This window comes from Phlebotomus argentipes, unplaced genomic scaffold (assembly GCF_947086385.1).
Source record: "Phlebotomus argentipes unplaced genomic scaffold, Phlebotomus argentipes genome assembly contig_39, whole genome shotgun sequence".
NCBI lineage: Eukaryota > Metazoa > Arthropoda > Insecta > Diptera > Psychodidae > Phlebotomus > Phlebotomus argentipes.
This window is the reverse complement of record NW_026776182.1, coordinates 1,095,818-1,163,712: the sequence shown is the minus strand read 5'-3', so window position 1 is coordinate 1,163,712 and position 67,895 is coordinate 1,095,818. Positions and strand designations below refer to the sequence as shown.

Genomic DNA, 67,895 nt, shown 5'->3' with positions numbered 1-67,895 from the left:
ATTGAGCGGCAATTTCGTCTCTAACATCCCTTTAGATTTTGAAATAATGCTCTAGGAAGTCTCGAGAGGGTTTTATTGCGTACGCCAGAGATACCTGGATCGGTAATCAACGAGCACCTTTCGGTGGTTTTTGACACTCTCACGATCCCCTTCGCCAGCCGATCAGATGCTGGAAGCATTGAAAGTGGATCAGTGTGATGGCAATCGCTGAAGTGTTTTCAACTCACTAAAGCCACTCAATGGATGTGAGTCATTTCTCAGGCTTTACAATTTCCCAATTCTCATCTCGTTCATCGCACTGATAAGATCTTGCAGAGTGTTTTCGGGTTATTGAGAGACTCTACAGTGTTTTTGAGTGAGTGGTTTATAATTAAGGACTTTATTAATTCTTCTTAACTCACTCAAATTTGCATGTTTCATTGATGTTTCACATTGTGGAACTATGTTTCATGTGAATGTTTTAATTGATTATTGCCTTTTACTCATCTTCCTATCATTTTTAACATGTTGAAGAGATATATGGAATTTATTTTCCAATTCCACAGTGTTTCTGGTGTTTGATAAATTCTACCCAATATTGAATTGATGGAAAATTGTCCTGATTTGCGAGACACAAGTCGATTCCATTGTTATTTAATGGGAAAATGTGCCCCAATTCGAAGTCGGGAGGGAAACAGACGAAAGGGACAATTTGACAAACATTTTATCACAAATATGTTTTCTCTGTCTCATATTTGTTATTTGTGATGGGCGGTCGAAGCATTCAAACAAGCATTGAGGAGAGACTTTGTCTGGAGATGGCCGAGAGAAAATTTCACATAAAAGGGAAAGCCTTTCTCTGGCCCCTACTTTTACAGCCACTCCAGCCACAGAAAATTGCGCCTACATGTATTGTGTGTGTGTGTGTGTGTGTCTTTTTTGGGTTTTGGGGGTGTATGACATGTTGGACGATGGAGTGAGGAAATTGTGAGGGTGCGTTTTGGGGGTGGGGCGAGAAACATATTCAAAACTTCCAGTTCGGATGTTTGGTCCATTTGATTTTACGGAACAAGATGTTCCCGACCGGTCGTCTCTCTGTCTGTTTGTGTGTACATTTCCTCGAAAAATGGCTCTGGCGAATGTGTATGGATGTGGGCTGAAATTGTCACAGAAATGAATAAAATATGGAAATTTTCGGCATATGAAATGGGCGCCGGATGTGACATGATGGAAACTCAATGCAAGGCACACACACACCACACTTTCCCTCCCAATTGAAGCTCATAGTTTGCTTAGTGTCCTCTTGCGCAGACCTCCTCTGGGCTGCCCATTCTTTTCTTCTGGCCATGACAGGGTCGATTGTTAATTCTTGTAATGAATAACATTGCAAAAATGTTTCCCCTTGTAAATTTCTATGCTTGGGAGTTGTTGTTGGGGAAATTCGCAGTTTCGACGATGGCGAAGGAGAGTGAGTTTGGGGTGTGAGGGGTCTGTGTAAATATTCCAAAAAGGAGGGAGAAGAGAGAAAAAGAAATTGTTGGGATTCTTGTAAGTTTGTACCTTTTGGGATGTCCCTGACAGTCGACCGGTCACCGACGGTCGATGAGGGTTCGTGCTCGGGTGTGGGACGACCGAGAAAATCCAACCCCCACAAGTCTCTTACTTAATGTATCCACATACACCCCAACATAAAATATACAAACGCCATTCACCCATATCCCAAAAAGGGGGCCAAGCCCTCTGAAATGGACGTTTTTCGCCCACTCCCAAAGCCTCTGTCCTTCTCGCTCGCAACCATTTTAGCCCTGAATATTCAACTCCAAATACAGTCCAGAAATTCCGTCTCGGGGACGACCTGAACTCTAACTATAATTTTCCATGAGGGTACGGCAGTGGTGTGGGTATCATTTCCCAGGCTTTCGGGGAGGGTCGACAGTGGGTGGGCAAAATTCACTTGGACGTTGGCTCCTGCTGGGGACTCACAGAATGTTTGAGAGGAAATGAAATGGGTGGATTGTTGGAAAGTTTTGCAATTTCCAAGACTTTCTAATAGACTGAAATATGGTAGGGATATTTTTTTTCCTTCCACCTTCAGCGATTGAAGAAGGAAAATTGTTTCAGATATCGATGCAAATAGTTATTTTTATCGATTCTCGATGGAAACGGTAATAGTTTGAAGAGCTCTCTAGATATTACCTCTGCGCTCTCGGATTTCACAAGAGTCTTACACTCATTATTGCAAGAAAATCGTGGAGTATCTGGATGATGATTAGTGTTAATTGTGAAAACTTTCTGGATTTAAACCAGAGAAGAGGGAGAAAAGTGTGTCAATCAAAGTATAAATACAAAAGATTCTATGTATTTCTTTGGAAAAGTCTCCATTTCGTATAGATTGAAGTATTTTACTAAAATCCGACTAATCTTTGACTGCTTTGGTAAATTTGCGAATACTGAAATCAATTCGTTTTGAAATTTTTGTGAATAGTATGCTGAATTTCCCATGGAGGAGATATTGAGTCTATGATTTTGTTTGTACAACTTTCCCTTCCGTCCTCAAGCTTCTTCATGTTGGTTTTTGATGTTCTTTAAGTGTGTGGCGCTCAGGGAGGAGGGATGAGGAGAGGTTTGGAAAAGGGTGGATACAGAATGAGGAAGAAATCTATGCATGAATAATATTTTTGTAGCCACAGAGTCTCCAAGTTCCACATGCAAATGGAGGGATCATACACACAAAAGAATCCTTTTTTCCCTGAACCCTCACTCCTAACCACTCTTGCCCTTTCACTCATGTGTGTGTATATGCTCTCTGAGTGCCCATTCATTCTTCAACTACTAACTGAGACCCCGAAAGCTCTCCAAGCGGTGGAGCCACATAGATGGGCGGCGAGGAGATAAATCTGCTGAAATAATATTTTCCCCCAAAGAAAAGGGGAGGCTCGAGGAAAAAATTGTGTTTGTGTATGTCCTCCTGCGGGAAGAAAATTGGTATTCGATTTGAGGATATTTTGAGGTCACTCGAAGACGTCCCTTGATCTGTTGTACCTTTTGTGCAACTATTAATTGTCACACTCAAGAAGGGTGTTATTCCCTGATCTTATCCGCATACGGGGCTCGTGTCCTCACGAAAGTGTGGAGTCGAGATGGTTTGGGGAAGAGTGTGAATTCTATGTGAATGTAAGATGATACAACAATTTTAACCCTACCGCGGAAATCAAAATATTTGAACATATAGTCTGGCAGAGTATGGAAATCCAGTGACACAGCAAATCTTTCTCTCTTCAATCCACCCCATACGAGGTTCATCATCCGACCTCCCCCTGGGCCACAGAAGAATTCTTTCTCGACACAATGAAAGAGTGAGTGCGGAAAAAATAGGTGACTGGCGATTGGGAGACGATGGAATCTCCATTTTTTAGTTTACTCCGCGTGGCAGAGAAAATTTTTTGCTGCCCATTTTTTACTGAATCATCATATTTCTCCTCATATTGACGATGGGGGTAGAAAGAAAGCAGCACACAGCGTGGAGAAAAATAAATAAAAAATGGTGTATCAAATCTGAGATAGTGAATCTCTTTCTCACTGTCTCATTCAAATTCGTCCTTATCTGAATATAGCAATTTTAAGCACAACATGGTGATTTTAGATAGCACGATACTCTATTTTATGATAATCTTATGGGGTTGGAAATTTTAAGCTTTATTGTATATGCTGTAGAAGAAATTCACATTACAAATATTGGACCCAAAACATTCATGGAAACCATCAGTTTCGGTCAAAACTTATATGACAATATAAATTAGATGACTTTGCATAATTTACTCTAAATTTGTATATTTTTCTGAGCACAACGCTATTGACAATTCCTTTGTTACACTTCCCAATGGTGCAATGAGAAGATTGAAGTTTGGTCTGAATTTCACATTATTTTAAAGGTGTACAGAAAAGTTTTTTTTAGCAACACAAGAGAAATGACTGATAGATAAAGGGTAAATGAAAATTGATTAATATGTGTGACATTGAAGCAAAGAAGGGTGTTTTATTTATTGCAGCAGAGTATCATTTGCGAAAGGCCACAAATATTCCGGCAGAGGATATAAAAGTGCCGTGTAATTTATTTAGAGGTGAACAATATTTTACAGACGACTAATTTCTATAAAGCATCCTTTTACTCAATGTGATTTAGAGTGCAGAAATCGCGTGAGAAATTCCGATTCGGGTGAAATCAATAGATGAGAAGATACATTGCAAAAGGGTTGAAGATTGAGGAGGATATTGTTTTTAGGGGATTTTTGGGATTTCGAATTTTCCTTTTGTTCACAATTGTTAGGAAGTATATTTCTCATATCTCACCGGTATTTTAATGGATATTTATTTCATTTCAGTTGACAAGGGAAAGGGTTGCATTCCTTCATCCCTTGTATGACCTCGCACATTTCTCTGCACTTAACGGCTGTCAATATTTCCTCACTCAGAGACACTGACAGAAGAGTGGCACAAATAATGCAATTGAATTACAGTGCGGTGGAAAAAGGGCGAAAATGTTGGATAAGTTTCTAATCAATATTGCTTCGCATAGAGAAAGATCAAATTTCATGCTAATTTGCTAATGTAACCATCGTGTTTCTTTGCCCGTATCGATTTCCGCCGCCTGTATATTTGTCTGTCTTCCAAAGTCCATTTGTATAAGGATAAAATATGGAGAGGACCAAGGATACAGGGCAAAATTGACCCTTTAATCCATTTATCTCCATTTGACCCTTTTTTATGCCATGCTCAGGGTGCGAGGCGCCAGAAAAAAGCCCCGAAAGGAGTGAGAGAGGAGAGAAGTATAGAATTTCCTTTTGAAAATGTAACGTCCCAGAATGTGTCCTTTTCCATTTCTCCCAGTATGTCTTATACCTCCTTGGGAGTCTCCTCATTTCTCCCTCCTTCTCAGGGTGTGTTTCCAACTGTCGGCAAAACATTTTTTTCATCTTGCGGATTTGCAGAGGTAAGAGGAGATGGTTTGAAGTAGAGAGAGAGCATCTTCCCGCATCTAAAATGGATGATGTCCGTAAAATATCCCCTCTTGCCCCGCCGAGCTCCCTCCAGTGTAGATATATTCATAGAAATGGGGTGGCAAATGCCGCCCCAGAGACCAGTTTAATGTGGGTGCACACACACACACCATTGCCAGTGGAGACTAACTAAAATTCAGCTGAAGAGGAAATACAAGAGACTGAAGTATATATTTTTCTTTTACCAGAGGGAAATTGCTTGAATGACTGAAATTGACATTGAAGTAAGTGCAAAAGGGTGAAACTATTATCACATCATTTCTTTCAATGAGACGAGCGGAGAAAAATACGTGATAATCTTGGAATTCTTTCCATTTCAGATTGTTTTCTCTTATTTAAAAATTAAAATTTGATTCCCATTCGGAACTGAACTCACATAATGTCACCTGGAAATGTGTGAAAAGAGTTTAAATAGCTTTACTTTGCATTTCTATCGTGAGCTGCTTTCCTCTGAGTGTAATTTCCCGCCGAGAGCGAGTAATTATTTAATTCATAGCTCAACAAAGCTGCACATGGGGAGCGTAATTTGACAAATTTTTCATGACTCTCCCAGAGGGAATGGGAATTTGCACATTTGTGAAAGAGTTGAAGTGAAAACATCCCCAAGAGTGTCTCAAGCACCCCGTCGAGTTGTGGTTCAGTGAAATTTTATATCAATTCAATATAATTTCATCCTTTCACATCGAATGCACTGAATGTGCGTCACTAATGGACTGCGAGATTTTTCTTTGTGTTCTTCCTAGTTTTTAGGGCGGATATAAAGGACTATTTTTTTTTAATAAAAAAAGTACACAAGAGTGGTGGACCAGATACAAATGTGGTGAACAATTTATCACCGAATTGAACAATTTTTTATTCAATTGTATAAAATTTGCAGTTTTTCTTTGGCAACATTTGATCTTATTTGGCATTCAATTGCTGTGTAACGCATCGAGACACAGTGCGAGTGCGAAGAATTTTTTTTTCAATGTGTCTGATTCATTCACCCTCGAGTTGCGTCAGAGAATAATTTATTATCCGAATAAGGATTGGTTGTTATGTGTCCTTTTTCGTGTATATTGTAAAATCGATTTATTGTGTACGTTAAGATAAGCAAAATAGCCGTACTGATAATGAACATTTCGTGAAATTTCTTTAACGACTATAACTGAATTTTACTAACCATAAAATTAATGCATTCTTATTGAGGCTCCACTTTCAAAAATTGCCTCCAGACGGAGCCAATTTATTAAATTGATTTTTGATGCCTCGGCCAACGTTCCAATATCATCCTGATCCAATTTCTCTTAAGTAAAATGAAAGGCCATCAATGAAGGGTTGATGCCGTCAGGGTTTTTCCACCGTGGTCGTCTTGCTGAGGCAGAAGAAGCCACATAAATAAGAAAAGCTCCTAAAAGGACCTCTATAAAAATTCTTACGATATCCCCGTGATGGTTCACTTTCATGAGAAATATTCACGATGTTGAAACACTCATATTTTGCAGGAGAAAATTTACTCTTTCGGCATTTGACAATTTTTTTTTTGGACGGAATTACATTGGAAAGAGCTGGGATCAATAAAAGGTGAGAGAGAATATAGCATCTATGGAATTTAATGGACATTTATTATTATGAAAAAGCTTCTCAGACAGCGGATGGCAAGGCGGATGGGCGTTGTGTGGCTAAAACGAGGCACACCGGAAGACGGAAAATGTCCCAAATGTATATTCGATCAATTATTGCCACCAAAGTCTCACCCAATCGGAAGCCACTGAAAGCGTGGCAAGAATGGACGTGAGTTTTTGGACGTGAAGTCGTTTGGAAGGAAAAGTTTCGTACATGATTCGCTTGTTTGAAATTTATTGCTTCGAATACGGATTATTTGGACAGGTAAATACGGAACGGCAAAGAAGGAAAGATTGCGTGTGGTGTGTCTGTGACTCCTTTGAAGGCAACCTCCAGGGTGTATTTATTCATAATTTAGACTCCCCAAAAGTGGAATATATCTCGTATCACTTTTTGGCAGTGAAATTAAAGTGAAAATTCATGATGAAAGTGAGGAATTTCTTAGCGATGTTCTTAGGGGATGCTTTTGGGTGAAATGAAAAGTGTGAATTATGGAATATTTGGGAATCTCGCCGCCACTGAACTTCACAGCAGGGACGGTAAAAAGTACCGTCCCTTTTCCATATTATCCCTCCCTTATCTGCAATTTCAGTCCTTCAAATATTTGCTGGCTTTCTCGACAATGGGGTGTTTCGGACGAGGTTCACGGTAACTCAGTTGGGGTGGGGGTAAACCCTCCTCGTCAGTCAACCTTACCCCCACCACAATCAAACCCCTAAAACCGATCGTTTACTAATACATGGCCAATGTGAATAAATGATAAAGTTTCCCCCCGTGGTTTCCGCAGGATAAATATTCACACATTCGTTCTTGAGAATTACCAAAGGAGTTTCTTCGACTCTTGAGCACAAAGTCACGCAGTTATGCTACACAAATGTTAGGAATTTAAGCGATATTCAGAATGTGGCAGCATTTAAAATTCTTAGTTATGATTTCGATAGCATTAAGTTAGAGGATCATTCGAGTCATACGAGAACCAGAGTGGATTAAAATGTATAGTTTGCCAAGATGAAAGGGAAAATCGTATCGAGGTGAAGTGAAGCAAGTCAAAGGACACCACACGCGTCCAAGAAATCTCCATACGGATTCACCCTCAGCAGATGGTATATAAATGCGGTGATGGAGTATCTGGGGTGAAGAAATGAATTTGTAGTTTTGTGGGAGTTGGTGTGGATGATTTGTTTCCTGTCAAACAATCAATAAATTCTCTCTTTCGGATATGGAGATCCATCTTGGTGAAAGAGGTTTTTGTTTGCTTCCTCCCAGGCCACTCGTTTGTTGTCTCTGTGATGGAGGCAAACGACTTTCCAATGATTGTCTTCATATTTAGATTGTGTCCCTGTCTTCAGTTTCCCGTGTGAGTCTCTGTGAAGAAATTTTGCAAAAGGGCGATGAGTTTAAGCGAGAGTCTCACAGTGTGGGTGAATTTTGTATTTTAATATCCCCCAGGGCCACCCAACAGTGAAGGGGGCGCTCTGGCAAAATTCTCCCTCGTCCTGAGCTTCTCTTATAGCCAAAATCATCATTTTAGTGCTCGTCCTCGCTCTGAAATTCTCATCCTCTGTGCCAAAATGATGTTAGATTGAAGGATGTGTAGAGAAATTGGAACTTTGTCGTCCATCCTTATGGCTAGTGAGGATTCAATTTTGTGTATTTCCAACATTTCTTCCGCCCCTCTTCGTCTCCACAACCACAATTTACTTGTGTTCATCATGTGAATGTGTGTTCTTCCATTCACTTCACAAGAGTTCGCTGAATAGTTTATTTTGTTCCCATCTTCGTCCTTGCCTCTGGACCAACTCACCAGAACCCTTCTTGCCATCCACCCATCAACTTCTTTGTGGCATCCACCCGAGGAGAAGTTGAGGGAACAGCAGTGCGGTCCACGTTCTTCCAGGGTGGAATCTATTATACGATATATTGTACAATGACGTGAAAGTTGGATCGACACAACCATAACTTGTTCTAATTATCAATAATGTTGTATTATTTCGCTTCACATGCAATTTCTCTTTCACTCCATCCCATCCTTCTCCACATTCAATAGAAATCAATAAATTCATAGCAAAGGAAAATATATTATAATTTCAATCATATCACTTCAAAATAACTCCATTTTCAAAAATTTCATGGGCCAAATTTCACAGGCTATGTACCTGTTAGGTTCTTCGCTCTTTGATTTATGCTGTTTGGGGACTTTTGCAAACATTGCGTGGTCTGTAGACACAGAAAATCGTGTTCATTTACCCGAACTTGCGAAAGTGTTTAAAAATAAAACTTTTATGATTTTTTATTCCTAGACTTTTAAACAGTTTTATCGCAAGCTATTTTCATACTCCATTGTGGGTGAGGTTAAGTTAGAAGATATATTTTTAATATGGTTTCTTTAAATAGAACTCTGGGGGCGTTTTTTTTTCTTGAAGACATACAGACCGAATGATGGAAAGTGTGGAAGAGAAAGCTTCAAATGGGAGAGAGTGTTTTGTGTACATTTTAACTGAGAAAGGAAACCATATCAAATATTTGCTTTTAAAACATACCTCTCCATCAAATCGAGGCGCTCTCCATTTTGCGTCCCCAGAATAGTTGGCGAGCAAAGGGAGCAAAATATTATGCTGATGTTTCCTTTGACATATACATTACGTAGTATATTTGGCATTTCTTTTCACTGTCGATGTTTGAAATCCCTATGAAAAAGTTTCTTCTTACACGGAAAGTGAAAAAACGATTGGTATTTTTATTAAAATCTGCATCATTTAAGCTCTCTACGACTGTCTTAAAGTTGTTTACTGTATGAAATATCATCTATTGTTTCACCTGATTAATTGATGCTTTTCAACACTTTCCCACCACGAAATAATTTCTGGTGAAAAGTAAGAGCAAAGTCGCGGTGTATCTGGAAAAGAGTGGAAATAAAAAATTCAGTGGTAAACTTTTTGCATTCCAAATGCGTGTGTGTGTTGAAAGTGTTTGTCTAAATCTCTTCTGAGATGGTATTTTATATAAATTTATGTGCAGGGGAACGAGAAAATTACCCCTTTTTCACAGCATATTTTCGCCTCCCCTCAATTATTGTAAAATGCTTCCCCTTCGCAGTCACACAGACATCTTTATTGCATGTGAAATCACACGGGAGAATATTTATATGTAAATAAAGGGTGAAATTATGTGCGACAGTATTATTATGTAATATGACATTAAATTAGTCTAATAGGGGATTCACATAGAATGTCACCCTTTATGCAATCGACTTGTGGTTTGTGTATGAGCTAAATACACTTTTCGGCGATCATTTCGTATATTTTCTCTTCGATTTTTCTCTATTGATTCTCTTATAAATTGTGACAAAAGTTATCGATATTTACCAAATGTGAACCGTTTATTTAGGCTGAAGTGATTTAATAATAATGCTAATTAATACGTAAGAAATTGTTGAAGAGGAAGAAGCTGTAAATTAATAATCGAACGAGACTGAACCTTTTTGTGAGGAATTTAGAGAAATTTCACCCTTCAAATCCGTCCCTCTGGACCCTCGTATGGTAGTCAAGTATACAGTGGATGATTAAACAAAATTCTCATTGAAAATTTCATATATAATTCAAGTGAAGAGCTAAAATTCCAGGTGAATTGGTGTGAGAGGACTTTTTGGTTGGCAGAGAAAGTACTAAGAGTGGAAGGCAATGGAGAGTGTACCATATTATGAAACGCTCCTCCTGTGGATGGAGATGAACATTTTGCACGTGTTTCCATGCGAGGAAAGTTTCGGCCTGGAGAGAAGTGGTAAATGTTCACCCAACATCTTAAGAGGGTGGTTTTCACCGTCCAAGAAGTCATCCAATGGCCAGACAAACTCTTCACTCTACATCTCATCTCATTTCCTCCCGAAGGTGTTTTCCACCCTTAAAAGCATTTGCATATGAGAGAAATTTAAGCTCTTCTCATCCGTGAAGTCGGGAACCTCTAACCATGTCCGCCCTTACAATCTCTCAGGCGATATTTCTTAGAAATTCACACTTTCATTGGAATCATGTTGGAAATTTGAGTTTCATCGATTATATCAATATTCTTGATTATGAATTTTGGTATTGAAATTACCAAAGTATCTCTCTTTCCTCTATCTTTTAATTTGTGTTCAAAATAATATTGGAATTTTTAATTGCTGGAAAGCATTATTGAATAATCACAGGTATATTTGTATTATCGTCAAGCCAAATGTTGTAATTTCTCTGGCGTTTCCCATCGGCGTCCCTCTTCTGCCTTAGCATCCACACCAGCAGAATGAATCTCTGGGTTTTTCAATCGCATCCCACGAGCAATGACCAATTTAGATGATTCTCGTGCGAGGCTTTTCACAGAGAAGGGTTGCGATGAGAGAGATGAACGCAAAAGAGGAAGCTCTGAATGGGCAGAATGAAAGGGTTTTAATACAACATGGCAGTGCTCGGCATGCACAGACACACATGAGGCTAGAGTGGGTGGCTGGGTGGATGTTGAAGTGACTGTGTAAAAAGAGGGTGGTAATGGTTATTTCGAGTACTTTACCATCGTGCTGTATTGTGTGAATGCTGAATGGTGAGCAGGAGAGAGCAAGAGAGACCGACTGAGGTACAAAGATGGCGTCCGGTCTACGGTTACCAACCACTTGTGTTTCAACTTCCCATCCCTTGGCGCCCTCGAGAGCTCCCCTGCCCGGTCGGTGGCAAAGACAAGAATCAAAGACTCGGCTCAGCGGCGGGATGGAGAAGTGGAGTGCATCTATGGAACGGACGATGTGGGTGGGAAAATTTCCCAACGTGCCAGGCAGCACAAGAGCCAAGGACTCTGCAACTCCCTTTCGTGTGAATGCAGTTTGAGGTCTCGTGTGATATGGAATTGCAAGAGGAGCACTGAAAAGTGGAATTGAAGAAGCCACACATACTCGGAGGACAGTGCATTGTCTCCAGAAGATCCTTTCACAATGGGGACTGGGAGGCTTCATTCATGAGAAGACTATGCGAACAACACTGCTAAATGGAGCGATTTCAGAGAAAATACCGCAATATATTAATTTCTTCTGAGTTCATGTCCAGTCATGCTGAATTAGATATTCCTGCAATTGAACTATTTAACAAGTCTTTTTGATTTTGAATAAAGTTATAAGCATGAAGAGACACTTGAGTAATTTCTAACAGTGTATTGCTTATTGAAAACTGCTTTCAGGGACCACGAAATGGAAGCGAGGAGGTGCAGCAGAATGAAAAACGGGGCGCATGGCTCTCATCCAGTCAGCATGCATATCCCATGGTCAAAGTGGATGCGGGAATATCGTTGAAGGCCTTGGAGGTGATGTGTAAGGAGCATCTCCTGCAAACGCGCCACAAGAAGGGAAACGTGACCAGACAACGTGGTGGCATCAATTGCAGAGGCGAAGCTCTCTGGCAGGGATGGTCGGAAGATGTGCGGCGGTGAGGTCGAAAAGGGAGGAAGAAATTCAACGTTGATGATTTCCTCTCCTAGAAAGACGCAAATCACCATTCAATTGAAAATGAACTTTATTGTAGGAGACATCCTTGCACATCAAAATCACTCACCCGGAGGGCGTATATTAATTTCAGTCAATAAAATCGGAATCGCCCACAAGGAGCTGTGATCCATTTCCGGCGTCAGGAGGTGTAGAGTGGAGAGTGTGTGCAAATTTGGGTGAGATTAGATTAAAGTGGGAAGTTGCCACGCGGAGATTTGGAAATTCCCCCAAAATCACGATGTGTGGATCTCTTAATTAGAGAGAGTCTGGAGTGGGCGGATTTTCAGTTTTGCCAATTTCTAAATTCATTTCCGCCGTGTGTGGTGGGTGTGAAAATTTTCACATTTCGTGATTTCAATCTCATTGAGAGAGAGACACACAAATTATAACTAACTGCTTAAAATCTCGGCTTCAGCTCTTTAACACTTTCTAATTATCTGAAACATGAGATTTTTATCAGCGATATTTTCAAGATGGTATTCTCCCTGAAGCACTGCAAGGGGTGGGTTTTTGTATCCTCTTGTGAGAGATGATTTATTCCTCTTGAACACTGTATTTTATCGCTTTTTTCCTTCTCCCACCACGATTCTAAAGAATTGTCAGGAGGGTGAAACTCTTCGGACCCCGTGTTTTCCTGTGCATTCACGATAGATTGGCTAATTCAGCAATATTTGATCCCTTCTGTGAGATTATTAGGGATGTCTGTCCAGCCATTTTGGACATATAGAATCACAATTCAGGAGGGAAATTTTCCACGCCAGTTGCGAGCACATAAAATTGACGCTGGTCGGATTTAAAAGGCATCAGCAGAAGAATTAGATGGAAAATTGATTCTCTGCATTATTAATGTTTTACAGAATCTGGAAGTAAGGGACATGAACCAATCGTTCAATCAAAAGGTTCTGGTAACGTCAGTAATTTTCACGTAAGGCTAAGTTTGTATGATTTTAAGGCACATGCGAGGAATACGTTCTCTTGTATTTTATTTCTGATACATTAAAGACATTAAAGGGGTTGAAAAACACTAACTTCATTTGAAATTAACCTTTTCAAATCACAATTTTAGAAAAGCTGACTTTTGAAGCAATCCATAATCTTAATTCTTATGAGAAATATGTGTAATTATTAGTGAAATTAGTGAAAATAGCAATCAAAACTCCCTAGATGTCAATAATCAACATGTTTATACAATAAACAGACTATTATTCTTTATTTTGTATATTGTACAGGTCGTGCAACAGTTTGGATGCTCAGCGAAGGGAGAAATCTCGTCAAACTGGACCACCGGTGCTACCCCATGAATTGGACAATGAGATTCTGGGATGAAATGATGCTGGTGATCTTTGATCTGGGTGATCTTGCTCACAATTGACTCCGAGGTCATGCCAATTAACCTGATGATGTGACCTTTCTCTGAATGGTTTGCATCAGTGTTTCAAAACGAGTATGTTAAGAAATATGGATAAGGGAATAAATGATGAATAAGGCGAGTCCTTTCCTATTCCCGAATTTCCGTTTTTCAAACCGAGAGAAGGGAGTTGTGATCTTCCGGCGAAACGTGCTTGTGGTACTTAAGGGAATCAAAAATGCAAATAACCCCGAGATGAGGATAACAAAGTGATTTTTGGACATGAACATAAGACGAAAGGGTCACATGACAACTCACCTCCGACTCTTCCAGGCAGAAGCAGTATGGGCTCCAAATTTATCCAATTGGAAGTGGGTATTTCCAAATGAAAATTCTCCATGTGGGCAAATGGGATAAAGTGAGATGTGTAGATGAGGGAGAAAGAGTGAATATTTAGAGGGAAAATGTGTGCAAAGTAGAAGCCGACACCAAAAGTCGTTAATCATGGTCACCCTTTTGTCTCTCCCTGGAACAAACACATTTCTCTCGCACACATAAGACACTCCTTGAATCTCCATCCGCCTCTCGGAGTGATTTCAACCGCCAACCCTTCATCCTCAAAACCGGACGCCCAACTCCGCAAACGCAGTATTCCTCTTCCTGTTTCTTCATGTGGATTCCATCTTCTCTGTGTATGTGGATTAATTTGTGAAATTACAGATGGATGGAGGGATGGAAACCACTTCGTTTGTCTTCAAGATTCCACAAAGAGAAAATCTCTTGCACATCCCTGGAAAATTAACTTCTTTTCCCTACACTATACATAGTCCGCCTTCGCCTAGGAACGTGGACTAGACAAAGTTGGGAAGCAAATTGAATTATTGATTGAGACGAAAGTACTGCGCTGCTCTGTGTCCATCCAAAAGTGGCATCATCAATGCCAAAGAGACAGACAGTAAATTAATTGCAATCAAGTTTTCCACCCTCGTTCAATTTCCTCCATCCAGAATTAGTCTAAATGCACACCAGTCTCGCACCCTCTGCAAAGGTACAGCTCCTTGCGAGGGAGGTCTCAAAATGTAAATTGCAGAACAGAGTCATTTAAGTCTCCCAGAATACGTTTCTCTCACTAATCCAAACAACTCTAATAGTAAATAAACAACGCATGTGAAAATGGCTCCCAGAATCATTGAAAATACCTCTTTGTGTTAGGAAATTGAAATTAAAAAGATGTTTCATTAAAAATAAAAGCTTCTTGCTGAATAATTAGATTGAAAAGACCAACAGCAAATCACATAAAGTATTGCCAATATGATATTCATTAATTATGGGTTTTTGCTGTTTGATACATTCTATTATCCAATGTGTATTTGATTCAACGTCCTCACTTTTAAATATTAAATTTATCAACCCGAGTACGCCTCTGGAAAATGGTCACCGAGAGCATGGATGCGGAAATTCAATCCCAAGACTCCCTCAGATGTGGCGAATGAGACGACGGAATGAGGTAAACATTTTCACGTTCAACCTCCCCATTTCGGGCAACTTTCGAGCAAGAGAGAGTCTCTAAAACAATAAATTTCAAATGTGGTGTGTTTTGAGGGTTGGAGAAGAATTTATCATTGTAGGAATTTTCTCTATCTTGCCTTTCCACCATCGCCCGTCTCTTCTCAACGGAACACTGCAGAATTTGCATTCTCATTTTGGTAAATTAAAAAATATTTTTCCTCACATGACCAAGTAGAAGAGGATCGGGTGAGGGTGGGTGAAGAAAGTCATCCTCATCCTGGCCAGAGTGTGTCATGTGTTTGAAGGGTTCTCTTTATGCCAAGGACGGTGTTCCAGAGGATCTGAAGTTGGGGGTGTGGGTGGCATCTCGCTCTCTCCCTCTCTCTCTCCATTGGTTTGTTGGAGAAAAGGACAAAAATGTCTCTATAGAGAAAGGCTCACCCGGCTCACCTAAAATGAAAAGATGAAAGGGGAGAATGGGTGGACTCCATTGTGGCATTTGTGGTGTCTTTCCACATCTTTCGGGAGGAGACTCTCTCAAATATTCATATAATATTGCCTTTTCTATAGCTCCCAACGAGGGTGGCGGCTTGATTCCTCTTTGGCCCTGTGTCTTGGCAAGAATTCTATGATTCTGGAACGAGGGTGGTCCATGTGCGCGTCGCACAAACACAAGAAGATGGAACAATGTGGAAAACATGAGTCAGTTGGTCCAATATGGGATGGAAGTTGCACAGCCTTTCGGCATAGGGGTGAGTTAGGACACCATTTGTTGGCTTTCCGAGATATAGTCTCTACCCTCACCCGGAGCCACTGTCGACCCTCAACCCTCCTGCCCAGAACTCTTCGTCCATTTCAATGTGGCGGCGACGACGATGGTGGCTTTTTGGAATAGCTCGAAGTCGACCATCGGAAGGGAAATGGAAGGAGCCACAGAGAGAGAGTTTAAAATAATGACGACAGTCATAAGTTTATCCTCGAAGTGATGTTAAAATATTTCAACCCTTTTTGTTTCCAATTTCTCAAGCTCTCCTCACTACTCCAGCTCCCCCCACTTCACTCATGGACATTTTTTCGTCCCTTCTCCCAGCCCTGCTTCGCCAGAAGACCCAAATTGGTGAGTTAAGGGTTGCGAAAGCGGGCAAACGACATTCTTTGCATTCACATCTCATTCTGTCGCTGTATTCTCTCCTCTTCCTCATCCACGACAGGGCGAGTGAGTTTTGAATGGACACGATCCCCTTTTTCTCAAATTATACGCGCACAGGGTTGACTATAGTCTTCCATCCCTCCCGACACTCCTCGACGCTTTCAACCCTTGCTCGTGTAATTATTTGACACATACTCGCCATTAGGGCCCAAAGAATAACAACAGCATTCTCCGTCTCTGGAATCTCATGCATTTTGCTTGAAAAGGGATCAACATTGAGAGACATTTTCAAAGAATTACGGCCGAATTTCAAATTTCTCTCTCATTTTGGCGGCTCAAGAAAATAAGTAGGAAATGATTAAAAGTTTGAAGAATATATTGAAGAAATTTTGAATAGAAACATGTAGTTTAGAGTCAAAATATTTTTTAAATCAAATATTGATTCTAAGACAAGTCTTTCATCATTATCTGGAGGAATAATAGCGGTTTTCTGGATTGAGGAGGTTGAGAAGCACCTCTAGGAAAGAAAACCAATTGTCTGCTGCACGTTCGTTCACAGCGGAAAGCCAATGGGAGGACAAGGATGTGTGAATGGAGAAATGCGGACAATGGACAACCACTTATCAAGAGTGCCTTCCGGAAGTGACGTGGCAGAGAAAAAGCGGGAGGGTGAGCGGGTGAGACAAAGAAGTGAAACCTTTATTTGGAAATTTGTGTATGTCACATCCACACAATAGTTTTGGTGTGCCTAAAGGGTGCTAAAACAGCAGCCCTTCAAGATTTAATGATAAATGTGGCTGTGGTGGGTCCGTTCGTAAAACCATCCACCCAATGTGTGCCCTCCCAGACTTTCCCGAACGGGAGAGAATGAGAGAGAGAGTGAGAGAAGGAGAAAAAGCTACACGCCATACATGTACGTTGAGGTTTTCACCACACAAAATGCGAGAAGAGAAGGCCCTCTTTTTGGGGTTCAACGGTGAAAGATCGCGCTTGGCTGTTGTTGAGATTTCATTAACGAGGACCAGAGTCCTTATATTTTCCGTCCTCACCCACCCCTGGCTCGCCCAACATGTGTGTGTACACATTTTCCCGAATTTCAAGGCGATAACTAATGACTTTGGAAAACATTTTCAACATAACCCCATCATCATCCTCAATCCATTTCTCCACTTTCTTCCCTAGGATCATCTCTGCTCCCTCCGCCCGGCGGTGCGGGGGCTGAAGAGGCAAGTCACACAAATTACTGGCATGTGAAGAAGGACCTTCGGATGTGTTGAGGGTTTGGAAAATGAGAAGCCTGAGTTCAACCGCGTCGACCGTCTCTCTTCGCAAAATTGTGAACTTTGGGCTTGGAGGAAATCTTAGGAATCACGTTCTCCATTCTTTATCCGAGGGCGGGTCTTGTGGGTACGAAAGCTCTCTTCTTGGGGCTTAAGAAATCACAGGGATAGAACGTCAACAATATGACGCTCAAATTATGTATGGTCAAGTTTTTGCTGAGCTCTCAGGGACTTCATTAGCCATGAGAGAAGACAAAACTTCTAATGGCAGAGAAATTGTTGTTGATATTCAGCTTAGAATATAGGTATTTTGTAAAAAATTTTACCTTGTAGAAACAGAAATGAAATGAAATTATGCAGAAAGAAACGGGTTTTTCGCAGCGTTCTCTCCGAGAAAGTCTCTCAAGCCCAATGCATACAAATAAATCCAGTAGAGTAATTGAATAAGCCGCACAGTTGCAAGAGGTTACATCGCCACCTCTTTTCACGTGCGCTCCGAGGACACAAATATTTGGCCGGCGTGACGACAAACTGGTTACGCGATGGGAAAATCATTTATCACCGTACAGTGGCCCTGGTCAAACTGGACACACGATTCTGGATGTCTTGGGTGAAAATATTTGCTCCGAGCTTGGTCTCTTTCGCGGGATTGAAGGTTAAAAGAGCACGAATTAGTCGAGTCCTCGTTGCATTGATTTATTGAGTGAGGAAAAGTAATGGGGTTGGAAAGAAATCCGGCGTCTTCCCGGCGGAACCCTTCGCGGCTCTGGCGGCTCTCCTTTTGGAAAATATATCCTTACTTTCGCATTTTGATTATGTGTGTGGTTTCGTATGCGTGTAATTACCAAATCCATCATGAGACGATTGCCACCCCCTCACAGACCAGAGAGGCCACCCACTCACGGATCCGTCTCGATGGGTTGAACACACATCAGCAGAACGGCGGATGGAATAGGTTGGAGGTGGATAACATATGGCGTCACTTAACTGTCATAAATCAAGTCGTCCTTTTCAACACTAATTACTGGAACATGGCAAAGAATAATTTGACTCGACTCGACACATTACGTGCGCCACCCACTAAACTATTCATTCCAGGATGTTGCCGAAATTTGGGTCCCCTCACAAAACACACACACACACACACACACAAAGCTCACCCAAAGCACGTTGTAAAGTTTTGCTCGAGAAAGCCAAAAAGTCCCTCTCATTCTCTCCAGATCTTCGCTTCACTTTTGCTTTCCATTCTCTGGAATCATGATGAAAACAGGACTTTTTCTGAAACAGCTTACAAATTTCAAAAGTAAAAATTACTTATGCTGAAGTTCATTGACATTCTATTGATCTTAATGTGCGGTTAAGTGAGAGAACTTTGTCTAAATGGTATTTCAAAACAATTTTGTGAATGACAAATATTTGATGAGCAGAATGTTGCTATTCCCTTTGTCAAATAGTTATCGAATTTATATACGTTTGACGGCATCTTCAAGTTATTACCTATCGAATCATAAGCTATTTGTTGTATTCAAAGTATATTGTTTATGGCATTTATTACATGTGTGGATGAAAAAGCCTAATTTCCCAATATATAACTGCCGACAAACTGGGGAAAAATATCAGAGAATTGCAATTTGGAGCACAAAAGCGAGATTTAAACCACAAAAAGGAGAATAACGGCGGATAAAATTCATATAATCTGATTACACGTCAAATCACCGCATGAAACTCCGCACATTCACATTCGCCAACCTTGTGGTGGTTGATGATGATGCAAAAAGACGCATCCTCGGGGAAAATTGAGATTCTATTTGAGAATATTGCATTCTATTGCGTTCTTAGAAGTGCTCCGTATGAAGAATGAGGAAAATTTTGTGGAAAGATGAGTTTTATCACTGGCTGAGTTTCCAGCCAAAAATTCCACATTTTTAATAACACGAGAGGAAGTTTCTTTGTGTCGTATTCGTTGTTTTTGAACACTGTAAAGACGGGATTATATCGAAAGAATAAAGAAAGGGGGTAACTTTATGTCGTGTATGTTGAGTTGTTGGTGAAAACGTTCGGTTTTACTCTAGAAAATGCAAATAACTAAATGAGAAATTGTGCCTTTTCCACAGATTGTGTCGAAAACTGATCATCTAGCGAAAAGAGGCAGAGTAAAATTCACAAAGGGCAATATATTCCTCAATAATTCGCCCCTAGTCGTGGACAAAGGCGAAAGATAAAATTGAGTGAAGGGAGTGAGAGAAAGGGGGTGAAAAAGTGCAATTTGAACCCCTTGAAAAGTGCTGTGGAAGCAATTTTAGAGGTTGAAAAGGAGACACTGGGCGAAATTGACGATGCATCCCACTCGCCTGCTCGCTCGGTCTTCCCACACAGTCACACAGGCGTCCCTTTTGTGACTCGCACTGACCAATGGCAGCCGACCGAAGAGCGCTCGAGGGTGGCTGGATTGGACAAAAGCTCCGGGAAAATTGCCTCGTGCCCACGACCGTCGGGCAGTCCTTTTGTGAATGGTAAAAAGGGGAGATTCTATCGGACACTCTTGACGCCTGTGAAGCATTTCCACATCAAAGCGTCTGCGATCTTGGATGAAATCAGTTTAAATATGTATGTTTCTCCTTTTCCTTAGAAATCATTGTCAATATAAAGTGTTTTAGTGGTTTCAGTTAAAATGCACGATGTGTGCACAATTTGTCTGATGTGCAATTTAAACGTGAAGTTTTCGCAATCAAGTAATTAAGGCAATTAAGGCGACAGGTCGTAACAGTAATTATACTTAACTTTTATTGGTGCAGGACACAATTCAATCATTTAACTTCTTATGAGCCATTTCTATATAGTTGTTGGTCAATTGCGTGATTAATTCTCCAGTCGATTTCTATTGATTTATCTGTAAAATGAGAAAAAGGCAAGGAAGTTTGCAACACCTGGAAATTGAAATCCTCCAACCACTACTCATTTGCCTACCTGCGGGCGAATTGATGGCGAATCGTCGTTCATTGTGGCTAAAGGAGAGTCTTTTGGAGGGGAAATAAAATATTCGTGTATTTTTCACTGTTTTCTCTGTATATTTTTTAAAATGAAACAATCTCCTTTTTCAAGATCTGCATCTCACGTGATTTCTTTTACGTTTCACCGATTACATTTATACATTTTTTGCGTTGATTCTTTTTGCTTCTTCATGAATTCGTATTTGAAAACATTCAATAAGTTACATTTAATAGATTTTATCTTGCTCTATTTTCACTGTGTTTTTTTCCATTACTCATCATCTTAAATACGTCCTTATTAAAGATAGTAATTCAATTTGGATCTATTTATAATATATATTTTATATATAAATAATTTAAAAGTGGATCTTAAATATACTTTTCTATAAGGTCTAGATTTTCATTAATGTTGGTTTCATTTCTCTCTTTTCTGCTTTTTTACTTTTTTTTCCTTGTGTGTGTGTGTGTTTTTGTAATTGCAAAGAAACTCTGAATATCTTTTTCTTCTCAGTTTCTTCCTTCTATTAATTAGTTGTGGGATTTTTTATTGATAAAAGTTCAATGAGGTTTTGTTGAATGATTTCATATGATGGGAGGGAGAGAATGTGACTAATTGACAAAGAATATAAACGTCGACCAATTTATTAATTACAAAAAACATGCAAAAAATTAATATGTCTTTTTTTCGTTTGTGTATTGTGATTTTGTTATTATTTAATTTTCTCTTATTACTTCTCTATTTTTTATTAATGTCAAATACCCTGTGTTCAAATGTAGTTTTCTTATTTCTTTTCTTTCTTCATCTCATTATCTATTTCTCTGTTTATTTCTATTTAAACTACTATTAATTCTGAGTTTCAATTCGTCTGACTATAAATGACAATCTTTCACATCTTTTTACTTGAGTTGCGTTCTTCCTTAAAAAAATGTGCTACAAATACGATGATTTTTTTACATCTTACGTGACGATCTAAAAAATAAATCACCCAGAGAATGAATTGAGGAAAAGAAAGAAAAGTTATATCAAGTTAATTCTTTTCGTGTGTTATATTTCTGAAATTATTTTCAGTTTTAAGATATTTCAAAAGGACATTGAGACATTTTCGATACACTTTTTCCTCATTACTCTATTATGAATTTTCTTTAGAAATTTTTTTCTATAATTGCATTGTGAACATTTACAAATGTTTTATCAAGATTCATTTCTTTTTTGTATTATACTTTCATTGTTACAATTAATAGGAATATTTGTTTTTTTTTCTTATATCTTCTTGAGTGGTTCATTCAAGAAGTTCATCCAGTAATACTTTTTCCTTCATCTCGTTCTCACTGAAATACAATTATGTGGATTTTTCTTCTTTCAAATATTCAATTTTTGTACATTCATATTATTTTCTTTCACTATTCTATTATCCATTACTCTTCTTACAGTAAATTTAGTGATAATTCATTTATTTATAACATACTTTATTAATTACTTGTAGATCCTCCATAATTTTCTCTTTCACTTTATCATCAAAAATGCGAGTTTTCAATTTAGTTTCAATTTCTTTGTGTTTTTAAGGTAATTGTTATAATGCGACTAAAATTCTAAATATGATTTTCACCAATACTTTCCAATATCCACAAACAAGTGGCAGTTTTCTTCCCCTACTAATGTTCGAAGATTTTTAGTGGCTTCTTCTTGGATATGGTCCATTGTCGTATTCAAAATTCAACTTAATGCATCAATAAAAATCATTTCGAAAGAAAACTCAAGTTATAAAAATGAGGAAAACAGAAAATGTGTTAATGGCCAAAAAATACACAATTTCAGAAATAAAAGACACAATTATTAAGCTAATCATTAGGGATTTTTAGTTTCTTAAAGGAAAGAAAAGAGAGGAATGTGTTCTTATCCTGTTCCTCATCAATTCTTTAATCTCAATACTCAAGGATTCATTCAACGATTTTCGCGGACATAAAAGTAGATCAAATTCCTCCCCAACAGAGATTTTTTGTGCATTTTTTGTGGAAGAAAAAAAAATCTCTGGTGAGAATTCACGCACGAATTTAATCTATAAATACAAATAACAAATTTCGTCACAGAAATCCATTCATAAAAATTAATTGGTTTACAAAGTAAATGTCTGGCAAATTCCCTCGCAAAAAATATTAGGTTTCTTGTGAGGGAGAAAAGATCAACAAGGAATTTTTATGATAATTCATCAGTCTTGAATTCGGAAAAAAGTAGATCAATTTGGAGATTTTTTTTTCTCTTTTACGTTGTGAATTAAAGGGTTTATTTACAAAATCATTGGGAATCTGGTTCGCAACAGTCGCTTGCAGGAGAATTGAAACACGTGGTGCAATTATTTGGTGTAGTCTAATGTTTTTTTTTGTATACTTTACGGGGTTTATCCGATCGATCGCCTTGGTTGGATCTCCTGCAATCGATTGCATGCGATTTACGACCTCATAAGATTAAATAAGACACGTTACAAATAATAAAACAGACAAGAAGGTTATACAAAAAAAAATACTCTAAGGATCCTACTGATACTGCCTGTCTCCTCTCTTCTCGCGCGCCTGGACTTTCTCCTCTGTCTCAGCACTTTGAACGCTATCAACTTAGAAAACAACAGGGATCGCATCGGCTTTGGTGTGAGTGATGGGTGTTCATGTGTGCCGCCGCGGCGACACCCGGCTGGCCGGCGGTTAGGTGGAGCGTGACTAGAAGATGCGCGACATGAGCCTGGCCGGCGGCAGCTGATACGCGGCAGCGGCGGCCCAGGACGGCGGGAAGAGTCATGCGGCCTCCGTCTTAGGCATAGACATGCTACCCTCATCATCGGCGCCTATCATGGGCATGCCGGCCGGCAGGGGCAGGTGGCCGCCCGGCGGCGCTGCCAAGCTCGCCTGCTGCTTTCCCTGGTTCACCACGCACTTGCGCATGTGCTTCTCGAGCGTCGACGGCACGCTGAACGGCATATCACAGAATCGACAGCGGTACACATCCTTGCCCATGCGTCCGTGCGTCTTCATATGACGCGTCAGCTTGGAGCTCTGGGCGCACGCGTATGAGCACAATTCGCATTTGTACGGCTTCTCGCCGGTGTGACTGCGTCTGTGAACCGTGAGATTGCTGCAGTTCTTGAACACCTTTCCGCAGAACTCGCAAGTGTCGTTGCGCTTCTGGTCCTTCTTCATCAGCGGATTCTGCAGTAGGCCCGCCGCGGCGCCCGGCACTCCGCCCACTCCCTTGGATTTGAGGTCCTCGAAGAGTGAGTTGCCGCGGTGCAATCCAGGCAGACCCCACCAGGCGCTGTCTGGTCCTGGGGCGCCCTCCAGTTTGATCCTCTTGCTGGCCTCGAAGGGGTTCTCGAAGGGATTGAACAGAGGTACCTGAGATTGCTGCTGCGACTGCTGCTGGAGCATGTTCTTGGTGAACTCTTCACGCAGTCGCAGCGCTGCCACGGGCAGACCATTCAGTTTATCCTGCAGTCCCGGAATAGCGCCGGCGCTGTTGTTGTTGTCGCGATCCTTGCTCGTGAGATGGAGCTTGAGGGCATTGCCTGACTCCTGCAGAGCCTGCTTGTATGCCTCCGAGTACTGAGCAATGTTGGACAGTCCGAACTTATCCATGAGCTCACCCACCAGGCTCGACGCACTGCCCTGGCTCATAAGCTTCTGCGTCTCCAAGACGATCTTGGAGTTGGGAACACTCAAGTCTTCAGCTTCGTCCTCAAATTCACCCTCGTCATCAAGATCCTCCTCATCATCGTCATCCTTGAGCAGTTCATCCTCCTCGTCGAGTTCGTCATTGCTCTCGTCCTCGCCATCGAGCGTTTCCACGCTGCCCGTGTTGCTCTTTTGGTCATCCGGTGTGCGATGCACTTTCATGTGGCGCTTCAGTTTGCTCGACTGGAGGCACGTGAAGTCGCAGCTCGTGCACTTGAGCGCTTTGTCTCCGGTGTGCGTGCGACGGTGCACAATGAGGTTGCTCTGGAAACGGAACTTCTTGCCACAGAAGTCACACGCATGAACCCCAGCGTCTGGAAGTGTGGTGGGTGGTGTTGATGCTGACCGCGGCGTGGCTATTTCATGGCCGCTCTCGCCGCTCATGCCCTTAGTGTCTGGTGGTGTGAGACTGTGTGGCCGCGAATTGGTGTTCGTCAGCGGCGTTGGGGGGAGCTGTGACGGCGAGGGACTCGCGAAGGGCGGCGATTGCTTGCGCGGACTCGGCGAGCTCGAGTTAGCCGCACCTCCACCAGCTCCCGGACTCGTAGTTCCGGCAAGCTGCCGCAATCGCTGCGAGTAAAAATCCATTTGAGGCTCATGGGCGCCCATCCCGGCGCTGCCTGGTGTCACTGAGCCCGATGGCATGGATCCGCGCGCCCCAGAACTGGGCGGCCGCGTGTCCGCCTGCGCCGCCGAGGGTGACGGGAAGGTGGCGGCGTTGTGTGGCGTAGCGAGGCTATTGGCAGCGGCCACGGCTGCCGCGGCCAGGTTGATGCCGTGGTGGCGGAATTGCTCGCTCACGAGCTGCTCCATGCGGAAGTGGTGGTCAGGGTGGGGACGCGAGAAGAGCGGCGTCACCGGCGGCACCACAGGGCCCTGCGACAGCGGCGGCAGTGGCATCCGCAGCAGTCCGAACGGATTGCCATGCATGTCTGGCGGCGGCAGGAGCGGGTGGTGTCGCAGACCCGGCGGCGGGAGGCTCGAGCCCACTTGTGTGGTGGCGGTGGGTTGTGGCAGGCTGACCGACTGGCTCGGCTGGGTGCTGCTGCCCGATGAGCTGGCAGAGGAGCTCGTGGAGCTGCCGCTGAGATCCTTCATGCTCTTCGTTGTGCCCAAGAGGTTGAGTGGATTGAGGGAGGAAGAGGATGTGGAGGCCGCCGGCGAAGAGGCGGACATGAGCAAGGATGAAGGCGAGGATTCAACGTAAATCTTCACGCCATGCGAATGTTGGACGTGCTGCACGAGGCGCCATGCGGAATGCAGTCGCGTTTTGCAAGTCGAACACACGTAATTGCTGGGCTCTGGAAGACAGAAAGAAGGGAAACTACCTTAAGAAAATTACCTTTAGAAGAAATCTACATTTCTCAATATGCTTTGACTGAATTTAAGAATACCTATACATATATTAAGTATAAAATGATTATGAATTCACGTGGCAAGAGCTTTCAACATACGTTGATTACATCACTACTTGGTATCTCCCATTCTCCAATTGTCCCTCCTCTTTGGAGTCACTTCAGGTATTGTCCAATGAATTCTTTTGTCTTTGGGAGGCAAAAACCGTGAAAGAGATGACTTTACTTCTTCTGGCCACGAAGAGAAATGCCATGGGAGCATATCGTTTCCCACCAAACTCTAGCGTGATTTATGAATGGCTGAAAACCTCAAAGTCCATCAGAAGAAAGGTGTCCCAAAGAAGAAGAAAAAAAAATCCCACGGAATTGAGAACAGTTTTCTCCTTTTCAGCGAAATGAAGAACTTATTCGTCTCTTCAATTAGGCTAAAATGTGTGAAAATATTCGCAAGCTGGCGAAGCTGAGGAGGAATATTGCGTTTTTGGCCATTGAGGGCGCCTTTAAAGTGATATTTACTTGGGCATTTCAGTCACATATTGGACACCCATTAACACCCTCGTATGTTTGTCATTTGGCGGTGTAAAATTTTCCAATATCTCCCTTGTTGTACATTTTTATTGGCGCTCGCATTGGCCAGAGAGCTTAGGGAAATTTCCCTGGCAGATCCTCCGTGTCATCAAATATCGGAGGGTTGCGTGGGGTGGTAGTTCTCGACTTTAAATTTGCCCATGACGATGCGCACAGCTGGCCACATACGCGTCCCAGAGATGGTAAGGAGAGACCATAGAGCCAATATGGGGAGCTGGAGGGAAATTTATCTTTTTTCGCCATCCCCAAAAAATATTGAAGCTACTTCGGGCCAAAATTGAAAGTCCGAATTCGTCTGGCACAATTCACTTTTTTTTCTTGTCTTCACACTCTGTGTCTCGCTGGAAAAAGGACTCCACCGTGGATGGTTGGGAGAAGGCATTTGGAGACGATGATGGAAGGAAACCATCTGCTACCAATAGAGAGAAGAAGAAAAAAAGGAGCGTGTGGGACAGAGAGGAGACCACATTAGGATGCCTTTCACTCCTTTCAACCACGGGATTTCATTTTTGAGCCCGTGTCATTTGTATTCAAGGCAAAGTTCTCCACCACGTGGTCACACACTCTCCCGGTCGAAGAATTCAAAGGCAGAACCCTTGAGGAAATTCTCGGTCTCTGCCACTGACTGGGGATGAGTTTCTCAGGATATATGGCGAGATCTATCAAAATATATGATACAATCTCGAAATTGCTCGCAAAAATCATCAATAAAATTGCGAAAATGACAAGGAAAATTATGTTTAATTTCATTGAATTTCAAATAATTAGCAGAGAAGCACACAAACCCCTCGATAACCAACGAGATTAATAGAGATATTGACAAATTGTAAGCAATTGTGATGTGGGAAAATTGACCCTCTGGTCTCTTTGAGCAGAAGGGTTGTAAAAAACGACTGCGCCTCAGAAAAAATGAAGTGCTCGTAGTGGAGAATTCACTGAAACATGGTCAACCCCTGTAGCTGCGCCGGTGATTATCCACGTGGCCAGTTGCATAACGTGTAACAAAGACGACAGGAATTAAGAGAGGATTCTCCTCAACCCTTGCATCATCCAGAGGGGTGTCTTGTCAAGGGTTGAAGAGGCCACGGCAAGGCCCAGAGGGAGATGGGCCGGCAAAAAAGACCCAAGGAGAGTGCGTAACATGTCCAAAATCTTCACATAACGTACGCGCGCGTGTTGGGAAGCGCGCGATGTTTGGCTGAAAAAAAGGGACGAGCATTGAAATGAGGATGATGCCCGCTGCATAATTCACTTTCTAAAACTGGCTTCCTCAGCGGCAAAGGAGTCAAGATAAGTTATAAGGAGGAGAGGTGATGAGAAAAAAAACTTGTGTGGTGATTGTTTAACGAAGGGAATTTAACTCTCTCTCTCCCTTTTGGGGTTGTTAAATGGTTTGATGATGAAAACGGAAACGCGACAGTCACGCGTCTGGCATAATAATTAACCTCCTCTCCCCGTCTTATTCTCCTGCTCTTCCGCGGGATCTCATCGTGTATGGATTCTCCCGAACGAAAGGAGTGACAACAGAATGACAAATTCCTCAGGATAGCGATTGGAGAAATTATGTTATTTAAATATTGTCAAAAACCCTTCAATATCTCCTCCTCTTCTGAGTATAATCACACAATTTATTTATTTATTTCCACCCCCTTGGTTGAATTCAATATGTCAGCGTGTCACAACCAACCTGTTTTATTTCAACCTCCCCTGAAATGTTCCACCCCATCCCCGTGTGCTCTGCACAATTTGAAGCCACTCTGTGATTGACATAGAGAAACTGATATTTCTCAAATATTAATATTATGACGAAGGAATGAATTGTTCTCCATCTTCGCTTGGCCACATCTCACAAACTCGTGTGTCCCTCGCCATGCGACGCGACGTCTTTGTTTGGAGGAATATTCATGTGACGACTTTTCACGTTTTTTTTTCCTTTTCCCTACAACTCTGCCCACTCCATCCGCCTCATTTCGCCTTATTTTGCATACAAGCTGAGACCGCGAGGGTGAAGAGCAAGTCCATGAAATGGACATGAAATTCAATCTCTCAGGGTGGTTTTTGCCCTCATCCCACAGCCACCACTCAATTACTCAACTGCGCTTGCTATCCATTAGCATTTCTCAGAAAGAGTCACACATTTTTCTCCACAGGAAGATTCCCTCAAAACGGCGAGCCTTTTCACCTCATAAGTGATTTTCTCAGTATGAATCACGATTATCGCGAGTGTCTTGCGGTGAGCATTAAGAATATTTTCCACTTAGGAGCGCGGCGGTGATGTGAAGGGCAAAAAAGCAAAAGTAATTGAATTCTCTTTGGGGAAGTTTTTCCGTCTCTCTAAATGAATGAAAATTGTCGGGAAAGTTTTGCGCGCGCGAAGGAAGTAAATGTTCTCTCGGCTGGCGAGATGAGGAAAAATCAATTGGAAAGTTGAGAGGGAAAGTTGCAGAATAAACTTTAAAGTTTCAGGCAATTGTAAATATTATTTAAAAAATTTTCGTGAGAAATGCGTTTAGATAAGAAAAGGCATTTAGTGACATATTAGAGGTATTTTGACTTCAAATTCAATTTGACAATATTTTCATTGTGGTGTAAAAATGGATTTACTTTGTTTACTCGATACCTATATGGTGAGTTTTCATACAATAAGGATATTCATAACTACGCCTTCGTATTTCAAAAGGAATCTCGATGGTATCGCATGAAAAACCCTTTCGGGACATCTTCCCGCACCCGAGGTCCCATCGGAAGAGGCAATAAAAAGCGATTCAAGAAAACAATTTCGACGGAAATTCGACCATAATTTCGTGAATTGGTCACAGATAGAGGATATCCGGAAATAAATGTCTGCATGACACTGTGGCTTGATTTGGAGTGGATTGGCCGGGGTGGCTTTTATGTGATGTCGCTGACAACTGGCACTCTGATCCCCGGAAGGGTCGAGCCATAAGTAGCATGGACAATGTGCTTTATTGGGATAATAGCTCTATGGGCATTCATATGTTCGGGGCCACCCTCTCGCCATCAAGAGTTTTGGGGTGGTTGGCAACAGGGTGATTGATGAGGAATTTTCAGGGAAATTGTGGGCGCTGGGAGAGTGAAAATCACCTCCTCGAGTCAACTGTGATTCCACAGTAAACTAACCCCCAAATATTTCTCTCACCCTTCGGGCGAATTTTCATATCTGCCCTTCTTCCACACTAGAGGGTGATTTTTATTGTTGCTCGAGGAATTATTTGTGGTTTAACATGCAATTCTTCTTCTTTTTTACGGGCTTCGAAAAATTATATGGAAATTGTCACCCTGTTTTCTAAGCCTAGACGAAAAAAAACATCTATATTCGCGAAGATATTAATGGGGGTGGTGGTGGGATGGGGACTTATGCAAATGATGAGGTCAGAATTGAGAGTTCATAAAAGTCCTTTCTCTCTTTCTCTCCGTGTGCGGTATAAAAAAAGACGAAAGATGAGAATAAATTTATTATCTTGCCATATCACCCACTCGTTCTGTTAAGGATTTGAGAAATAATACGGGAGGAAGCAGAGCCACCAAGAGATAGCGCGAGGAAACACTGTCTCGAATTATTGCACTCGACGAGACAGGAAGTTGAAGAAACGCGACAAGGACTTTTGTCTACAGCAACATCCTCTCGAAAATCCAACTCTCGCCTATTCAATCAAGCCCACTCAATATGCACAAATGTTTTTTTTCGGAATAGAGGGCGAAAGGTCGATGTACATAATTCACAAGGATTTTTCTCTCGCACAAACTGGACATTTGATGCCTTATCCACTGGAATTGTTTCCGCTCATCTATTGTAGCATCGAAACCCTTTAACCTACATTCACGAATGTAAATTTTTCAATGAATTCATCCCTTCTGTCGTCGATGTCACCCCCATTTGATTGAAAGAGCTGGCATGTGGATGAAGAGCGTGAGAGGCGAGGAAAATTGTAGTGAAAAAAATTATAAAACTCGCGATGCTGCTAATCATCTACTTTGCTCTTCATCCTCCTATATTCTGTCCGCCTATGTAGTCACTGAAGAGGGTTCTAGTGAAGTGAACGGGCGAGGGTTAAAGCTATATCGAAAAGGATGTTTTTTACGTTGTCATTCGCTCTTTTTTCAATACTGTAAATAACTAAAGTTTTGCGTTTTTACATTTTGTCAAAATTGAGCACGAAAATGAGATATTTCGTAACATCTCGCAGTTGATTCCCTTGCAGTGTCCAGTCTCTCTGCATCCAAAGGGCACGAAGGATATCTATAGTGGGAGGATTATGCAGTTCTTTACCCTTTTCGTCAGATGGCGAGGGCCGAGAACAAAAGATTTTGTCAGGATGTCGAGATCTGCATTCGCTCTTTTGAACATTTAACCTTTTGGAAAAAAACATGGATAAAAACGATGCAGGACTGCGGAATTGAGACAGAGAGAGAAGGAGAGGACTCATTATCCGCAATTGGCGAGCGCAAAAGAGAAAGAGATCAACAATTGCATGAATTTGACGAATTTAAATTCCATTCTTTCCATTCTCTCCAGCCATCATCCACGGATGCAGAAGTGAAAATAGCACACGATAGGGGTTTAAGTTCTCTTTGGGCTCTTTTTGCGCGCCCTGTCAGTCCACCCTCCCCCAGACGCTCACCCTCATGTGGAAACCCCCGTGGATGAGTTCCTATTGTTTTGCAGAGCGCGCCCAGGAGTGTCTCAGTCGCTCGTTTAATCGTTTTTCTGTGTTTGCTGGCTCTACATAATAAGACCGAAGAGATTCCTGGCTTCGATAGCGCCGGACATCTGCGGTTGAATTGTTTTTTACATCTCTCTCCACGTCTTTCTTTTTTCCACACTCTATGTGCCTGTAATTTAAATAGCAGACGTTCTTGATGTGCATCTCTTTGACTGCACCAAAGCATCTCTTAATTTCAAAGACTCCTCCAAATCTCACAGAATCTTTGCTCTAATCGTGAGTGCGATGATAGAGCTTCAAAAGGAATAGAATATACATTACTCTGCCAGGACAGACTGATGCCCATCCAGCTTCACATCTTTCAACCTCTGGCAAACTCACAGAAAAATGCCCAACTGGGTCACATTGAAATGCGATGCAAGAGGGGAAAATCATCCCAGAAAATTAATTACAATTATAAAATCAATGTCCACTGCTTATACCCCAACTATCCCATTTGCCACTGGTGTCAAAGGGTGCGGCATGAATATTTAATTAAATGTAATTGATATGTCCAGAGGGGGAGAGGTAATGCGTCCGTTGCGAAATATGGCGCAAAAGTTGATAGAGAAAAATCCCTCCAGCATCCGAGAGGGATGCTGCGCCTCTTGCATTTTTGATTGACAGACTTTTTCAGAGGGTCACACAGCACTCACCAGTGTTCATTGTGTTGGATTCTGCATCTGCAACTTGAGTCCTCAGCTTCTTGGCGGGATGTTTGCTGTCCACAAGAGGACTCTCCTCACCGTGGCTGGAACTCGTGTCCATTCGCTCCTGCTTAATCTCCATCTCCTCCGCCTTGTTGAGCTCATCCATGCTGCTGGAACCCAGAGGACTGTTGATGGCTCTCCGGATTGGGGTCGACGGGTCATTGTCTGAAAAAGTCAATTATCCAATCACATAAGTGCACACTTATTCTAAACTTTTCGGTCGTTCTTCAAACGGAAACTTAAAGTATTTTGTCTCAATCTTCAGCACCGGAAGTTGTGAAAAAAGGCAACAATTATTTAGAGCCGGTGTAAACAAAATTGAAAACTACCTCTCTTGATTCACACAATTAACTCTTGACTTGAAATGCCGAGACTCACCGTCTGAGAGTCTCTTTGGTGTACTCGATGATCCTCCATCGCCGAGGAGTAGAAGTTCGGCTGGACTTGAGAGTGGCGGTGAGTGAACGCGCGATCCTGAGGGTTTTCGTGCTGAAATGGGCGCCGATATGGAAGGTCGTCGGGTGTTCACTAGGCTCAGAGGTCTCCCATCGTCTGCATCTCTGTCACCTGGCGCCCCGCCTGCCAAATCAATTATTTTCAGTGCAAAGAGCCCATCCCAGAGGCGCTACAATGACTTACCTTGACTAAAACACTGTCCATAGTTTTCTTTATTGCATTGATTGACTTTGTGTTGGATGAAACGAACAATATCCGATAGAGCGAACGTCTTCTGACACGATCCACACGTCAGAATGTCCTGAAGACTCCCCTCAGGTGTGTCTGCTGATGTATCGGAGTCTGAGGGGTGGGTCAGCAATCCAATAAGGCCACCGAGAAAGAGAGCACAGAAGACAAATATAAGATAATTAAATTACTGAATTATAACCATGGGTGAGAAGCAAGGTGGAACATTGATATTAATTCTATTGGATTCTTGCCACCGCCACACATCAAATGGCTCTGACGGCCACTGGGAATGACCTCGAGGTCATCGGGAGGCGCCACACCATCTTGGCATTTTCATCGACTCGGGTGATCCACCTCGGGAGAAAAACCATTTGCACCGAGATACATTAAATATCTTCTTTGGCCGTTAGTGTCAAGAACTCTCGAATGTCTTCGCCACTCACACTTTCCCCGGGAAACTCCGCACTCCTTCTAGCCTCTGTCGTATTCGCCACGATGAAGAGGTAGAAGGAGGTAATAAAATCTCGCACTTGGATTTATTTGTCATCCACCTCAAACCCTCAATTGATCCTACTCTCAGTCCTTGCTCTTGCCCTGTTCGTCAAATTCACAGGCGAGCCTCGAATACCGAGGAAACCGAGGAAAAATACGTATTTTCAACTTTCACTTATGTAGAAAAAAAGGGAATAATTTTACACATTTTACGTGAAGTAATCTTGACAGCTAATCAGGAATGTTTCCGCGAAAATTGCGTTTCAACTGTATTCTTAGGATATTTGTTTATTTCCTCCTTGGAAATTCTCTGTCACCAATTTGTGTGGTGAACGTAATTCTTGGGCTGTCTGTTGATTGCTTCTTCAAGTATTAGGAAGAATAAATGTAGATTATTTTGGCTGGAAAGTTAATCAGAGAATATTTTATGAAAGTGAAGGCAAAGATAAGGAAATTGGTGAAATTTTCTCTCTCTTCCATTTGTCACAATTAGATTCACTTGGTTATGGGTGGGATGCTCTTAAGTTGGGAATCTTCTAGGACTGCTTATAATGAGCCATTGGGTCATAAATACACTTGTCTGTCGATCACATTTTCGTGCGAAGAGAAATTAAGTGCAGATTCTTGGTGATTCCCCGCGTGATAGCGCCCTCGTCTCATCTGACCGAGCAATATTAATATGGAAATTGAGTGGAGGAAGTGATTTTTCTGGGTGAAAGTTGTGCGTAATCAGACGAGGGTGAAAGTGGGAGAGGAGATAAAATGAGGAAAATAAATAATAAGGACTGTTATTTCCATTCTCGAGGAGAGGCACACCAAGGCAAGAGATATGGAGAGACAGATCGGTCTGGAGATGTGTGGATTGCTTGTAATACGCTGGAAAAGGGATTAGTTTCGCCTTTTGTTTATGAACTCCCTCGAAAAGTTTTCTTCCAGCTTCTTGTACTTCTTCTTCCATCCACCAAAAGACCAAAGTTTTAGTCTTCACACACACACACACACACCAATGGGGTTAGAGAAAACGAAGAACAAATTGGTTCTCCTCCGCCTCACAACTCGCACAATTTTCGGATACGCTTCAAGGGATGAAACCCACTAAACAATATTCACTTCAACTTGGTCTCCTTTTCAGGGATCTGCGCCCAGTACGAGTGGGTGGGATGGTCTCAGCTAAATAGGCCAAGGGATGAAGACTGTGCGAAGAAAGTTTCACAGCGCGGATATTCCCACTAACATCGCATTTACACCGGAGAGCACCTGGCTGGGCGTCGTGAGAGGGGGTTGAGGGCGACCACTTGGGAGCCAAGGGATCTGCCCGCCCACCCCGTTTCCTCCTTCAATCCGCAAAACTTTCGTTATCTGCAAATTGACCCAAGAATTTTGTCCATTGCCTCAGGGATTTTTGGCTTTGCCACCCCCCACCCTTGTGTGAGGGTTGAGACAGCCAAACAACAAGATAAACAAAAGGATACAGAGTCGAAGGCGAGTGTGAGACTGGGAATTTGTCAACGAATTCAATTCGCGAACTTTTCCAATAGGAATTCCACCATCTCCTCGAGGAGCTTCCCTATTCACCCCCACGCGCCCGTCTTGGGTGGCAATATCGGGTGTATTCCCAATTGTGACCACCACCCCTCGTCGCCAATCACACCAAGTGTACTCCCAATCCCGGGAGAGTGGGCTTTTATTAAATTACAGGAAATTCTTCATCAGCCAATATGGCAATATGTGCTAAGCTCTTCGGGGTGATTTTGTTAATCCCAGGGAATTTTGATCAACACCCTCTCCCTTGCGTTCTCATGTCCACAATTCACCAAAGCATTAAATATTATTTGCCACACTATATGCATGCGTCAGCGTGAAAATTTTGATGCTCCATCGAAAATATTTCGCATTATTGCAATGCACATTTTCACTCACGACTTCAAAGAGTCGAACCCTAACTGAAAAAAGGCGACGCTTTGTGTGTCCAATATTTTGCCGAGAGAGAAACAAAGTGGAAATATTTCCAACGGACAAATGCATCGTGGCTATATAGAGCCTTTTTGTACCCATTGCCGCACTGCAATGTGTCCACGAATGGGGCAAAAATTAATCAATTTTGAGGGGTTGGCGAAATCCAATGAGCACTCATGGCAGGGGAGGAAAACGGCAAAAGATCGACGAGAGAGCGAGAGCAGTGAAATCCCTTCTGGACCATTGTTTAGAAACTTTCGGTACTCCCATCTCACTCGGGAGACCACCTCTGGTAGAGCAAGGAGAAAATCTTGCGAAAAGGACTCTCGGGGCGTTTCCTTTCACCAACACTTATGCATCCGCCAGCGCGCATGTGCTGACCATTGGTCAGTCTGGGCTTGTACTGCACAAATGGGGTGTCCGGCTTCACCCCATTCCGTTGCCATTCGTCCCATCGCGCACACCCTTTTGGGTGAGTGTAAAAATTTGGCAATGGATTTTATTTCGCAATTTTAAAAGCAAATCCCTGTTATTGAGGTCAAACATTCAAAATGTCAATTAATACTCCATATATAGTGAGATGATTTAAAAGTAATCATGAAAGTGTCACAGAAAAAGCAATATAATTTGCGATGTAAAAGTAGATAAATTAAATAACACAAAATGTATCATGCTGTCTAGCTCTGGAAAAGTGTATTATCATTGAATGCTATTTTATTCCATTTTTGCAGCTTCAGCAGCACTCTGAGGTAATTAGCTGTGACTCACAGACGTCCCGACAACTTCTATAATTAAGCAGAGAAGTGACAAAAGTTTACCAATAAAAATGGGAAATAAAAGTTACTATGCACAACCAATTGTTCTATTTAAAAATAATATAAATTAAAATTGGTATAATCTGTTGTGGTACAAAATTTTTCATGCAAAATCCACCAAATTCTGTTTGTTGTTGGAATTTCGTGAGGGTGTGAGTCCCCTTGGAAACCCTCCTCTCTTAATGCAGCAATTTGATCATTGTGGTCACACAGCTAATTTCTCCGGAGCGACATTTGCAAAAATGTCCCATTCACGGTCCTGCCACAACCCCTCTTGGCCAAAATTCTCCATCGCCAAAAATGATTGAGAGGGTGGTTTTCACAATGATCACCCCTTGGACAGTGATAATCAAACTTTTTCTCTCTGTCCAGCCAGCAAATTCACACAATTTCATTCTGCAGATGTGAAGTGCTGCAGATGGATCGGTGGAAAAGTATTTAGGGCACTTCTTTGTCCCTGAGTGAAGTTTTTCATTGCTCAATATAGGAAAAATGTTGCTCAGCGGTTAAAATCAAAGAGTGACCCAAGTGAGAACGAAGGGATGTTTTGAGAACCCTTCAAAAATTACTCTAAAACGCCTCACATGTACACTATTTATGTACACCAAGGAATTCTGATTTCTTTATATCCGTGGAAATATATGCTTTTCCCCATTCGGTAAGCTATTTGAGGACAATTCTCTCACCACTAACGATCTGGGCACAGCCAAAAACTCCTTCAGGCCATAAATGACAAAGTATCAATTGAAGCTCCCCCCGACCAGCCGAAATCACATATGAGAAAATTCATGAATATTGCACGGATGGTGGAAAAATGTGACAAGTTGTTGTTTCCTCGCTAGAAATTGGGTACGGAAAATTGATGGAAAATTGCTGCCGCAGAGCAATTTTCCTCTCCCAAAGTATGGAACCACAGAGGCCCTCGATAAATTGTTACATCAATTCGATACACAACGGCAGAAATGATCCTAATCAACAAATCACAGGGTTGATGAAATGAGATGAGAAAAAATATTGGCCGAAAAATATCCACGCGCGGAATATGTCATGTAATGGTTGAATTTTTTCCCCTCGAAGGGACATCATTTATTCCTAAATATTGCCAAGTAATAGCAATTTGGCACAATTTGGCCCACACTCTGTGATATCCCTGAGAAAATTCGATGGAAATTGCAGGTTTGCCAATACTGAGAATGGAGTGAAGCTTTCTTACGAGAACATATTTTAAGTGATTTTTAACTATTTTCAAATTCAATGAACAATTTTTTCATGTCTATCCAAAATATCTATGCCAAATTCTCGACCAAAAACCCATCCTTTGATAGCACGGTATCAAAGAGGGTTGCACGAGATAAATAGCAGAGGGTGGGAAATTTATCACATCACGCAGTCAATCAGTCACTGCGAGTAAGTGGGAAAAAGTCAGGAAGAGAAATTCACAGGGGAAACTCGACTTCAATTGATTCTTCATATTAGGAAAAGCCGCATCACTTTGGCCACGGAATTTCTACATTGCGAAATATTTCTTATCCGGTTCACGTCATGCAATTTATGGGAGGGTTTATGGTCAATGTTTCTAGAAGAGATGGTGTGACTAATTAGTCAAATAGTGCAGTGACGTGGCAATATGGTGGGCAAATTAATTCGCTCCTCGCATCGGTAGACAATTCTTCTTGGGAGATAAGAAAGATGGCCTGAAAAGAGACCTTTTCGTGGCTGTTTCGGCGTCATTGTATGAGGTGGCAAATATATTTGGACAATTGCTGTTGACGACGTGAATTTTGTGTTTGCTCACTGATGTACATACATGGATGAATAAATTTCTATCCAATAGTCGCTCATTGCCCGGTGGAGAGGCCGTTATCAGGCCACCTTAATTGATGGTGCAAATATTTAACTAAAGTTTATTGCGTAGGCGGACACAAAACTGTCACAATATTCACGGTACAAACAAAGCTGTTTAGATATTTGCCCATGGACTCACGTTGATACCAGGCGACTCCCACAGTTGGATTTTCCCCATATTCTCTACATTCACTCCCACCGTGGCCGCCGTAGAGAATTCGGCGGAATTCCTCCCCAGTGTCGACTATGTGGTGCCTGGGAGGGACAACGCGGTCGCCTTGAAGCCATCGCCAGGTAGATTTGTCAACAATTCACCCACCACGGTGAGACCTCTTATCACTCGGCCCCGCGAGCTGTGGGCGCAAGTGAGACCGCAAATGGAAATCACCACCCAAAAAAGGCCTGTGTATTACTTTCTCATTGTAACGCGGCACACTAATGTAAATAAGAAGTGGAACGAGGTGACAACGCCACGAAAATTATCATGAAACCGAACCCTCCGGCCCACCAGCCGCCCCGTGGCCTGTGCATATAATAAAATATAATAATTATAAATGCGACAATGTGGACACTTTATCTGGGAAAGGCGGCATATGCGGGTGGCAGACGAGTGCTCACACCTTGAAACCATTTGACCGCGAGCCGCACACTTTTTGGTTTCTCTACCCCATTTCCGAGGCAATTTGCCGCATTATTATGTACTACGGGTGCACGGGCATCACATATTAGCTGGTCCGCAGAATTGTGTCCGGGAGACTGAACTTTGGACTTGATTCAATTGCGGTCATGTGATTAGTTTGAAATAATATTTTTGACTTTGCGCAACGTAGCAAAATGATATCATAAGAAGAACAAGACCTATTTGCTCAATTGCTGATCATTTGGCGACTTTAGTGGGTATTTTATTTTTCAATGTTTTCCATGACGAATGTCTCCTTCTGGATCGTTTGTTAAACTCTCCATGAAGATTGAAAATAAAATATCTTACACCATTTTTCAGCACTTGAGTAAATATTTAGGACTGAAATTTTTCTATACCACAAACCACGTCAGATAAGGTCAAGAAAGATGTCGCAAAATATATGTCCACAATTTGAACACCACATCAATGAAGTAGGAAAAAATATTATGATTGTAATCTATCAAAAATTCTATCACTTACGTTCTAACGAACGAAAACCTGCGTCGTCACTGGTTGAGAACATAATTCCGCACAATTGTGATTCCCTGATGTGGATCAGAATGAATTGAGATCAACTTTGATCACTTATTCACAACTTTGTCGAAAGTCTGGGCAAAAGATCTTCACACGTCAGACAACACGGACAAACTAAAGTTTGCCAGCATCGGTCGACAATTCCTTTCTCTGGGTCGATCTTCTTTTTTCTGACACATTTGTGGGGTGAGGAGAGTGTCCCTTCTCGGTGGCAATAAAACTCAGGGGTAGTTACTGCCTCATTGGCATGAAAAAAACCCTCAAGGGACACAGGAAGACAGAACAGTGAGACAGAGAGGAGAATAGCGATGAAAAAAACAGGTCAAAAATATTATAATTTTCTCTCACTGCGATCTTGTGATCGTCGGTGATTTATTCAACAATTTTTTCCATGTGAAAAGAGACTCACGAGGACGCTTTTTGTGTTGCATCCCTTGTATACATCTCATTAGAAATTGAATTAGATGATGCGTTTTCCGCTCTCAAGGGACTCGCGCAGTGAGATTTTTTTTTCTCTCCCAAGACCGAGATAGCAATTTTTTACGGACCTCAACCCTTGTCTGGGCCTCGTGAATTAATCAGAGAGATTTTTTTCCCATGAAGGAAAATTTGAAGGCTGTTTTTTTATCACATCTGGATCTCAACATTCGGAAAGAGAAGGCAATTTCCTAACGGTAAGTTTTATGCAAATGCCCCTTCTTTAGGGAATTTTCTAGTTTTTTTCCAGTTCATTTTGTGTGTAGAAGAAGAAAACAAAGAATCCAAATTAATTCCACGCGATTCAGCAGCAAAAAAATCCTCTAGGATCAATCCAATTGTTCCGTTATGAAAATCTTTTGGATTTCTTGATTTACTTGAAGCTTTTCAAAATTCTATTCTGCTTCAAAATGTCACTCACTCATTTGCAAAATAGTTTCACTGCAAAAAAGATACTTTCATAGCTATAAAATAATAAAAATAGTCCTGCAGTATTTGAAAGTTGTGCAAAAAATCTACATTTGGCCTATCTAAGACCATGAACTTGACCCATGAGCAACCTTGAGAGACTGCAATTTGCAAATGCAAGTTTACGTTTTATGTTTATATTAGCAGCCAGTGATTTATTGGTGCTAAAGTAGATGCGTTTGAAGTCCCAGTGGGTGACCATTCTCAGTCTGACCACACTGGTCGAGAGAGATGAAAAATTCACGAAGCAGGAGGGAATGCAATAAAGTCATCATGGTGTAAATGGTGTGTTTGGGTGTACGCGGTGACAACAGTTAGGAAAAAACTAAGGCGGTGTTTCTTTAGATGTCAACACGGAGGAATGGGACCTTTTTTGGGGTCTTTTTCGCAATGTTTTGTAAGGAAATTATTTGGAAAGTTCGCTCGCAAAATAGCCGAAGCGCTGAGAGTCCGAGCAGGCCTCATTTGGAGGTTTTGGAGGTCAGTTCAATAAATAAATCCCATCAGAGTCCCTCTGGATGTGTCTCTGTTGGTTAGTGGAGTGCGCGCTTTTTGAGAAACGGCAGCTACAGAGGAGAGATGCCATCAATGATAAATAAATTGAATAAAAAGCTCAAGAGGAGCGGAGAAGAGATTTGTTGAGACACATTTGATGGTACAAGAGTAAAGAAGAAATATCGTGGCGAAGAGAGAAAGAATGAAAACATGCTCTGGAGGAGAGATACAAACAACACAAGAAGTTACACTGTCACGTACCCTAAAGACTATAAAATTTAACAAGCAACAAACAGTCAGAGTTACGCAATGAATTATTATTCCTCCAACTTGTCTCCTTCCTCCCTCATTTTTAGCATTCTTCATATTCTCCTTCTTGCCTCTTTCATACCTCCATTCTGGAGCACGGCGCCCCATTAATAAATTAACCGGCCATTCGAGTGTGGATGAGAATTAATTCATGAAAATTAGTTTTATTAGCCGATCTTCACTTTAAGTAACGCCCGATTCAATGAATATTTCCCCGGCACTTCATCGCATCGACACGTAGAATTAGCGTGCCAGCGGGGATTAGGTTAATTTCTCGTTGGTGAATTCTTTCTGCTATCGCAGAGATACGCTCTTGTCTTTTATCGTGGGATCTTTGGCCGCTCCACAAGTGGATGATGCAGGGGAGAATAGACAAATCTCCTCAGTGTTGAGCGATTAAAGCCGTAAATCTGTTCTCCCAAGAGTGTCTTCTGCTTTGCTGACTGACTTCCGTGTGAAATTACTGAGCGGGAGTTCCTCAGAAGATTCATTTGTTGAAGACAATGGACAACATGCTGCTGAATGCATGCCACACAGAATCCCAATTTGGCCATGAAGAGCTCTATGGGGGAAGGATGGCTGAGGTCATGAAAGACCAGTTGAAAATCCGCAAATTTCACGGGTGAAATATCTATTGATGAGGAAGTAGGATTCTGCGGATGTTTTTCCCCTTCCTCCACACTCCTCTCCTGATCGGTGAAGAATCCACGAGTCCACGATTAAGACTCCTGGGAGAGCACAGTGTGTCCCCTTCTAGCTGGCATCTCTACAACACCGAAACTCCCTGACTTCTTTGCCACCAACATATAGTTCGTGAGAACCTGATGATTATCGAGAGATGTGCTCGAAGCATCCAGCACAGCAATATTTATTCTTTGCACTGGGTACATTGGGAGGCCCTGCCGAGTCTCGTGGGCACAACAATCGCTTCGGACTGCAAATTCACGTCCATCGCACTGTCGTCACTCTTGGCGCTCGCTTCCTCCACTGTCTTCTTGGGATGGAAGGTTCAGCAGCACCATTTGGCATTTTGGAGTCGCCGACGACCTTTGATTTGCCATTTCTATCTCCTTCACTCCCTCACTGGCCGCCACGTGAAAAAATGCAGCAGTGACATGGTTGGAACACACACAAGACTGTGGCTAGAGCAAGTGCGGGTCAAATGCGAGGATCTGGGAATCTCGCTTGAGAATCACATCCAGCAAGATGATTCTCCACACAAAACACACACACAAAACTTGCACGCCGAGCATTTTTCAACTCTTCACCCGGCCATCAGGAAGGAATTCCCACAACACTCTTCCTTCAAAACCCCTTTTCTGTGTTGAGGCCTCAATATTTGCACCTGCAAATTTTCCCACACACCCAATGATCGATAATCCTCAAGTGTGATTTCCAGAGCAGAAGAAACAGTAACACACCGGACAAAGACACTGTTTTGACCACCGAAATCACCGCCATAAATCCCACAGGCTCTCGAGAAAATGGGATTTTTCAAAGGGTCACTCTCCCACTGTGTCTTCCTCTCCAGCCGAAATGCGTGAAATGGAGTGAAGACCAAGGATAACTGCGCAGAAAGGGGACCGAAAGTGACCTGTTGGAACAACTGGACAAAGAGGATCATTTTCTCTGTCCTTTTTGTCACAGTTGTTCCGAACATTTGGCAGCTTCTGCTCCGATGGAGAAACTTAACACTTGTTCCCAGAGATTAGATAGGGAGAGAGAGAGAGAGAGAGGGGGAGAGGAAAGGCCAGTGATCTACAAATTGATGGGTTTAGGGGCTGATTTTTTCCTCTCTCTCGGAATCCATCAGGAATTTAATGACCATTGCAAGATCGTCAGATAGAAATATGAAACATTTGTCTGGACTTCTGAAGGTTTTTTTTGACATTTTTGGGAGCGAATTGACGAAGAGATGCGAATAATGATATTTGGAGCTCAAAATATTCAAAAATAGATTCCAAAATGCCAGTTTTTGGAGGAAACAAAACTCTCTTGCCATTTTCCGCAGTCATTTTGGGACTGATACTGATTTAAAGCGACTCCTTTCACCGCCCGGGTCATAAATGTCACTTATCTTGAATCGGCAGATAAGACAACAAAAAAATCAATAGAAGACCATTGTGTATAAATCGTGGACGGTAAAATGAAATATCTCTTATCTCATGGCTTTTGAGGCAATTCCGTGTGCCATTGCCATTTAATTGCAGTAATCTTGTAAATAGTGCATTGAATGCAAAACAAACCATTGAGATCCAGAGGAAAATTCTCTAGTCTCTATTGAGTTCTCAATCTCTCGCGGTGAACTCTCATGGCTGCAGAGGTGGTGAAAAAGGTGAGCCCGAAAGCGGGAAATTAACAGTAGAATGTAGGAGAAAAAAAGTTATCAAATATGCATCTCATATTCTGCATACAAAAGACCAACACAAGAAGTGCAGAGGCTGAGGAATTGAGAGGAGAAAATGCAACACAATCAATTAGTGTCAAGATGGATGGTAAAAATTAATATCAAGCCACACACATTTTTCCAGCGCCACAGCCGGAGATGCATTTGTGAATGTGATTTAATTGCATAAAAAGTGCACGTATAGACGGTTTCTATCGGTGTCTCGGGAGAATCTCTTCAACTTAATTAATCATTGTGTATCCATCGTCCAAACACGCGGAGGAGTGTAAAAATGCGCGGGAAAATCGTATAGAGTGCATTTCAATAACATAAAAATCGTCCGAAGCCGCTCGGCTGCAGTCTCACAATAGATGGGAATCTTCTCACGTGGCCACAACTTGGCGCCTCCTCCTCGCCCCCGTCCAGGTGAGTGCATTTAGATCAGGCAATCATGGTAGTTTGTGGAAATTAAATAATTTTTTGCCGTCTTTCTCTCACTCTCTTGCACCCACTTTTTGCACCTCCAACTTTTGCCATTTTCCCTCCACTTCGTGGTTTTGTCTTTCTCGCGCCAAACACGGAAGTGACTCTCCTCCGCCTCAATGCAACCACGAGAGATGGCAATTTGAATTTCTTCTTGCACTTGTTTGGTATTTTTTTCTTCTGCACAGCATCGCGCGCCTTATTTTTATTCTCCTCTCAAATTATGCTGATTAAATATCACGGCAATTAGTGCACAGTGTGAATATTGTGTGAATGTGGATTTGCGCCGGGCAAATGTGGCGATTATCTAACGGATTTTCAATGCACACGCGTGAGAATATTCACACTTTTTACTCATGTCTCACTCTCTTCCTTGGAACATATCGCGAAAGTTCTTTGCGAAACGTCCAGATATGGCCGCTGGAGTAGGAATTTCAATCTTGAATAGGTATATTTATTCAACATAATTACTGGAATTATTTCTCACTCAGATCACCAGAATCCATAGCGCATCCTCATTAGTGTTGTGACAAAATTCGATGCACTCTTTTGAATGGAAGAGAGGTCAAGACTTACCCCAAGGGAGAGACATTATGGTCAAAAGTGGTGTACAGTTCAGCAGAAGTGTTTAGAATTGCTTGAATATTTGCAATATTAGGCGTTTAAGAGCTACTTTTCTAAGTAAATTAACACAATACTTACAGAATTTTTACACTACTTTCTTCAATACAAATTTTCATTATTTTCTAGGTTATGTAACCAACTTAAAGCAATATTTAGTGACTAAATCAATACCAAGAAACGCCAATTTATGTATTTAATATAGAATAATTCATATTCCTTAGTAAACTTGAGCGTTTGTAATCAAATGTTAAACTGTGATAATTACGCTAAGACTGATCAAATGGTGAAAGTATTAGGAACAGATGTACACTATTTAGCCATACTTTCTCACCCTTGACTTACCCAGCAGAAGAATAAAAGTCGGGCAACCTGGGAAAATATGAATTGTGTTTTGTCCAGAGACTGATTTGTGCAATTGAATAAATGGCCAACCTTCGAGATTGATGTTGTGCGTGAAAGGAGGGACATGAATGGGTTAAGAGCTGAAAAATGACCAAAATTCTGACAAATACACATTGTCACATTCCTCCCTCATTTCCTTTGCCTCTTCTCTCGGCCATATTACCCGGGCAAATTTGTCATTTCGAGGAATACATGAATTCCACAATATATGCCCCACAATTAAGGTCTCTCTCGCTCTCGCTCTCTCTCTCTCTCTCTCTTGACATCCACTGATGAATATTTGTGTGAAAGAAGGTGGACAACAAAAGTGTTGAAAAAGAAATTGACTCTCTTGAAATCGTAACATTTCTCACGCTATTCAATGTCTCATTTGTGAATTATCTCGCGGAGACGCTGATGGTATTGAACAGTCGCGAGAATGGTGTGGATTCTTGCGGATTTTGCCAAATGAGAGAAATGACGCGCATACAATCGAATTGGGCGCGAAGATGCACAAGGAAGAGGTGTACTGACGACGATTTCCCGGCGCTAAGATATGATGGCGCGATGAGGAGATCGCAGAGATTTCGGTGATCAGTTCTCGCTGTGGGAGAATCAGGTGTTCCCGGAATGCAAAGCTTGAGAAAGAGCCCGCGAAGACAATCAATATTTTGGCGCCAATTGTCGAGTCAATAATAAATTTGTATCTCTCTCTCCTTGGCGGGAATTTCGCGAGCTTTTGATCTTTTTCTCACTCCTCATTTCTTGTGTTGTCTGCGCCTTCACATGCAGGCACCCAAGTACGGTTGGTTTTTCAAGTGAAACTCCCGAAGAGAGAGAGAGAGACATTCGATGGTGGAGACTTTTCCACTGATGCATTTAGCCTTTCAATTATACAAAAACAAATGCGGGCATCGCATAAATTATCCAACTGTCACATTATTCATAGATTTTAGTTTTTCTAATTGACCGCAGATTGTCACATTACTTTGCAATATGCTCTGAGATGCGGTGTGCATAGGTAGTTTGAAAACGAAACAAACCCATCAGACAGTAAAATCTTGATTTAGTCTCCTCTCATTCCTTTCTTTCTTTTCCCTCCCTCATCTCCATCCACATGGCGGAAAAACCACGGACGACAATTCTTGATCATGAATATCCCCAGCAAATACACATATAAAATCTTTTAATTATTCTCCTTTGCCATTGCGCGCCGTTGCCATTGAAAAGTCTCTTTGTCGCAGCATCGCCACTGTTATGCCTTTGCGGCAAAATCATCATCGATCGATCGACGGAAAACAGAGGAGAATTTGATCTATGGTCAGTGGTGATCAATTCACCTCTCCTAACCGCACAGATTACTATCAATCTGGCGGAGAAATTCGAGAGATTCGCTACTCTTTGTTCATCCAACTCCACACGATCATTCTTTGACTGCGAAGTGCTTCATTCACAGTTCTTCCCCTCTTTCAGCTGCACTCCTACAAAAATCAATCCTCAATGAGTACATCTTCTTCTATTTTCATTGTCTCTATTGCACCAACTCGGCCAGAAGACTCCAACAGCAGGTCTGTAATTGGCGACCGCTCGGAAAAGACGCATTGAACCAATTTATCAATGAAATGAATAAATCTAATGTTTGTAAAATAACTTTTTCGTCATCCGACGGTTCTCTTAATCTCTGCAAAATACTCCATCTTTTCCTATTAAAATGAGATATTCTTGTCTGCCAACTCAGTTGATTCTGCACAAATCTCGCGGCAGATATCCTGACATATTTTTATCTTCATTAAAACAAGTGTCAACTTTGAAGCTCATTCAATTGTGCCTCAGTAAAATTCACAATTTTTCCCAATAGATGCACTTCTTCATTAACTAATGAATTTCTGGAAACTTCTGTTTGAAAACCCAGCAATAAATTGCATTGCCACGGAAAAAGTGTAAATGCGTAGCGCAGAGACAAAGTTTCAGGTAGGAAAATTTATTCCTACCAGAGAGGGTGGTTTTCGCAATTAAAACACATCCCTTTATTAAAATAACAGTGAACACGAACAATTAGAAAACCCACGAGAGAACATGAAAAATGATAACGATGTGACTAACTGGGAAAAACGACTAAATCTGTGTGCGCGACTCTCGGTTGCGGAGGAACCCGTGGAGTTAACAAAGCGATGAAAATTCTCTTATTTTCTCCCGCACATAAAACATATCGGGAAACATCGTCCACCCAGCAAGAGTCGATAAACGACTCTTTCCCAAAAAAATACACACAAATGCGTGTAGGCGAAATACAAACTTTCCTGATTAAATGAGTTTCAAATAAAATGCAAATCGGAGGAGCGCATTTTATATATTTAACTTGTGGAAATTTGCCACATTTTTAACAAATCAAACTTTTTAATAACCCACAATTGAGAGTTTTTTCTGCTGAAAAATGAAAGATTTTAATTGGTAAAAAGTGCCTCCATTGCAATACTCATTTAGCGACCCGATTTTTAGCAACTTTGACCACCCATTGACTCACTTCTTCGTCTTCTAACCAATCACAAGCCACTAGTAGTACATAAACACAGTTTTTCTCCTTGTCGAGACAACAGCATTTTTCACACAAAAGCTGGGTAGCCTTCGAATGGTTTCAAGAGAGCTGAATTGTGTGAATGGCAGCAAAATGTATCATATTGAGTGATTAAATGCCACTTATGGCAAGTAATGCATGAATTCACGAATATACATGTTGTATACATAATGTAAATACATCTATGCACAGATACAGCAGCTTTGCAAACTTTTCTTACAACTTGTGTATAATTAAATTGCCTTTATTTTAAATGGTGAGTGAATAAATAGTTTAATCCTTCTTCAATTGCTTTCTCAAATGCAATTGAATGATTGAGATTATTGGATCATAATTAGACTTACAAAAATTCAATTACCGACAAGACTTTTTATTTCTGTGACGCCGAAGCCCCACCCCTTGAGCATTGATTTCGCTATGAGTCTGTGTGAGTTTGTTACGAAACATTACTGAAGGGTTAACGATTCACCCTTCAAATCAATCAGATCGACACGCAAGGCAATAAATTCCACCGTTTTGCATTTTCACCATATTTGTGGTGATAAGGCTGTGAATAGTAATTTGAATTTCCACTGATAACTTTTCTTGATATTTCCATTTCATCATGTGCAAAATGGAATTTTTGCGTGGTGACTCTATGTGATTTTCCAAATCAATCTTTTTTTCCTCTCTACCTCCGGCTTAATAACTTAATTGCGAGGCGCCACGGTGCAAAAAGTAGCCGCTGAAGAAGACAACGTCGAAGATTTTCCGGTAGATCGACAATGCAATGACGCAGAAAGAGTTCCATTCAATCTCCACGGCCTTGAAGGGCTTCTTAGCATATTTCTGTTGAAAGAACCTTGAGAGTGGACGAAAGAATGGACCCGGAAGGGATGAAAATCTCCAGTGGGATGGCAAGCGGTTAAAGGGCTCGCAGACGCTGATGAATGGAATTAGGGAAGAAGGGTTCAGTGATTTCTGACCATCTCCACGCCAAACATCCAAATTTTTTTTGCCATACCTCACTATGATCCTTTTTCTTGAAGCCTTCAACACCCCTCTGGCTGTTGTTCTTCGCACAGAAAACTTTATTTATCACCACACTCAACAGCGGTTACTATAGGGATGAAATTTTTAATGACCAACGGTTAGCAACTGGGACAACTTTTCATTGAACAACCACCGTGTTTGATCAATTTCCACGTCCTGCCGCTTTGTTTTTTCGATTCTCTAAAATTTTTGCCTGTTTTTCTCATTCTTAGACCTTCGTCTGGCCTCCTCACCCCACCTGAATTCATTAACTTCTCCACCCCACGCTTTTCCCAAGGCTCCTCACCACGGAGAAACTCTACTTCTCTTGGCAGTCTCGCTTCGTCGAGTGAAAATGGAGAAAATGATAATTTTTCGTTTCGACATGTGCGTATGTTTAAATGCGAATAAGTGTGGATACAGGTGAAATTGATATAATAATTGATTTTTCTCTTATCACGAAATTTATCGGCTGCCTATGCGGGCATTATGGCTCTGTTTTCGCCTGCGAAAGAATGCACCAACATGCAAAACTCTGTGTTGAGAAATCGATGAACAAATTCGCGTGAAAATCTTAAAGTGAAAATTTTTCACTGTATTCGCTATTGAGAGTCTCCAACTCAGTGAAGCACTCGAGTGTTGCTGCTCTAATTAATATTTCTACCACCCAAAGACAGTATTTCCCACAATTTTCCTCATCCCGTCTGAGGACGATGATTTTCCTCTCCCCTAAAATACACCTAAAATTTGCCTTCTCTCGGTCGCTCTCTCGCTCTCGCCAAATTTCTCCCGCAGAATCTCCGTGAGGGGGTTGAAAGTCGCGGAAAATGAGGCGAAAAAATCACGCGCGCGGGAGGGTGTTAGGAAAAAGTTTTACACTGGCGAAAAGACGTCGCGAGTGTGAGAGAAAAGTTCTCAGCTGATTTTTCGGGAAGATCGCGCGAAGAGAAAATCGCGAGATGCAAATTTTTCATCATCTCAGCAGCGCGAAAAGACGAAGTGGTGAAAAGGGAAAAGCGCGACAGCGAGGAGGAAAATTTTAAACGCTAAGCACGAAAAATTACTCGCAGTCAGTCGCTGAGTGGTGTTCTTAGGGTGTAAATGAACGTTATTTGTCCGTTGAAGAGAGAATCTGCCGCGAAGATTCGCACCTCTGGACCAAAAGGATTTTTCTCCCTTATATTATGGGACGATATATGCAACACAACGATTTGAATTTGGGATAATGCAGGACAATTGCAAGTGGCGAACAGTGACAAAATGTACATTGTAGGTTCTCAGCAGAAGGTGTACATTTGGGCATAAATCACATCTTTATATGGAAAATACAACACTCACCTTGTGCAATTCGAACAGCTGGCATTTTAATTCTCATTTTGCTGCCGGTTCTTTAAACTATTTCGTGATTATTGAAAATTTTTACTGGTGCTTTCCGCAGTGGAAATGAGCAGCGATTTCTCCGCCACGAGTAGTTTTATTCGATAAAACGGGAAATTGAAAACAGCGAAAAACAAAGGATAACTGATTAAACGAAGAACTTCAATTAATTTTGATAAAGTATTTGCAGGAAGATGTAATCATTTTCTTTAGTGTTTCTTTTTGTATTTGCAATTTCTGTAATCACTTTCCAAACTTCATTGTCAAATTAGATGTTCTCTTGTATTTTATATCACAAAACCGTATAATTTTTACTCGTGGACTTTTTTGCACTTTTTTTTAATTAATTGGACTAAAGTTTTGTCTTTTGTTCAATTTGTGGAAAACTTGTGTCCTCTTTGAATCTGCACGACTGTCAGGTTTTGCATATCAGTGGGAAAATTTTCTTCTCAAACTAAATTGACTTCATGTTTTTGTGAGTTTCTTAGAGAAAATCTCTAGATTTTTGCACACATTTCACTGGCTATTATTCACTGGCGAAAATCTTGTGGAGTTTCTATTCTCGGCCACATTTTTTATCGCTTTTCTCTCTTCTGTCGCATCACAAAATCCAGCACATCAGGCGACCAACTCATGTCCTCAGAAGAGAAGTTTTCGGAAAATCTGAATCACACTCTAAGTTTTCCTCACACTGTCTATAACACTTTCGGTGGCGACTGGTTCCTTTAGGTCAGCTTCAACAACTCGAGCGATCGCATGGCTAAGTCACTGTTGACCTATAGTGGTGGGAAATTGGTAGGAAATCCATAAGATGCGTAGGTGAAGAGCTGTCTACTCCTTCGATGGGCTCTTGGTGGTCAAAAAGAAAACACTCGTCACACGCGATTGATGATCAATGGAATTAATAGCTGGGCGGTGGAAAAAGAGCCCGAAATTGTCGGATGCCTGTCCACCCTCAGTGATGCTGAAGTGTCCTCTTCAAGTGTTTATTGTGAGAAACTTGAGGCAATAACGGAACCCGGGATTTGCGTCCGCACTTCGCGACAGTCCGTTTGCATCTAATGTGGACGGACCAGCAAATACGTTATATCACCAGCCAGCGCCGGCCACCGGTCCCCGCTTTGCCAGCCCAGTGTGTGTATGTGCGAGACAGCGACTGCGACGACTGAGCCACACGGCGAACACGGCGCTCTAACACACTCTCCAGCCAGTGTCTTCCTCTCTCGAGTGGCTGCTGCCTCTGGATCCGTCGTCGGATACTCACGGCGAGGTATTTCTGCCGCGGAGAGGCCACGGAGGGTGGGTGAGCCTTATGTATAGCTCTTGGGGGCACACACATACGCTGTGGGAAATGTCTCGTGGAATCTTCTCGCGACACCCACACACGCGCGACACCGTGAGCGGAGGGCTTTCCTGCTCCTGCCAATATCCCGTCGCCCACTGTCCGTGGAGTCCGTCTTGATTGCGCCCTGCTTCGGAGTGACAAAGGCTACTCTCTCGGCACTGAGTCCGAAACTGACACAGTCCACCAATGCTGATGATGCTGAGAGCAGCGTGCGTCCATCGAATCCCCTCTCCAGAGTCCTCACTCTCTCAGACGAGTCCTTCGGGATGCTGTGACCGACTTCACACACACTCAGCCGCGCGCACACACACACGCGGATCTGTCTGCCCTCTCTGGACCGCAGGGAATCCACACAGTAGCTCACATATGAGCACGCAGCACACGTGAGCAACAAGGACCGACGACGGCGGCCAAAGGGAGAGGCACTCTATGTGCGACGCTCAGGGATACAGTGTGGAAGGAGGAAGATCAGGTGTGAGAGACGCCTGCGCAGATCCATCGGAATTCCTATCCCCACCACGCCAGTGCCATCCTCTCTCGCGATTGTCCGCACAGAAAACCACCCTCGACTTCTCCCACCGCTGTCCGTCCCCTTCTGCGGACGCTCCTGCGACTGTGTGGGTGCGTGAAGAGATCGAGGAGACACACTTCCGTCGTGGAAGGCATCCAAGGAGACACAAAACCGCAGAACAACCCCCTCACAGGAAAATCCATCCCCTCCCCCTGCCGCTCAACACCTTCGAGACGGTGACTCTTTTTTTCAACATAGTTTGAAGAGATTCTTTTTAATTATTTTTCCACACCATCCCTCGCCCGGCTTTCCTTCCTTCGCAACAGCTTGACAGTGTTTTACCCTCACACATTTTCCTCCTTGCAAATTTACTCACAAAGTCAATGACGACAGACACACTTGAGCATTTTTCATTCATAAAATTTTCGTGAGAAATATCGTAACTTTTTCCTCGTCTGCCAGAGTTTGCTCTCGTGTAAGGGTGGCACAGAAAGGAGATGAAGATCTGCAAAAACGACTTTATGTACCATACATTTAATTCACTTCCAGTTGTTGGGATTGTTTTTACCCACTTTTCCCTGCAATGTCGATGTTTCAGCATACAATCGGAGAAAAGGATTAATTGTTCATGAAATTCAAATGAGAGTTGCGGCATGTCTTCAAATAAACTGTCAGTAGAACGAATTCGTAGGAGTTCTTGAGTTATTCTTTAGTCTTAGCATACTTTTCTGGAAAATTGTATACAATTGAATACTGATTTTTTTTTCTTTTGAAAAATCTAGCCTACAAATATGTATATACGATGTGTATTGATATTACTTCATTCTACTTAACCATAGATAAATATTTAACTGCAAGCAAACAGCTCTACATAAAGGCCCTACGCGACCCATTTCTTTAATACACTCATGTTGTACAACAATCGATTATTATTGGATTTCTCACCATACGCCTAGTGGTTTTCGACCTGTCCTCGTAACAAACAGTGCACGCAAATTGTGTTGCTGATTCATTTTTATTGGGCTGTTTGAGTTGTTACACTTTTATTTGTATTTCATTTAATAATACAAGACCTTTTCGCGGCGTCTTTGTCGCCAATAACTCGGACAATAATTTTCCATCCTCTTTATCTTCTGTGCCCTCTCCGTTCCGCGCAGTACCTGAAAAGTGTGAAAATAGCCCGAATTATTTTATTTGCTGGTGCTGCGAAATGATTTTTCCACTCGTCGTGCCCGTCTTTTCTATGTCAAGGATTACGGTTTGGGAAAGTGTGTGAAGGGTGAAAGTTCAGGAGGCGGAAAGTGGGTGGCTATGCTTCCCTATTCATATGCAGATGGCATTCGAGCAGCACATGTGTGAACATTTTTCCTCCCCACGCGCCACCCCCATCAAGGTTGGAAAGTTTTTTTTTTCCACGAGGATTTTCAAGAGGATGTTCACTTTTTCTCTTCCTGGAGCGACAGAAGAAGTGAAGAAAAAAAGTGAATTAAAAATTTCTCCTCGCAATGAAGGTGAGTGATTCCGGAAAGAAGAAGAAGGGGGCCGTCTCACACCCATACGCTGATGGCTTTTTCTCTGTCACTTCCACACTCCCTCGCGACCGGAATTGTGATAAGCAAACAATCCCAGCTGTCCGCTAATATTTGAGCGTCACAGACTGATAAGAAAATGTGAAACTCAACTGAAATCAGTCGCTTTTGCTGTCCCATAAACACACCAAAGTGCCTTCTTTTGTCTGTTCCACTCACTCACTCCTGCGCCATTGGCGATGGAGAGAAAAGAAAAATTGGAGCTAAATACAACACTTACGTGAGTTTTCTCTCTATAATTTAAATTTATTGTCGCTCTATTTGCACAAGAGTCCCGCACACCTTTGCCATGTTGGAGAGAATGAGGAAGAAGATATTTTTTGTCATGACTCCCATTCGGAGAACACACTGTGCAACTGCTGATAAGGTGGATGATCACCGTGACTCAAATGGACAACAAGAGAGCAGGAGCATGTGCTAGTCACATATTTATCATCTGCCACCCACATTTTTTTAAGAGCCACGATGCGAAGGAGACACAAAATATGTCCCACATCGTGACGCTCTAGAAGTGAAATTCACTTCCAACAGCCAGAAGGAAATGTGTCTTCACCCTCAAACTAATGCATTTTTGTGGTCAGAGACTCATTCTCAATCCACTTGAGATGCTTTTTCCGAGGTCCATCATGGAAACAGATAAAATATCTCTTCTTCTTAGCTTCTCAAGACGGCTTCACGAGAGACTCTCTTTCCACGCAGGGGGAAAACAGTGTGACAAAGTTTGTATTTTCAATTGTAAAATATTTTTATCATACATTTTTGGGCGAACAACTGCAACGTACCTTTTTCCTCCTCCACTTGTGTTTCTGCTTTGCCGCCTCAAGAAAATGTACATAAGAAAAGTGTAAGATTGTTTCGCTCCATCTGGAATTCATTGACGAAACACCCCTTTTGATTTCTGACGCAATGAGAGTCCCAAAAGATTGAGCTGCGCTTCTTTCATCGGGAAGGAATAGTTGGAAATTTATCTGGAATGAGATTTTTATCAAATTTTCTAGCAAAATCACCGTGACAATCTGCGAGATCAACGTCTTTTGTTGCCCACCGGATGGATGACAACTTGCAGAGAGTCAGTCGATTTGTCTCTTTCACCCTGCCCATGAATTTCCCCATGACACTGTCTTTCTCTTGCCACAATCTCCCTGAACAATCGGCAAGAGTCAAGGTGCCATAAAACAATCATCGCTTCATAAGCCAGTGGACAGTGAAACGATGCTGCCGCGCACACAATTGAGTTCATGTGGCTTCTTGTGAAACCTATCAGGGAGACACCAACTCTCTGGGAGAGCACGAATCTCGGGGGAATCTTCAATGGTGATCGCGGAAGAAGTCTGTGCACTCTGGCGAAGCCACAAGAAAGTACGCCAACTCGGTCGTTCTCCTTGGCATCGGCTTCTGGATCAATCGCCCGACCGATATCGGATCATCATCCCTTCATCATTGCCCAAGAGAGTGAGATACCCAACTCTCCTCGCAGATCGCAGTTGCTGATCTCGCGAGCAGTTCATCCGTAGGCGCTTTCCTGCTCGCGCACACACCAATTTGCCTCCTCGCCCCGCGCTATGATTTGATGTTTATGATGATCATTAGCTGCCGTTTTATTTCACGGATCGTTGAGCTTGTCGACTCGAATTAGCCATTTAATTATTTTTTTACTTCTCCCTCTCGTCATTGTTCCTCGACATGAAGCTCGTTGAGATCGATTTAGGAAATTGGGTGGCTTATGGCGAATGCACGGCGCACACAGCCAACGAGCGAATGGCCTCAAATTGATCACCTCCAATTGACCAAGGGCTATTTTGCAACACCCAAGATGATGTGTTCTCATCAAGAAAACCCACTCATCAGCGCCGTGTTGTTTCTTCACAGAGAAAATCTCCCATCTTTCCCACTTCGGTGAGGCAATCGACAATCTATTGCGGTTTCTCTAAGGATTTAACAGATAAAACTCGCCGTTTTACAGCAATAGCGGTTTGCTAAGAAGTTCTTAAGTCGCGCTTCTAATTGTCTCTGACGTGCTGTGAGTTGTGAGACAATTAGATGAGTGACTCAAGCTTCAGATAAGACGGGAAGTGCTTTAGTGAAAGTACAGCAACTTCTAAATATTTTCAACATGTTATCAAATAAATGTTTTTATATGTAGTTTACTTTTTCTCCATTGACAAAAGGAGCTCTCTAAAATGTAAAGTCCTAAATTTCAAGGGGAAAATCACTAGTCGATTTTTGAGTATTCTTAATGATCTCAATCAAAGCTGTGTTCGAACTCCTGAAAATAGGAGTGAAGAGTTGGAAAATACAATCGGAATTTCTGCATGTCCTTAACGTTTAAACTACTGCCCTCTGGCGGCAATATGTGGAGAAAAAATCCAAATATTTAAATATAATTAAATATTGATTAAATATTCAGAAAAAAATTAAAATTTGCATGGAATAATCGGAATTTTAAAAGAAATCATTAAATAATCACAAAGGTAATTTTCCCGTTTGTAAATTTTTCGTTGTGAAAATCTAAGAAATAGTCTGAATTCCATGAATATTCTCGTGTGCTGAAGCCTTATAAAAAAATCAATAAATTAAACTTCCTCTACGGATATTTATCAAAATATTTTCCCCAAACGCGAGACAATTTTCTCCACAGAGGAAATTCGTTTTCCTTAATTTATACCTCATATATTCCAAAGTGTCACTTTTTGTTTAATTTCTGAGGGATATTTTTATAAGCGGAGAACTTATGGACGCGCCGAGGAGTGTTTGGGCTTAGATCACAAGTCCCATTTCCTGAGCACACTCTCCCAATTAACACGGTTTTCCACGAAGATGCTGATGGAGAAAGTGGCGGCTGGGGAGAGTGCATGTGGACGTTGAAGAGGAAAAAAAGAGGTGAGGAAAATGCCAAGTGATAGAGTTGATCGCATGGCTTCATGTCTATCTTGGGTGAGAAAAGTCGCTTGAAGGGGGGGGGGAAAATGAAAGAAAGACAACTCAGTGTCCGCGGGAGAGTCTCAAGATGATTTCTCAAGAAGATGTTAATGTTTGGTATACGATCAAAAATAGCACAAAGTCAGTGAAAGGAAATTTTATCCGACTGATGAACTTTTGAGATGATCGCCTCTCTGTTCGCATGATTTTGTCTCTCTTTGGGGTGTTATTTGAGAAAAAGATGACGAAGTGGGAGAGAGAGAGAGAGAGAGAGAGACGAGATTATAATGCTAATTTGACAAGAGATGATCTCGCGCGGAGGAAAGTCATCGAGGAAATCAATGCTGATGACTCACGAGTGGCTTTCACAATTAAATACATTTCCACATCATACGCTTCATGCTGTTTTGCCGTGCAAATCACTCGCCCTCGGATTCGTGTATGCATTGATTTGCATGCATTTGGTGAGTCTATTTGGGCTCAGATGAAGAGAGAGAGAGAGAGGAAAAAAAACTTCCCATATAACATATTTAAATTGCAATGCCACACCGGAGGATGATAATTACAGTGTGGTCCATTATGCATCAATTTTTCAAAGTCTTTCTTCGCCTCTTTGGCTCACCAACACACCAGCAAACCTATTTCGTCTTCTCTCTTTGACGATCTTGCAGATGAAAATGCGCGACTGACCGACACACCTTATTTCTTCAAGCCATCCATTTGTCGTGCGAGCCTTCGCGAAAAGTGCAAGATTCATTTCATTGTTCTTCCAGCCAATATTGTCTCTCAATTGAGAAATTCGCATATTTTCGAATTGAATTACAAAGGGGGAGACCCGAAAGGCAAATATGACATTTTTTGCTCGCCACACCATCTCAGATTCTCTCCTTCTCGCATTTAGCCTCTTGGATTTTCAGTGCTCTTTTCTCGAAATCGGGTATTTCTGGACCAAAAATGCTCAAGAGTCTGGACGCGATCGTCGCTGTTGGGGAAAAAGACAACGATTGTAACATGTGTGAAGCACATGTGACCAGACGCATCGCATTCCCTTTTCCTTTCACACTCCGCTCTCAATCTCACTTTAAATGAAAAATTGACAATTTGCGGTGGATGACAACAGCGTGGTTCCCATCGAAGTCCACGCAGACACACAAAATATATACTCTAATTTAAATCATTTTCGCTCCCTTCGCATCGTTTCCCTGCCATATTTTGGAGTCACACAAAGTCACAAGAGAAAAGTCAGCTATAGATGATGATATTATTCCTCGTGTCTTGCAGGAAAACCTCACGCAGAGATCACTCACATATGTATTGCGTACATATATCTGCATGAATTTAAAATGGACCAGAAATAGACTACCTAATTAGCGACTTTGTGACTTTTATGGAGATAATGATTTCAATATGAATCACTACATGTAGAAAATGTTTCTTTACCCTTTTTCATCTATCGCAAAACTGGCTATAACTGATCAAAAATCCTCCCACAAAAATTCCTCAGCAAATATTTGATATGCAAGTTGATCGTGATCTCTGATAAATTCGCGTATGACATAAAATATTTCAATAATATGAAAATTTGTCGTGTGTCATGAACCATATAATTTGTCCAAACGCTGAATAATCTAAATAACTCTCCGTGATTTTGGTTAACACTAGAACCTTCTGGAAATAATGATATTATTTTATCCCTAGAAATATCATTGCTGAACTTTCAGCTTACTTGTACAAAGTATTAAAATGCAAAAATTCAAATCAACATTTAGAAATATCCGATTATTAGATGGTGTGTTCAGTGTTGAAATATTTTCACGCTCAGAAATGACTTATGAACTCCACCAGGAATTCTAGATGGCAAGATGAGTGGATTTTCGACGCATTTTCCTCATAAATTGATTATAAATAAAGTGGTATGTGAGAGAAAAATGACCACATTGTAGCCATTTCCTCATGATATTTACCATTTGTCAAGTATAAATTAATTTTGAAATTCTCACTTCACATCATCAGTGGAGTGAATTTTCCTTGTGTAGCTCCACGGTTTTCTTGTCTGGACTGGGTCTCCTCCATCCTGAATGGGTGTATTTTAATTGAGAGTAGCGTGATAAAGCACATAACCGCATACATATACATAAATATATGAGTTTTGGACGATGGTGCTCGCGATGTGGCGCAGAGGATGTGACGGGGGATAAAGGGAAATTTTATAAATAAACATACATTTCCCTCTCTGGTTGTGTCTCCTCCTTGTCGTCTTGTCTCTCTTATTTTTTCCCGATCCTCTTCGCGTCCACCCTCGGTTGCCGCGTCGCTGCGACTCCAGCCAAGGAGGCATGCACGCCAACCATAATGAAGAGGAACTCATCGGGTGTGATGCTGAGGAAAGAGAGTTTTTCGTGTGGTGGGAAAGGGAGGAGTGGGATGGGAAAGTAACATGCACCGTGACGATGACTTTATGACGGAGACCAAATGTGGACAGTGTGTATGGAGGAAAGCGACGCGTCGGAGGCGAGAATCTCCCGAGATGATCCCAGACATCGCCTGCGAGCGGTGACTTTTTCTAATGAGCCCAGAGGAGGCCAGATACAAGCCAAGACCAAGGGGGATTTCGAGAGCAGCCAACAGACAAATCTTACCATAAGTTGAGGAGACTTTAGGGTCGATGCTTCTATTTTTGGGATTTATATGTTGTGTGTTATTCTTGAAGAAAAAAAAAACCCGCGTCAGGAGGAACAACAAGACAGACCAAATGGATGCTGTACGCCACGCACTCAATTTTCCCTCTCACTTCGACTGGAGGAAAATGCCCTGAGATGTGAGGTCGTGGCGGATGGGAAATACTTTGCATCCTCCAATTAATAAATTCTCTAGACTCGCCCAATACCATCATGTGTCCCTCGAGATTAAGCACGATGATCTGGGGGAAAAAGTAATATGGAATCACATTGAAACTAGACTGAACTTATACAGAAAAAATTGTCACTCAATTTCCATCTGTGTTAGCGTATCAAACAATTCACTAAATCACACACAAATGTATTAGTAATATTTTCCAATAAATTCAAGGCTAAGAAGATGGCAAGAAATAGCGATGGGAGACACACTATGACGAGATGAAGGACACAAAACTGCAATTCAAAGAGAAATTGTATCCAAAAAGTAGGGTCAATCTCACGCCCTGAGCAGATTTTTTATGTCCTGCTTTGTTGTTAGCAAAAAAAAACGCAAAGAAATTCCCTAAAAAGATTTTGTGTGATCTGGGAAATTATACGCTGGTAGTGAAAAAGAGGGAGAAATGATCATTATCCTCCAGATGCGGCAATACAACCGAAGGCGAATTAGTAAAACTCTCTTTCATGGACTTAGAAATCTTTTTAGGGAATAATTCATATATTTTTATTGTGTTACGTTGAGTTAAATATTATTTTAGGAAGATAGAGGCTGAATGTGATTAAATGGTTCATTTCAATTGGCTCTCCCAAATTGAATAATCTGAATATTCTGCCCTGCTAGCAATCAAGAAAGTTCATCGGCGGAGCCGAGATCGCGGTGAGTGAAGAAAAGGAGGGTTGTGGGTTTGGGACAAGTATGGTGAGAATGGAGAGACGCCACCTCAAAGACCAACCCTGACACGCATTGTTATTGTGTTAAATTGTTGTTTTTTGGTCCACGGGTCATCTGTTGCACCAACAATCACTCGCGAGATGTTTGTGTATCTCCTCGATAAGTCTCTCTCTCTCTCTGTGTGTCCCCCATTTGAGGCCCCACCTTTGTGCTCTCCACCTTTCCCTCACTCTCGCGCATCAACCTGGAGACACACGCAGACATTGAGTCAGCAATCCGCGGGCCCGAGCAGAGACTCCCAATGAAGAGTGAAGGTGGATTCCTCTGACATGATCGATTCACTGCAGAGGTAAAAAGCAACCTGGAAAAAAGTGTGCTGTATGAAGAATGAAGAGAGGCGAAGGAGAAAAAGGCGATCTGAGATGATCGAGTTTTGTACACTCGAGAGTCGGAGAATCGCAGCGATTCTTCGCTTCAATGAAAGGGCAAAAGGTTCTTAGAGTATTTTGTGAATGAAATCATTATTTTACATACAATGGACATTGACTAAATCGTTTTTAATCTTTCTCTCTCTCTCTCTCATTTTCCCCTTTCCTCTCACACATACTACAATTTATTGTCTTTTCGTCGGAGAATATACGCTCTTTTTTGCTCTCTTGGTCTTCTTACTCAATTGAACTACACCTACGCACAATTGTCTACCTTTATATTTAAATGTTCACCAATAATTGCACGAATTTTGCAGACTTTCTATTAAATCTCTATGATTGGATCCGAGATGTGTACCCATCAATCTCGATTGAGCATCTCCACTTCGAAAGTCACAATGAGCATAAATTATTGGCACTGTCCCAAATCTAAATATTGATTCCGTCAGTGGTTAAGGTGGGTTCGCTCTTCTGCTGTTAGTCAGAAACATAAGATGGACCAGATGGAAATTGTTGAAATTAAGAGAAGAAGTTCTTTTGGTCAGTAAGTAATTCAATTGGTCAATTCGGCACACATTTAAAATGTTAAAATTGCATTAAACAATGTTTTATTTCTGACCAAATGTGATTTTTACTGATCAAACAGATTTTTTTTACTGACCAAACTGCAAATATACTAATTTTTATGTTTTATTTTACTAACCAAACTGAATTTAAACTGACTAATTATATGCAGTCTTAAGATATTGCCTAACTTTCGAAAAGCATCACAGTCTGTAACGGATATTGCACATTATATTGTCAAAAAGCATTAATCAACTAAACGCCAATGAACTAAATTTGCTAATCTTCTCGAATATTATTAATGGAGTCTTTTGTATCCCCCAGCGAAATTATGCCTAAATTATCCGGATGAAAGGTGAGCTGCGCGGGAGGGAGTGGAGAACGAGCGCGAGTGCATCTGAAGATAATTCCTTTGTTGGCGTGATTTGTGCTGAGGTGATTGTTTGCGAGGGGAAGAGCCATACAGAAGGCTCATGATGATGGTGGAATGTCAAATAAAGTTAGTAATTTATTGATGATAACACCACCACCGCAAGGGCTCATCCACGTCTCTCTTCGGGTCCTGGGCGCAATTTCCCAAGCCACGGCGCAGAATTATCACTCAAAATGTTCCGCAGATTGATTGTAGCGGTTTTGTTGTATTGGGAAGGAAAGGGAGATAAGAGAGAGAGATGTGCATAATATGTGGTTTTAGCTATTAATCCATGAGCAACTGTAATATTTGTGTTGTGGCTCTTTCGATCAGATTGTGATCATCTTCTTGTGCCTCCTCGGTCTTTTGCATATTGCACCACCTCTATTCAGCTCAAATTGTTCGTAACAATAGCCTGAGTTGTCTCATTCTATCCCGAGGAATTACTAAATGGAAATTACACTGTGTGCCCATCCGATGGGAGATGATGAGGAATTATACTGGGAGAATAGTATCGGAAAAGATGGATTTCTGTGATGACTTCGTAATACTGCAACAGTGTATTTCCCATTCAAAATATTTTCTCCAGCACATATCAAAATATTCGATCAGTATTTGATGCGACAAATCGATTTCCATATTTCCTTCTCTTTCACTCGTGTTTTTTTTTTTAATGAAATTCAAATTTTTATGGGCGTTTACTCGATCATATTTATTATTAATACTTCTTTCTGTCCTCCGTACCTCAACGGCCTTTTTTTACCTACACCGATTCTCTCCATCTCGTCTGTATAAACACGAGACAGTACAATGTACTCGTGTTGTACTGTCACAATGGGCAGTTTAAAATTGTAATTTCAATATTACTCAAACATTCAACAGGGTGCCTCGCGATCACCTCCGTCGCTCGCTGATCTCTATCGTCTCGGGACGAGAAGTCAGTGAGGCGCGTTGGATGACGGAGGTCAAATGTCTTTCCACCCTGTTGCTCGCTGAAGACCATACCGAAGCTAGCCACTCCTCGAAATAAATCGGAACCGAAAATACGTGTGTGCTTGTGCCATAAAGAGTAAATGATGTATGGAGGACACTTATTGTTCCGAATCTTATTAATAATATTCATACGAGGGTGTGCAAAAAGCCTGAGTTAACCAGTCTAGGAATGGCGACAACGTTCAATGATTCGCAGTTTTGATCAATTGTAGCGATCATCTTGCGATCTGAGCTCGAAGCTCTATCGCGAGAAGAGATCGCAGTCGCACATAATTCACATGAGAGCGATTTGGCACTCAAAGAAGGTCCATCCCTCTGGCAGAGGAAGCGAGGACTCACCCTTAATAAATGACGATATCCCTGCGATCCTGGATTTTTTAAACATTGCCGGGAGATTTGAGATTTTTTAACACGATCCCTTGATCAAAGCAAAAAAGAACGATCAAGAGGAATTTGATAATCTCTGTATAGAGTGAATTGGGTAATTTGACGCGCCTCAAAGGTGTGTTCCTTCTTTTTCACTCTCCTCATTCTCTCCTTCCATTTTGGACTTTCAATTGTTATTGATCTTGTGAATGTGACTGCAAATGATTGAATTGACGATCGCCACACTCTTTTTTTTATACATTCTCCCCCTCCGTCAGGCATCAAGATGACGATAAAAAGGAAGCATAATCCATCAAAGTGTGTAGAACTTGATACACTTGGTCTACAATTAGAGGGATATCGCAAAATAGTTCTGAAATTTCGACAATTGAGCATCTTCGGCACATTCACAATTTTCATTCGATCGTGTGACGAATTTTCATGGCCAGAAAAGGAAGATTCGATCAAGTATAAAAGGTGGGAAAGAAAATTAATGAAGAAGAGCATAATATTTCTGTTATTCCCTCATGGATTTTGTGTCCCTCTTCTTTCGTCCAAATGATGATTTTACACAATTTTCCCACTTACAGAAAGAGAGAGTATTCCTCAATGGTCAGCGCAGAAGTGACACAAGCAGATTCAACATTGAACAATGGCACAAATTTGATTGATTGTCATTTTTATGAAATATGATTTTTTGTATGAAGCTACAAAGCACGTTGGCGAGTCGTTGCGAGGGCGGAGGAGAGAATTTCAATGGAATCACTCTGCATGAAAGAAAATAGCTCATGACGGACACTTTGTGATGGACATCTGAAGCCAGCATATTGAGGACACGCCAACAGGTAAGTGGAAGGTTAGTTTCGAATATCATCTTCTCTAGGGGATGATTGCAGTGATCATGATTTCATTTCAATGCCTCTGGGCGAAACGTCTAAAGAAGGAAGCTTCTCAAATGACAAAAATTTGCAACACACTTACCAAACCAAACTATTCGACTTTCTTTTCTATCGCTGTTGATGTGTAAAAATATATTAAAAATATCTAAAATAATTTGGTTGCTTAGGAAACATTGCAGTTTGATTAAAGGATGGTAATGGACATTTTTCTGTTTGGGCCAAGAAGACTACTTTCGAACTAACTCTCGATGAAATTGAAGGTGAAAGAAGAGGAAAAGATGTCTCACAAGATTACATGGCAAATTCTTTTCATCTCACACCGTCTTTCACATGTCGCAGCACAAAAGTTTAAACAACGTTTCTCTAACACAGTCTCAAAGCGGAGGCATCCTGTCCAGAAATTAGATAAACTGATGAATGGAACAAGGAATACGCTGTTTGAATACATCTGATTCTTGTGGACTTTGTGAATTAAGGCATGGTGAGAATGGGTAAAAAGTTTTGACCGAGAGAATGAGATGAAAGTTAACTAAGCAAAACCAAAAAATGAAGGAGGAGAGGAAAGGACTTTCCCTCATATATTGCTATGGATTTGAACTATTTTTCACTTTCAACCACTTCTGCCAGGAAGATCACAGACACTTCACAGTGAAGAAAGTTGAATTTAATTAGAGAATAACGAAGGGTCGAATTAGACTTTGAAAGAGTGCGTTGAGGAAAGTGAAAGTCGGAGGGATGGAAAAATTTCTAGGGGTTTCTCACTTGACTTGCTTAGGAATTTCACCGCATGATATTAGAAGAAAACATTCCGTGGAATGGTGAACCCTCCGTTTCTGTCCAAAGATTCATCTGTGAGATAAATGAGTTGTGTTTGTGTGATTTCGTGCTCAAAAGAAAGAGCAGCGCAAAGGAGTTATTAAGGAACTGTTGGGGGTGAAAGTCAATTAAAGTCATCTCAGCAGCAAATTGAAGGAATCTTCACTGTGGTACTTTTAGTCCATCCATCCCTTTCCCTCTCGAATCATTTTATTTCACTTTCACCGCCATGGTTTTGGCTGGCAAAGAAGGAGAAAATCAATTTTTGCCTCTTGGGAGAGAAAAATTTATGAATGGAGCAATTTTTCCCCATTAAAACTTTGTGCTGAAAAAAAGTCTCATGAAACAAAAATCAGCTGATTTTTCCCTTTTCAATGTCGACAATCTTCCTCAACAAGAACACTCCCCATCGTTTTCATTCACACCCTTTACCGCCCACCCACTTTTATGCAGATCTTATAGTACAAACATACAGAAGCTCTTCTTTTTTTTATGAGTAATTTCGATGGGGGAAAGTGAAAAAGAATCACCCTCTCTGTGTATTTAACATAATTCTCCCTTAATTATTATTTAAAATTTACCCAGAAATTCATCAGACAACGAGGAAGACGACAACGAGAGAGAGACGGATAATTAGCTTGTGAGGCAGGTCGTGGCATTGTTTGCCCTCGATGCGAAAAAAGTCAAGAGGTAAAGTGAGAGAAAGAATAAATTGCTTGCAGAAGAGGAAAAAAAAGGTGTGCAGGAGAGAAAATATTCTGCGTGAAGAAGAGACTATTTTTCTTTTAAATTTGTCCAACAACAACTGTGTTTCCCCCCAAGGAAATACAATCAATCAATCATTTAATAATAAGAAAACGTATATTTTAAGAGTTTGACTGCAAAAGGTATATTTTCTCACAACTAACCCACTTTTAGAAATGTATTTCTTGATCAGCAGCAGAGGATATTATTGCAAATAATTTTCTTCCAGAACTCCAAGTACATCTGGAATGTCTTCATTTAGATATCATCACTGCTGAGGTGAAGCTATTCACTCTCTGCTTCCCTCCAATGCGACTGGCGTGAGTGTTAAAGTTACTCTATAGAGGAGTTTGTTCTGAAACTTCCTGAACGGGAGGAATTGTATGTGCTCCAATGGACTTTAAATTGTCTTATCGCCCAGGCGCGCTGTTCTCTCGCTGACTTCTTGTGCTGTTGCTTCACTGATTTGAGTCGAACAAATTCATTCTTTCAATTTTGCATCACACTTCTTGCAATTTCCCTCCAGTTGCTGTCGTTGTTTTTATTCCAGTAATCTCCTCTAGGTGTGTGTGAAATCGTGAGATATGTCAAAGCGACTATTTTTACTTCATCACACATCTTAATTATAAATTTTGCAGTGTTCGGCGCAAGTTGGTGCTCCGGGTGCTTCTGCCTCTGGAGCCGACTGGCTCGGTGGGTGTATCTACAATCAGTGGCATGAAAGCCGAACAAACTGCTACTTAATTGGTTGTGTGGTTGTGAAGCCCAAGAGAATCTCTTTCGTCTCCTTGGTAGGTGAGACATGAGGAAGAGCTGCACACAAATCTCCTCTCGTGGAAGATGATTCAGCGTGCTGAGCTGCAAGACTTTCACCCCTCCGTCTTCGCGACATAGAGCCGACCCAGCATCCCATCCAGGAAGAGTCTGGGATGGGAGATGTGCGGAAAAAGGGCGTCCGAAGAGGAAGAGGACAGTTCACTTTAGAGGTATGTTAATTCCCCATTCGAATTTAACTTGCATTTCTAACTTGCATCACGTTTTTTGCACCATGGAAGATTTTGACTTTTGATAACGCTGTGAGAACTTGACTCTCTCTCACTCCCCGTCTAGTTTCCTCTGCTCAATTTTATGGTCTTCTTGCACTATGAGCTCATTCCATTCCCATTTTTTCTCTCTGCCTTCCACATTTAATTTCTTTTAATTATTTCACTCACTCGAACACCTCAGTTTCTTCTGTTGTTGCCTCGCTTTTTTCAACGCTCCCGCCTGTGAGATCTTCAGCACGGACGTGGAGGAAAAAGCGAGCCACCACAGACGTGAAAGAGCGTCTTAACGAGATGTGCATTTTTCGCTCGCGATGTCCAAAGATGGAGTGGAAAAATTGCGCGGGAAGCATCCAAGAAAGTGGTCTAAGGCTCTTGAAGTGAGTCATGAGGATGCTCATGACCTCTTTTCACCTGTCAGGTTTGCTCCGCATGTCGCAATTCTTAGATGTTCAATGTTTTCCCTGATCTCAGAAATCACTTCGTGACATCTTCTGAACTAGCGTTAGAAATTCATCTCATATACAGTGGAGAAAATTAGTTTAGGACACTTACCAGAAGTCAAAAATTGATCAGAATTTAATGATCTTTCACATGGTGTTGAGATATCGGAAAATGTCGAAATAATTGATCACAAGGACAGCCAACATTAATTAAGAATACTGTGTATTTGGCTCTAAATCTCACTCATCACTTTATAAATTTATAAAGTTCAAAATAGGAGCCCAAGTTAATAGTTTAAACACAATTATTTAGTCGTGAAATGATTGATATTCGTCTAAATTTCTTAGTTACTCTAAACTAATTTTCGCTACTGTATTTCTAAGCACCTTGTGTAATCAGAAAGTAATGTTGCAATTTGTCTAAGATTGAATATTCAATTCCTTTTCTTGATTACGCAGAATGCTATGCTTCAAAAATGCTCTTTCGACGATGGTTTTAGTGCGAAAACTTTCGTGCAATGTTCAAAATCTTCTTGACCAAGCGTTGCATGAGACAGAATTCCGCAATAGAGCGGCAGAGAGAGAATATTAGAAGAGTTTTTCGAACGATTCCCTTTCATTTTCACTTTCAATTTGGTTGGCGATGTCGTGCCAAAATATTGAGAAATTCCACAGATATATAGACTGTGTTAAGTGATACTCGATCTCTCTCTGTGAATTCCAGCGATCTTGAGTGACTCCTCTAGAAGCGTCGCGCCGCGAAGTGATTGAGCTGCGGTGGTGAATTTTTCGCGATTGGGCAATTTGTAGGTCTCTCTCCAATAGGGCGAAAGGGAGAGAGACAATGGCCGCAATTGCGGAGATGATGCGGGGATGGAAAAAAAGTTCACGATCACGATTCCGAGACGCTGTGCAGCTTCTGACTTTGGGAGATCCTCCGAGAGAGATTTGTCGTTTTTTCTCGTCTTTGGGATCACTCTTCTCTCCCTCTTGATCATCTTTTTTGCTGCCTTCTTGTTGGCTCTGGCTTCGGTGTTTACTTCTTTCATTTGCAAAATATAACAGTTCTTTGAGCATGTCACGTGTTTGTAGTGCATCCAACGTAACGTAACAATAATTCATGCAAGTTGTAAATCACTCAAGGGAGGCGCATGAAAGGTAGCAATTATTTAGCATGTGTGAGTGCTGAGCAGAAATCACTATGGGATTTTTGAATGAAGGAGAAAGATTCCCTCGGCAAGTCACACTCTGTTGGGAAGAGAAGTGATTGCAATCGTGCAATTGATCGATTGTGAGTGGGGTTTTGTGAATGAAAATTCTCACTTTGGCCGAATGATCATCGCGCGAATCATAAATTCCCCAAGTGATTGGGAAATGTTGCGTAAGGGACTTCGTGGGTCAAACCTTAAATGCTATCCTTTAATCCGAAACTATAGCCACGCTGATTGAGCTGAAAGATCACGTGAGTTCGGAGAAAAGGTGCCATTGATGAGGTTGATCTTCCTAAATCTTCACACTCTGCGCCTCATCTGACTCATGCCAAGTCACTGGAGTGTCTGAAAATCCTCATCTATTGGAGGTGTAATAAAATCGTCAAGTGATTCTTCATATGCGAGTTCGATCGCGCAATGATGAAATCGCGTAATTTCAATTTTCTTACTCTTCCAACTTTTAAGTACCACCTCAGAATCTGTCAATTTACCTCGTCACACACGCGGCCAACGGATGAGAGAAGCCAACTCACCCATATTGCAGATCGAACACGTTTCCACGCCTACGATCACATCGAACATTGCTCTGAAATAATAAGAAAAGTTGATTTCTCAAACATTCAGCCAAAAATCTCGCAATATTACGAATTTGTCTATAATTTTATTAAATCCATACACAAAATACATGGAAATTAATTGTTGTTCTTGAAATTACTCACTCTTCTTCGGATTGTTTCAATGTCAGCGACTATGGTTTATCAAGATTCGCAAAGCTGAGAGACCGTCGCGTCGTGGCGTGTTCGCGAGCAATAAAGCCGGTGCGTCTCTTGTCGTGCAGTTCTTAGGCAAAAATTGCTTTTGAGTAGGGTGGAAAGTGATTGTGTCCGATCATTTGCAATTATAGGTGCGATCACATGAAGATGAGTGGGA

The 67,895-nt window shown here is 41.6% G+C and overlaps 1 protein-coding gene across 1 annotated transcript; it reads right to left on the bottom strand.

The window, feature by feature from the left end:
- Positions 1-20,293: 20,293 nt before the first annotated feature.
- Positions 20,294-50,105, bottom strand: LOC132263790 (B-cell lymphoma/leukemia 11B). The gene is made up of 5 exons (XM_059763774.1): positions 49,077-50,105; positions 32,158-32,316; positions 31,897-32,097; positions 31,465-31,683; positions 20,294-25,442 (listed from the first exon to the last, which is right to left on the bottom strand). Exons 1-5 carry the CDS (start codon positions 49,111-49,113, stop codon positions 23,209-23,211), a joined length of 2,850 nt encoding a protein of 949 aa, XP_059619757.1. The 5' UTR covers positions 49,114-50,105; the 3' UTR covers positions 20,294-23,208.
- Between the last annotated feature and the right edge of the window lie 17,790 nt (positions 50,106-67,895).

Excerpts from the sequence above, each read along its gene's own strand:
- LOC132263790 (XM_059763774.1), bottom strand. The coding sequence starts at position 49,113 with ATGAGAATTAAAATGCCAGCTGTTCGAATTGCACAAG. Across the intron at positions 32,317-49,076 it reads AGCTGTTCGAATTGCACAAG|ACTCCGATACATCAGCAGAC; the intron begins GTGAGTGTTGTA and ends CCCACCCCTCAG. Across the intron at positions 25,443-31,464 it reads ATCCAACACAATGAACACTG|AGCCCAGCAATTACGTGTGT; the intron begins GTGAGTGCTGTG and ends TCTGTCTTCCAG.